The sequence below is a fragment of the Capsicum annuum genome, chromosome 12 (assembly GCF_002878395.1).
Source record: "Capsicum annuum cultivar UCD-10X-F1 chromosome 12, UCD10Xv1.1, whole genome shotgun sequence".
Classification (NCBI taxonomy): domain Eukaryota; kingdom Viridiplantae; phylum Streptophyta; class Magnoliopsida; order Solanales; family Solanaceae; genus Capsicum; species Capsicum annuum.
In genome coordinates this window covers 16250956-16313009 of record NC_061122.1, presented here as the reverse complement: position 1 = coordinate 16313009, position 62054 = coordinate 16250956, and the positions used below count along the sequence as shown (strand labels likewise).

At 35.3% G+C, this 62054-nt stretch overlaps 4 protein-coding genes across 6 annotated transcripts; 1 reads left to right on the top strand and 3 right to left on the bottom strand.

Moving 5' to 3' along the window:
• The first annotated feature begins 5328 nt into the window (after positions 1–5328).
• On the top strand, positions 5329–9991 carry LOC107851354 (uncharacterized protein HI_0077). Of its 2 annotated transcripts, XM_016696337.2 has the most exons (4): positions 5329–5850; positions 7287–7406; positions 8131–8361; positions 9271–9991. In XM_016696337.2, exons 1-4 carry the CDS (start codon positions 5665–5667, stop codon positions 9625–9627), a joined length of 894 nt encoding a protein of 297 aa, XP_016551823.1. In that variant the 5' UTR covers positions 5329–5664; the 3' UTR covers positions 9628–9991. The 2 variants fall into 2 exon arrangements, with proteins under 2 accessions (XP_016551823.1, XP_016551825.1); XM_016696339.2 differs by lacking the exon at positions 7287–7406 and having other exon boundaries at positions 5332–5850.
• Positions 9992–10437: 446 nt separating this feature from the next.
• On the bottom strand, positions 10438–29082 carry LOC107850766 (dihydrolipoyllysine-residue acetyltransferase component 1 of pyruvate dehydrogenase complex, mitochondrial). Of its 2 annotated transcripts, none has more exons than XM_016695513.2 (23): positions 28808–29082; positions 25164–25214; positions 22879–22927; positions 22768–22801; positions 20013–20062; positions 19868–19912; positions 19656–19729; positions 19331–19400; positions 17019–17207; positions 16877–16921; positions 16671–16744; positions 16200–16269; positions 15590–15991; positions 14550–14610; positions 14411–14455; positions 14243–14326; positions 12479–12555; positions 12336–12398; positions 11988–12058; positions 11844–11904; positions 11514–11574; positions 11274–11354; positions 10438–10815 (listed from the first exon to the last, which is right to left on the bottom strand). In XM_016695513.2, exons 1-23 carry the CDS (start codon positions 28903–28905, stop codon positions 10757–10759), a joined length of 1914 nt encoding a protein of 637 aa, XP_016550999.2. In that variant the 5' UTR covers positions 28906–29082; the 3' UTR covers positions 10438–10756. The 2 variants fall into 2 exon arrangements, with proteins under 2 accessions (XP_016550999.2, XP_016550998.2); XM_016695512.2 differs by having other exon boundaries at positions 22879–22936; positions 28808–29030.
• A 6018-nt stretch (positions 29083–35100) lies between these two features.
• On the bottom strand, positions 35101–38443 carry LOC107851607 (bark storage protein A). The gene is made up of 6 exons (XM_016696689.2): positions 38002–38443; positions 37810–37877; positions 37232–37387; positions 36537–36743; positions 35666–35845; positions 35101–35440 (listed from the first exon to the last, which is right to left on the bottom strand). Exons 1-6 carry the CDS (start codon positions 38318–38320, stop codon positions 35207–35209), a joined length of 1164 nt encoding a protein of 387 aa, XP_016552175.1. The 5' UTR covers positions 38321–38443; the 3' UTR covers positions 35101–35206.
• Positions 38444–60250: 21807 nt separating this feature from the next.
• On the bottom strand, positions 60251–60889 carry LOC124889306 (histone H3.2-like; the record flags this gene model as incomplete). Its single annotated transcript, XM_047400775.1, is given in 1 exon segment — positions 60251–60889. A coding segment is annotated over 1 exon segment (405 nt), but the record flags the coding sequence as incomplete, so codon positions are not given.
• Between the last annotated feature and the right edge of the window lie 1165 nt (positions 60890–62054).

Genomic DNA, 62054 nt, shown 5'->3' with positions numbered 1-62054 from the left:
ATTTGATATGATGGATCCACAAGATGGTCACATTACGTTTATTGTCAACCTGCAGTTTGACATTCATAAAGTTGTCTTCTCAATTAAATTGAGTCAAGAGCATAATTTTCAGATAATGTATTCAAGACAATTGATTTTGATAATGCTAGTTATATTCAAGTTGGTTTACCATTGAATGCCTCATATAAATAGCTAAATCATTGCTTATAAAAACAAAGATAAAAAGTATTGGTCTGAAATATATATTTCATACAATAACATTTGTGTGTATTAGACCAATAAATTATGATGAATTCTTCCCTCTCAATTGGTTCAGGGCCAGGAACTATATATTTTCTATCTAATGGCTTTTTGACATGTGGTATGTAATTAATAGATATACCATGATTCACAAAGACGGATTCTCCAAAATAGATTGGAGTATATGTTAGTTTTCCTAACATAAGGGGGAGATAATAAGCAACTAAGAAATATGTTGTGAATTATCGTTAACACGATCCTCATTTAAAAGATAATTCTAGTCAAATTTCTTAAGCATTTGATGATCTAAAATTGATTTTATATTTAGCTGCAAATGCTCCTACTATATGTCCCCGAAGGACAGAGTCTATAGCATGCATGAATCATGGTAGATCAATCGGTTCCAAATAAAATAATTCTTGAATGCATTCAATAAGCTTTCCATTGATACCAATTTCATTGAGATCCGACATTGGACAAGGGAGTTATGGCCGTTTTACTGAACGGTGTCGGATTGTCCAGGTTTGACGGTCGACCTGGAGGATCGTTAGGTTCCTGATGGACTGTCAAGTGCCTCTTCAAGCCAAGGTAGTGACTCCTTTTTCAGTCCATCGTGCGACAGCCAAGTTGGTGGACCGTCAAGGGGTCCATCAGGTCGAGACAGAATGTCTCATTTCTGGCCCTCGAGTGACGGACGACTTGGTGGTCCGTCAGTTTCCTGATAGACCGTCACTTCGGCCATCACGTCGAGGCAGAATGTTCCAGTTTTGGCACTCGAGTGACGGACGATCTGGTGGACTGTCAGGAGACTTGACAGACCGTTCGATCGACCGTCACAGGCCCCGATCAGCAAATTTCAGCATTTTTAAAAAGGGCATTTTGGTCATTTCCTCCCCATGTGGTATTATATACATATCAAGGTGGAGAATATCCACTCATTTTTCTTCTCCTTTCTCTTCTAATCTTCCAAGAATCTCCTTGAAACTAGGGTTTCTACAAGATCCAAAATCCAAATCCTCTTCCAAGAAATTCAAAGAAACTTCCATGACTTTCTCCAAGTTGTTCAAGAACTAAGTTTCCCAAGTCAAAGGCATCAAGAATCTTGGTCTAAAAGTGTGAGACGAGTTCCAAACAAGTTTCTACATCTTCAAATCAAAATCCAAGGTATGTGGGGTTTGAACAAGAATACTCCTTTCGTTCTTGTGCCTAAAGATTTAATTTCTACTATTGATCTACATGATCTTTGCAAGTGGGGTTACACCCAAATTTCTTTAGTTATGATTTATGAGATTTGAGTTGAATAAGTTTGATATTTATGATTATTTCACCATCATGTTTCTTAAATTGAGAATTTATTCCATGAGTTGTATATTGTTATTCCATGAGTTGTATATTGTCACTATGTATTGATGATTTTTAAGCGATTTAAGTCAAGTGCCATGAGTTATGCCTTTCCATGAGAAATTTAACTATTGAATTTATATAGATATTGAGATTGAAATTCAAGAGCGAGTCCTATGATGTTTCCTTGAAGTTTTTGATATTTGAAATAATTTGATAAGCAAATGTACTTGATGTTGAGAATGATTGTGTTGAGTTGAGTCGAGTTAGGAATCCACAAGATGTTTATGATTTACAGACGAGATATATATTTATGTTTTGATCTTTCAAATAGACCCATGAGTTGATATTGATTAAGGTGGATTTCCTAACGCATTCTGAGCTGAGTCTGGGAGGAGTATTTAGCACCGAGCGGAAAATGTGGTATTTCCCAAAAACTACGTGCCACCGTAGGATTGATGTTGATAATTGTGGGCCAGAGACCGAGTATGGGATTGTGATAAGGAGATTGAGGTTGTACTCCCTAGCAAGAGTACAACACCCCCGCCAATGTGGGGTTCTCTCCTTAGGAGGGCAAAACGTTGGACTCCATGCGGCTCACATGGTGTAGTTATGTCGGTTATAAGAAACTCCCACGTCCATAATGATATAAGTCTCTTGAGTTACCGAGTCACTCTGAGTCACGAGTTAAAGAGTTTGAGTTGAGTTAAATGATTTATGAGATTTTTGAAACACGTGTCATTACTGATGATTATGGAAATAATGTTTCAGATAATTCAAGCGAAGATAGTTATTATTGTCAGCGTGCATGATTTCTCATACATTTATGATATTATTTAAAATGTTGCATCCACCCCCACATACTCAGTACATTCCCAAGTACTAACCCCCATACTTTTTTGTATTCTATATTTCCTCGTGATATAGGTTCAGGTGCTCAGTTTCAGCAGCGTCAGTGATCTTTGAGTACCTTCCTCTACACTTCTGCAGTTGGTGAGTCCTCATGGTTCGAGGACCTGTATTTCCAATTTTGTCTTGTCAATAGATGGTTATTTATTTTCAGTTCAGCACGAGTCAATTGGGGATCTGTCCCAATGGTTCATCAGACTTGTATAGTAGAGGCTTTGTCAGGATGGAGTACCAGTATGTACAGAACTTCAGTAGTTTGATTTTACAGAGCACTATTACTTCGTATCGCAGTATGTTCATGACATGGTTATTCCTCTTTATCTTAGCATGATTTGCGTTATAATGAGTTCTGAAAGTAATGATAGTCTTAGAGGGTTAGCTTGGGGCCACGTGTGACCTTAAGCACCGTGTGACATCTCGAGATGGGTTCTTGGGGCGTTATAGATTCATTCCAACCTTCACAAGGGGGTGAAGAGATTTTTTGGTCCTGAAGTACTATATCTCAATATTATTGGTACACTTATGTATTTTTCTAATAGCATAAGACTTCATATAGCCCATTTTGTTAATTTGCTAGTCAGGTACAATTTTCTTTCATATAGACATTGAAATAGAGGTAAGTACATATTGCGATATCTAAAGGGGCCTATTGATATGGGTCTGTTTTACAAAGTTACTCTAGATCTTGTTGGTCATGCAGATGCAGATTATTTATCTGACCCACATAAAACACGATCTCAAACAGGCTATGTGTTTACATGCGAAGGTACTGCAATATCATGGCGATCGACAAAGCAGTCCATCGTTGCTACTTCTTCTAATCATGCTAAGATAATAGCGATCCATGAAGCAAGTAGAGAATGCATATGGCTGAGATCAGTGGTATATTCCATCAAAGCGAGATGTGGCTTGAAGCTTGATATCAAGGTACCCACGGTCATATTTGAAGACAATGCAACATGCATAGTTTAATTACGAGGAGGCTTTATAAAGGGAGATAGAACAAAACACATTTCACCAAAGTTATTCTTCAATGCATGATCTCAGAAGAATGATGATATTGATGTACAACAAATACATTCAAGTGACAATTCAACAGATTTGTTCACCAAGTCTATACCAATTTCAAATTTTGAGAAGATGATACATAAGATTAGAATGCAAAAATTGAACCAGCTGAATTGGAGTCTTCATCGGGGGGAGTAAGAATACGCGTTGTACTCTTTTTTTTTTTAACCAAGGTTTTTATCTCACTGGGTTTTTCCTGACAAGATTTTTAATGAGGCCACTCAAATGCGTATTCAGACAGTTTTTCTTTACATAGGCATCCAAGGGGGAGTGTTATGAAGTTGGATGTCATATGTCCAAACTAAAGGGCATGTGGCATGCTTTTACATATGTGAAAAGGAAAAAGTCATTGTGTCCACCCTAAACTATACACGAAAAGTCTAGGTCACACTTAAAGTATTATAGTGTCCTATTACACACCTAAACTATAAAAAAGTGAAATTATTTCCATGCTAAATCTGACGTGGAAATAAAATTTAATTAAAAAAAAAAAGGCGCGTCCAAAATAAAAAAAATTCTTTAATACCCCCACCCTTCCCCCACCTCACACAAATTTTCTCTCCTTCAACCCATCTTGAATCGACATCGGTCGAAAAAAATGGTGAAACACAAAAGCAAGCTATATACGATTTCCATCGCTAGGGTCTGACCAGATTTTTCCAAAGCTCCGCCAGCTCTTTTTTTTTTCGTCCGCACACACACACACACACACTAAATTTGTACGAAACTTAGCTATATACGAAAGCAAAATCGACGAATTTTACGATTGCGATGAATTCAATAAGAAAAATTTTATGGTTTTAAAAAGGAATTGAAAAGTTAGTAAAGAGAGAAAGGAAGTTGTTACTGCTCTGGACGGAATCTTAATGAAGCTACTATTTCGGTGACGATGTCACCAGAAAAAAAGGCCGTTCTCCCCCCTCCTTTGTTCACTGTCTCTGTTTCCTCTCCCTATCTCTCGATTTCTCTCTGTTTCCCCCTCTCGTCCCTCTACTCTCTTTATGCCTTTCCTATTTTTCGATCGGGTGTGGTGTAGCTGTGTGTGTATCAGTGTGGGTTGTTCTCTGGATGAAAGAAAAATGGAAGATCCTCCAAATAGTGTTGTGTGTGTGTATCCCCAACAATACTGATTCAGAATGCTATTGAAAATTTTGATAAAATTTGGTGGACTATTAAAAATTTTGATAAAATTCTTGAAAAATGGGTTATCAAGAGCTGTGCAATATGCTTTATTGACAATCAATTTGTTGTGTAATTACAGTGAAATGATGCACGTTTTGATTGTGAGAGAAGAGGTGTTTGAGATTTGTGATACTAATGATTGTATTGTAATTTCGATAATAAAATTTATGGTGTATTTTTAAAATTGTTGTGGTGAAGATTTGAGTTTTATGATGATAATGTTAATGGTGGTGTTTTAATGGTGATTTTGGTGAAGAAGAAGTAATGGGTGATGTGGACTTTTTTTAAAACAAAAATTGACATAATATCTGATGTGGTAATGACTTGACGATGATGTGGTACGAGTGTAAATCACTCTCCATTATGTGAATGGTTCTTATATTTTGGAGTGGAGATAGTTTCACTTTTTTATAGTTTAGGTGTGCAATAGGATGCTATGATAGTTTAAGTGTGACCTAAATTTTTTGTGTATAATTTAGAATAAAAACGATGACTTTTCTCTATGTGAAAAACAAGTCACCTCATAATTTTTGGAGAATTTTTTATCTCTGTGTTTACTATAAATAGCCAAAATCAACCGAAAGGCAAGATGATAATGTTTTGCACTCTCCATTTACTTGTTATTTCAATATACTTTATTTTGTTACTTTGATATATAATTTTATATCACTTTATTCTTTTTAATTATATCAAACTATGTATGCATTTTGAAATAATATGTAACAACTATCCAAACACAATATAATATTCCACCTATAACCCTCCTTATTTTTATCATTTTCATCACTTGTTATACTTGTCTGTTTTTCCGTTCACTCTCCAAATTCCCATTGTAATTAACTTCCAAACACAATATCAAGAAAATTCTTCTCTTCCCATATTTCCTTTTCACAATAACAGTCCAAATGAAAAGAGTGATAAGTAATGAGTACAGAAGAAGAGACTCTTGTTGAAGCAGCACTGCGAGTTCTGAACACAGCTGACCCTGTTGAGAAAGCTCGCATTGGTGACGAAGTAGCTAACAAATGGCTACAAGGCATCATTTCTCAACCTTATAATCCATCTCAAGAACTCCTTGTAGTTCCTGATCGTCCAGCTCGCCTTACAAATGTAATTATTTTTGCTTAGAGCCAATTCTTGTTTGTTATGTATGTTACATGTTTGATGAAATGCCCAAGTGGCCCAAAATGCTTGTTTTGCGCATCTCAGAAATGTAACGATGTTTGCTTAGCTCAAATTCTTATTTGTTATGTCTATTACATGTTCGATTAAATGCCCAAGTGACAATGTTTGTTCTACTGCTCGAATTCTTGTTTGTTATGCTTATTATATGTTCGATTAAATGCCCAAGTGACCAAATTCTTGTGCTCAAATTGTTGTTTGTTGTGCTTATTACCTGTTTGATTAAATGCCCAAGTGACCCAAAATGCTTGTTTTGCCTGTCTCAGATATTTAATGATTTTTCCTTAGCTCAAATTCTTGTTTTATATGTCCATTACCTGTTTGATGGAATACTCAAGTGACCAACTGGTTGTTTTACTGCTCAAATTCTTGTTTGTTTTGCTTATTATCTGTTCGATTAAATGCCCGAGTGACCCAAACGCTTGTTTTGCCCGTCTCGCAAATTTAATTATTTTGGATTAGCTCAAATTCTTGTCTTTTACGCCTATTACTTGTTTGATGAAATGCACAAGTGACCTGAATGCTTGTTTACTATTCTTGTACAGCAACATTAACATACCTAGTGTAAGCCATAAAGTGGGGTTTGGGAGGCAGTGTATGCAGACTTTACCATTGCTTTAGAGGTAGAGATGTTGTTTTTGATAGACCCTCAGCTCAAGAAAGAACAGTTCAGAGCAGTATAGATAAAAAAATGACGGAAATGAAGACATTCATGGCAAAGTAATGTAGATAGCCTGAGAAATCATCCTAAACAAACAGTAGTCATAACAAGATAAAACGATAATCGAAAGTGTAAAAAGTCATAATAATAACCAAATTCAAAGACAGTAAACTACAAAGTAATACTTCGACTAACAACGGGGCTAATTCATAGAAAAATAAGCGAGACAACGCCCAACTATCTAGCTGACCTCCTATCCTCATCCACGTGCTTCATAACCTTCTATATAACGTCATGTCCACGGTAAGCGGAAGCTGCATCATGTCCTGTTTAATCAACTCTCCCCAATACTTCTTCAGCCTACTTCTACCTCGCTTGAAACCGGCCATAACCAACCTCTCACGCCTCCACATTGGGGCATCCATACATCTCTGCTACGCATGCCCGAACAATCGTAGCCTCATTTTTCCTGCATCTTGTCCTCTATCGATGCCATGCCTATCTTGTTCCAGATATCTTCATTCCTAGTCTTGCATGTTGTAGTATGTCCACACATACATCTCAACATACTACTCGTGTCCGTACCTTTCATTTTCTGAAAGTAGAAGTTCTTGACTGACCAACACTCCATTCCATACAACATAGCATGTTTTACTATTCTTGTATGTTAGATTTTCTGGGAAATGCTAATAATGATGAACAGGTTAAGCTGGTATCACCAAGTCTCATGCCAAAGCTTGGGAAAGCAGGAAGCTTGCAGAGTAGACAGGCCATTGTTCATAGTCTTGTACACACTGAAAGTTGGGCTATTGACTTGTCTTGGGTAATACAAACACCCTCATTTCCTGATTTTTTTTTTTTTTTGCTCTGTTATGTATTCCCAAGTATATTCCATTTTCAAGGGGAAAAAAAAATTTAGTTCTGATTAGCTTGTGAGCACATTCATAGTCTTTGATGGTAAGATAAATTAGTAATAGTGCATGTTAATGTATGCGGAGAATTTTAGATATAGTACTTGGTTTCAAAATGGTAGACTTGATATAATTTCTCATATGGAACGGGTTGTTTTGCACTAGAAACAGGGACAACAGTGGGGTTATTCTTACAAAGAAAGTAGCCAAAGACAGGCTGATCCAGCCAGTGAGTACTGGGTACCAATTGCACTCACATACTTCACTGTGATAATGAGGTTTGAACTTAATGTGTCCCTCTGTGTGTGTTTCTAGAACTATATGTATGTAACTTAAGCCAAAGGAATATGCATGTCTTCATGGAATAAGAAACTTTAAACAAGGTGGTTAGCATTGTTGTGACTTGGTGGTGAATGGCACCTCTATTTGATGATTCATTGTTGCGTTCAGCCTCTAATAGAAATGCAAGGTAAGTCTGCGTACAATAGACTCTTGTGGCTGGGACCTTCCCCAGACCTTGCGCATAACGGTAGCTTTAGTGCACCAGGCTGCTCTTTTTTGAGTCCTACTTTGTCAAATACAATTATTTATTAACTGGTCTGATATGATTATATACGTCATTGGTCGGTCTTACAGGATATAATTGCTCGATTCGGCAAGCAACAGGCAATGCCAAGAGATTTTTTCACTGATTTTGTAAAAGTTGCACAAGATGAGGGGCGGCATTTTACTCTACTTGCTGCACGGCTTAAGGAACTAGGCTCATTCTATGGAGCTTTACCTGCTCATGATGGCCTGTGGGATTCAGCTATTGCTACTTCCAAAGATTTGTCGGCTCGTTTGGCTATTGAACACTGTGTTCATGAGGTTCTCTCTTCATCTCTTACACCTGATAAAAGAAATCTGGATATACATAAGTGAAGTAAATAAAAAAGATATTTTCTTTGTGAAGTCTCAAATGATTGAGTTCATTGGAACTTTGGAAGTCACTGGGTTTTGAACCATGCTTTTATTTCTTACTCTGCCAATAATTTTGATTAAAAAAATTCATAAGCATCTAACATAAGGGTTTGTTTCAGAAATTTCCTTTGTACTATGCAGTTCTTCCATTTTAATGTGAATCATTCATAACGTAAGCGCTGCCTGCAAGTTTATTTATTTACTTTTTTAATCATATATGAAATAACAAAAAAATGAACAGAAGGAAGAACTAAGTCCCCACATTCATGAGCTTTAACTATTTATCACCACTTCAATTGTATGTTTACTTTACTTATCAATTATAACATGATTGTAATTCAGCAGTCTGCAAGCTAGAGCGGTCTGGTACCACTTGATCATCAGATTCATGATCATAAAGTTTAACAAACAGCTGCAATTTGCATTGTGATATCAGCATAACCTTTTGATGAGTTATAACCTCACTTGTTTATTCTGAACTTAACATTCATTCATTGCTGATGCTAGTGATTTTAGAGTAGTTTCCAGTTTAACATGAAAAATGAGCTGTATAAAGTGGTTTCATTTGGTTTAGACATACCAACACATCTGTGATGGATATACACAAGTTCTAGAAAGAACCTGAGTATACGCGAAACTTAAAAGTCTTAAGAAAATGAACAGTGTTGACTTTCAATATATCTTATATATCTACAAGTTACCCAGCAGTGGTATTGATCAAAGGCTTGTTTTATGCAGTTCATCCTCTTTCTATTTTGTACCATCGCTTTTACTTTTCTACACCAGTTGGTGACTTCACATTTTCTGAGAATGTAGGCCAGAGGACTTGATGTGATGCCAACAACAATATCCCGTTTCCGCAATGGTGGTGATAACCAAACGGCTGAGTTATTGGAGAATGTGGTGTATCCAGAAGAAATAACTCACTGTGCCGCGGGAGTAAAATGGTTCAAGTATCTTTGCTTGAGATTAAGAAATCCAAATCTGAGTGACCTTCCTTCAGAAGAGACTACTGATGTAGACAATGAAGTGATCCAAAAGTTCCACTCCACTGTGAGGACATACTTCAGAGGGCCATTGAAGCCTCCTTTTAATGAGCAAGCAAGAAAAGCTGCTGGATTCGGTCCACAATGGTATGAACCTCTTGCTGTTAAAGATTTCACAGCACTATGAAGGCCTCTCTCACTGGTTGGAGGTAGCAGGTACCTCGTGAAATTAGTCCAGGTGTGCATGAGCTAGCCGGCGCTACGATACTTATCGAGTCAAATTGGATATTGATGATGGAATTGTCTTTCTTTTAAAATTTTCACGATATTAAGCACACTTGTTGCCCTAGATTGTTGGAAACTTTGGTGTTGAGAGGTATCTTCTAACTAAATCATCTGAACGGGGTAACACCACAACAAAAATTATTTGAATCCTTCTAATCATTGAGATTTATATTTATCTATTTATCAATTAATATGTATTGAGCAATAATTTCCTTTTTACAGAGAACAGTTGTTTAGTGATTGCAAAAGAAATTTGGTTAGCTGTTGTATGTTATTAGTTTTATTATACATGGACTTTTCATCTCTTAATAGAATAGAGTATTATAGATCCAGTACCATACATCAAGTACTCCATCTTGCTATAACCTATTAAGTATTATAGTTCTGCCATGCAGATTTCAAATTTCTGCAAACATCTCGTGTTTGGGTGAAAATAACCCTTCACAATTTAAACAGAAGAAAATGAAAACACAAAATAAATTTGTAAAGAGCTACAGAACCAGTTACCCAAACGGAGGTTCAAATGCAACCAATGTAATTTATTAATTTGTCAATTATCTTCTGCCCTAAAAACTCAGTGCACCATAGAATTTATGCATACAAACAAAAGGGAATTTTTTTTTGAAAACACTATAAAACGACAACCTGGTGTGTTAAGCATCCCATATTCATACAGGACTGAAGAAGGGACAATATAAGATTACGCAAGAGGGGAAAAATCAGGAACTCTTTATTTGGTAAAGAATATTGAGGAACCCTTATTGTACAACTTTACAGGAAAAACAGATGGACTATGATGTCATAAACTCAACTGAGAGTATCTCTGAAGAAATGGTAGTATCACTGAGATTGGAACTAGTCCAATTTTATGGACCTCAATCATTCTCATCCTCAAGAACAAAAATGCCACCATTAATACAAGCTTGAGATCTGAAAAAAGGCAACTTATCATCTGAAAAAGAACTACGCCGCCTGCACAGGTTGTCCTGTAGGATATTTTGTTCCCAGACTTAAGTACAGCTTAATTTGTATTACATTAGAAGCCTGTTGATATCGTTGAAGTTAGACGTCAATGCCGAAAAGAAAGCACCTGCAAGATTTATACACATTTGCTTTCATGGATCAACACTCAACAGTAATTCAGCTCCTTAAGTAAAAGTAGCAAGATACGAAGGGAAAACAAAAAAAGCTCGATGACAACTGAGCCACTCCCTCAATAATCAAAAGACACAAAAAGGAAAAGGAAATAAGGAATGACAAAAGTCTTAAGAAGATTTAGCCTCCAATGCCTTGACCACCAAGAATAATAGGAAAAAGAACCCAAATTCTCAGCGCAGAAGCAACAGTAAGGATAACTAAATCTAGCATACTCAGGTTCCAAATGTACACCTGAGGCATTTTTGACAGTCTTGACTGCTATTACCATCAGCCTAAGAATTTGAAACTATTTGACGAGCATTAAGTGCAAACATGTGAACTATAGCATAAAGGACAATGTCTACTTCTGTAAACTATACAAGTAATAAAAGACTAGAAGTCTCCACTTACCTCCAACCTTTCCATCAAAGACACGATGATCAGCAGATAAAGTCAAACTCATTTTGTTAACTACAGCTGGTATCTCAATTCCTGAATGGAAGGAAGCAAAATTCAACTAATTAAAACAACTTCTTCTCTCCATTTTCGAAAAACAAAAAACTATACGTCTCAATCCTAAACTAACTAGTGTTGGTCCAACAAATTGCATAAGCAAAAAAATCGCAAGGAGAACTTTCAGTCAGAACTAACCATCAGCACCAACCACCGGTTCGACAACTTTATTGCCCCTACCAACTGCAATTATACCAGCCTGTCGAAAGATATCACAATGTTATGGATTTCAAGCTAGTGGTAAAGCAGATTTACGAGCAGTGACAGGAATGACCTGTTCTGGAGGACCTACTAGGCTATATAACTCCACGTGACAGATCAGTTATAAAATTTTGATGCATCAACTATAGGAGTTTCAACAATTAAGGAGAGGCCAACATATAAAGCTAATCTATTCAGTCCAAGGAAAGGAATAGCAGAGATCTTCCATGCAGGGGTGCTCCAGGATGAGAGGGAAGAAATAATGACCTGAGGCGGGTTGATAATTGCACAAAACCGGTCCACTGGAAACATGCCCAAGTTTGAAATGCTGCATAAAGAACATAGAAGATGTAATTCCTGACCAACGGAGCTTCTCTATACAAGACCTAGAATTCAAAGTCAATTATTCACCTGAAAGTGCCACCTTGGTATTCATTAGGTTTAAGCTTTCCAGCTCGTGCCTTTCCAGCTAGCTCCTTGATCTTTCATGCACAAGTAGATGATAATAAGAAGGTAAGAAGCCACAATAAGCTGAGACACTAGACTCCTAATAAGGACGGATAATATGCAGTTTATACATATTGCAGAAATTACAATGTACTGTGCTAACAGACTGCAGTTCCTTTGAAAGCATCAAAATTCTATAGATTATACATATAGCAGAATTTCAATATCCGAACTTAAAAGAAAATACTCTGTCTAGCCTTATCATCAGGGCTATTGGAAAAAATAAACAATTCAGCCTATATCCATTTTTACCTCCGCAGAAATTGAGGATATGGATTTTTGATCAGCATTCCTGATAATTGGGGTCATCAGGCCCTGCAGCTCAAGAGAATGGGATGAGAACAAGATTCATATAAGATCCAACAAAAATGGTAGTGTGCCACGTAGGCACGTACCTTTTCAGTTGCAACTGCAACGGATATATCAACAGAACTACAAAGAACCACTTCACCTTTTCCATCATCCCAGTAAGCTGTAACGGATACAAAGAGTAAGCTTATCAGGAGCAATATTTCATGGGAGAAAGTGTCTTTTACTAAGCTAGTCATCCGGAAGAATACTAAAAGTTTATTATAATAAAATTCAATGAAGAATATGCATTGATTGCCAATGAACCGATCTTAGATAGCAGAAAACCATATTTGTAGGTTATACCCATCAATTAAATACAATGAACTCTCCAGCCTTTTCACATATCCTTGCTTGTGGGGGTGGGTTATAAGGGTATTCTGAGAAGTGCTACAGGTTTCAGTAGAGCAGTTCAGCAACACTGTTAATACTCACAACATGATGTACAGTAGACAAATAGGACAAAAGGTCAACTTACAACTGTACAGTATCCTAGACAAACACCAATGGATGGACGTTGCTCAATAGTTATTATGAATGCTAGGAGAGGAACCGAAACTATGATAGTTTTCATGGAAATAGTGGTCTCCGTTACAAATTTGTCTGAATGAGAGGTACATTGTAAACAAAAGCAACTCTTTCCGCAATAAGTTGCAATATATACAGAAGAAAAAGAGGATATATCTGGAGAATCTTTGGCCAGTCAGACTAATAGTTTGTATTTCCATTTTCCACAACATAAAAGTCAAAGCATAGATATTCTTTGAGTTATGGGATGAGGAAGACAGAAGAAGTGTATACAAATAGAGGACTATTATTTTGTAATATAGCATTTTTTAAAAAATCATCTGGTGAACAAACTGTATCTTGTAACCAGACAAGTCTCCTATTCCTCCCATAAAAGTTTTCAGGAAATAAGGTGAGAGTTTCTCCTTTGCAAAGTGAGTGTTTTTTTCACTAAGAAAAGTTAAATAGTTAAGAGGCTTCACTCCGGACCAACAGAAATGGCAGATAATTAGGATGAAGCCTAATGGGGTTAACTGGTTAAGTGTCTCATTAAACATTTCTTAGTAAAAGATATTGTAGGAGACTCACTAGACCTTTGGAAATAAGAGAGCTAGTATATAAATGGAAAAACATATCTTTATAGCTACATTTCTCAAAGTCAATGTTAAATTCTGAACTTATTGAACAAGAAAAAATCTGATACACCATGAGCATTAGAGACAAAAGGGAAAAATGGCACGTCAATTATTATCAATGCGACATTATTAATCTGCATGACAGTATCAAAATATAAACTCTAAATATTACCTATAACAGAACGCGATAAATATAAGTGTGTAAAGGATTTCAGAATATGTAAATGCATGTTACAATAAACACCAATCACATTCAACTGGAAAAGCTATCTTTCGTCCTTCCTACATCTCCTTTAAGAGATCATATGATCTTCTACTGACACGGAAAAACTAAATGAAACTGACAGGGAAATATCAGAAAAAAAAAAAAAAGGATAGCCCGGTGCACTAAAGCTCCCGGTGTGTGCAGGTCCGGGGAAGGCCCGGAGCACAAGGGTCTATCCTATGCAGCCTCACTTTACATTTCTCTAAAGGGCTATATATCAAAATTTGAGAAAAAAGGTTATGGTCATTCCTCTAACAAAGCTAGAAAGCCTGCTTCCACATACTGAACAAACACACAATTAGGCTTCATAACTAACTATGCTGCACTTCATCCTACATTTTAGTTGTTAATATGAAATAAGTTAAGAACTTCAATTAGCAACGAAAATACAAATAACATCTCACCATTTGCTTCTGGTACATTTCTCAATGCTGTTGCAATCACTTTGATAACAATGTCATTCACAGAGACTTTAACATCATACTTTTCTGCATAGAATAAAGATGCGTCAGATAATTTTGAAGGAATATCAGCAAAAGCAACAAGACCATTTAGACACCTTAATTCTATACCTTTAAGCTCCTTTCTGAAGGAGAGAAGGGAGTCCAATATAACATCTGTTAGAAATGACCATTAATTTGAAAGAGTTCCACATATTAGATATAAGTAAATTATTGCTTATAGCACTAAGAACTTGAGAGTTGACAAAACCTGCGGACAAATACAAGTGGGGAGTAGATTGCTTAGATTCCAATAACCTTGCTGCTATCACCTGCAAAATATAAGGATCGCGAGACATGGCAAGATGTGATCAGTGCAGGTCTCCTACATGCATAAAAACACACAGGAAATGGAGTAAAGAGTAAAAAGAAAGGTGTTGAGCAAAAGCCAAGTAGCAGTGGAGTCGAGAATAAAGCAAAAATCACGATGAATATACTGCATAACTAGCACTTCAGCAGAGAAGAACAAACCAAAAAAGACAAGCTAATATCCGACCTAGAGTCCTTATCTGAATTCTGAGCAGCTGAAATCCTACTTGGGGTCCCTATTGAAAGTGTTTTAAGTTTTTTGGAAACGTTTTTTTTTTTACAACTTTCATTCATAGCATGAAGAAGATGCAAAATGATCAAACAAGGATATTGCAATTGAGCTCACAATAAAAGAAGTGAGCTCCTTAAACAGGGGTGGCTATTGTAAAACTAGGGAATAATAAACTGCAACAAGTTTTCAAGGGAATCTATAAGGGTCACATTACAACAACAACAACATACCCAGTGTATTCCCACAAAGTGGAGTCTGGGAGGTAAATAAATGCAGTCAATACCACTACCTCAGATGAAGTAGAGAGGTTGTTTCCGATAGACCCCAACTCAGGACAAATAACAGTATAACAAGCAAAAGAGATAAAAACAAACAACAAAAATGGGGTAATACACCACTAGATAATAAAAGAAACGACACCCACAGAGTAATGCTCTCAATTATCTATCCGAAATCACAAACAACACCAAAACACCACGAACAAAAACTACAAGACACATGCATAGCGCCATGACTACAGGCACAAATACAAACAAAACACTCCTCCTACTAGTAAGTACAATAAGATCTTCCATCATTTTGTTCCAATGTGTTAGCAAATGCGATAGAATATTACACAAAATACCCAGTCAACACAATGAATGTTCTATCATTTAGTAAGTACAATAAGGTAAAAGGATTAAATAACTGTTGTTGGTAGTTCGGAGTACCTTGCGAATTTGACTATTGGGTAAATCTTCATAAGCATCCTTTTGTTGTCCATCAGCTTTCAACCCAAGTGATTCTGTTGCACTAGCTTTTTGGTTGACCTGAGGAGGTGATGGAGTTGTCATCTTAATTGGCGAATTGTTGGTTGATCCCTTTCCAGACTTCAGTGCAGCGAGAACATCTCCCTTTAACAGGGTACCACGAGGACCAGATGCTGGAATTGATGATGCATCTAAACCATGTTCTGTAATTAACACCTTAGCAGCTGGACTAATTCTATTGAAACCTGTTGGCTGAGTTCTAACTTCAGCTGTGGCATCATGATGGACCGACTTTTCTTCCTTAACCACATTGCTGCCGCGGCTTGATGTCCTCACAGCTTCAATATCATTTTCATCCTCAACCTTGCAAAGGAGAAGTATCATTCCACAGAATGCTAAGAGAAATAATCCCTAGCAGAGTAACTATAGCAGATCAAATAATAAAAAGAAAGAAAGAACTAAGACTACCCTAAATCTGTATATACTGATTTGCATCTTCTAACCGCTGAGATAACAGAAAGTTCTAAACTTCTCTCAGTAGTGAAAAGAGAGAGGAGCATTAGCAACTTACTGTGATTGCAATAGGCTGCCCAACAGCCACATCTTTTGAACCTTCGGGTGCCAGTATTTTGGCCAAGAATCTGCAGTGACAGCAAATAAAAATACTTTTTGCGGCATTGAAAATTAGCACATGAAATTGTAAGACCAACACTTAATCAGAGGGAAAAAGTTTCACAAACTACAAGAGCAAACAGGATACAGATGGAAGAATGGAATGGATGTCCCCTACTTTAAAGACCCAGAAACATGATAAAACCATAATGAAAACAACCTCGCATACTCCCAGAAATAAACAGCAGCAGATGTAGCTAAGAAGGCCTTGCCATAATATAAAGTCAATATGAACAGGCTAGGAAGGAATCTTCCTTCAATATTTTGAGGCTGCTTTTCTGGATAATTAAAAGGTCCTAAGAAATAGTTACATCATAGAGTACAGTAATTGCAATTAAACATCTTATTTAAACTGTGATAGGAAATTTACCCTTCTTCGAGACTTTCATATTCAAGAGTCGCTTTGTCAGTTTCTATCTCACAGAGAATATCACCAACCTCTATCTGTGTGAAAAGAAAAATAAGATAACACATGCTATTGCTATTTATTCACCACTGCCCAGTGTTTTTGGGGGTGTGGGGGGTGTGCACGTGTGTGTGTGAAAATTCACTAGACTCATATCATGCAGCACCAACCTTGTCACCTTCCTTTTTCCTCCATTTAGCGATGTTACCTTGGTTCTATAAGTCAAAGTTTAAACAGATTTCATCAGCATTTAGAGGAAAAGGAACCAAGTATTCCATGGAAAGTAGAGAGTCAATTATTAACTTTCCATACCATGGTTGGGGACAAAGCTGGCATATCAAGGACCAAATGAGGAGGAAGTTCAGATGAGCTGATATTCACAGGACTGGCTTCTGGAACACTGTCTCCAGGTGCATCTGTCTGAGAAGATGCCTGATTTTTAACCTCTGATGCACCACCAACAGTAGCAGGGACTTTTTGTATGTCATCTGCTTCTTCCACCTACTCGATTAGTAGAAAATATTAACAATAACATATGGCCTGGGCAGCCTACACAAGCAACTTTAGCTAAGCATGTAGGAAATGAGATGGCTCTGAGACATCCAATATAGCGAGGCAGAAAAACACCGCAAGAATTTGAGCTAAAGGTGACAGTCATCAATCATCCTGACTTTGGCAAGGAACGGAGTTTAGTTCGTACGGAGGTAGAGAAATTAGTGCATAATAGTGAAATAAACTGCTGAGGAACAACCGAAAGACAAGAACTTGCTAGTAAACTTAAAGCATTCAATACTACATCTTCATCTCTAATTAGCCACGACATAGATATTTCCTTTATAGCTGTATTTTAAGTGAAGGAAAAAGAAAAGAAAAAGGAACGGTCATTTGAATAGAACAGGGACTAGGCAGTCTATAAAGAATCCTTCCAAACCAGGATCCATTTCTGTTAGAAGGCTGTCTTGTTTCCACCTGAGTTTACCACCTAGAGTATTCAGTGAGCACTCTTATTAACTTCGGTTTGAGCTTAGAATACTCGCCTGAAATTTTTATCTTTGCTATTTGTGTTCGATCTAAACCATGTCAGGAAATCCTTTTCAGATTTTCCACAGTAAGATTCACTTGACAAATAAAGCACTGGGTTGATAACTCTTTTTGACAAAGGGTTGGTTAACTCTTTAAGGATGTCGTAACATTGCAACAAGGAATGTCATTTTGCTCCTGGATAGTGTTGATTTGCCAATAAAAAAAAAGGAGTTAAAGGAATATATCATAGATGTGTGTCTAAAATTTACACGGTATTCATCTCTTTCTGCACAGTACATTAGCAGCTGATCTTTGGAATATGTTTGATTCTATTTTGGAGTCAGTCAGGTCACTCACAATAAAAATGCATATGAAATATGGTGCTTAAGAAGAGTTGGCAAAGCCATCAAGAAGATCTACTGATGATCCCTGCAAGTATCTTTGAGTGGAGGAACTGAAATGTTTTGATGGAATTTCAACTCCAAACCACTCCCTAAAAGCTAGATGTCTGCTTAGCTTGTTTAGCTAGAGATACTGAACCCCAGTAAACAGCGCTGATCAATTTTTGGACTTCGTTAGCTCCCTCATCCTAGCATAGTCTCTTCTCATGTATTGGAGCAAAGAGAACTTCTTTTGCGACGTTTGCATCTTCTTGATGCCTTTTTGATGAAACTTCTTCTTCATCAATAAAAAGTGGATTCAAACTCGGTCCAGAACACCTAAAAGTTCTGCTCTTAAAAGAAAGAAAGAAAGAAGACCAAGAAACAAATTTGCAATTCTCTCTAGGTAGGACACAATCAATTTATTGCATATTATACTTTCTCCTCCAAGTTCAGTACTTAAAGAGGAGATCCTTGATACCATTCATTCTCTAGTACAAAGGAAAGAAGTATCCTAATCCATCAAAATTCCCCATCATTTACCTTTCTCAAAATTATCTTTTGTATAAAAGGACTCTATTAGACAGATCAAGGACTTTTAGTTGAATATCTAACCCAGATGGTTTCAATGGTATATGGTAACTAGTATAGACATTAGGTTTTCATAAAAAGAACTAGCCTACTATCGGTACAATAAGAAAAATTTTATTTAATCCAAAAGTACAAGTGAAACAAAAGGATTCCATGCTGATCTTTCCATATGGAGAAAATATGGGTCTGTTGTTGTTGTGGGTGTCCAGTCTTCCAACTGTTAGCTCTCTGATAGGCAAATCAATAATCAATTGGGACCCACAAAAGGATTTATTTACCAAAGAAGCCTGTGTCTCTTTTGTCAGAATAAGACTGGTTTAAAAGGGGAAAGAGTTGACATCTTTTCAGAGAGAATACATACTTCCCAAAATGAGATTTTTTAAGTTTCCTACTGTTTATGCATACAGAACGAATAATAGAAATCCTAAAAAGAACGATTAAAATTTTTTTTGATGTAACAGACTCCTTTTTTCATTTTGCGGCAAAGAACTCCAGAGAAGAAGAGAAAGAGAAAAATGCAGCATTATCATTTCAATTATATTTTTGTGGTGCTTTACTGAAGATAGATAATTACTAAGTAGAAAATGGCGAGGAAAAGGGGTAGGACAAATATCTGAGAACTCTTATTACCGTAATTGCTATAGTCTGTCCCACTGGTACATCTTTTGTTCCTTCAGGGGCCAATATCTTTGCAAGGTAACTGCAAATGATATGCCAAAACAACAAAACCAAATACATTAGAGAAGTGCATCAGTTAACCGTATGATTAGCATGAGTAATTCAGGCATTTATGAACAGCAAAGAATCAGGAAGAACAGTAATAACATACAGAATATTTAAGGAAAATCAATAACATCAGAAAAGAACATTACTTACCTTGTCAAAAGAAAATCAGAAAGAATATCCTCTCTCTTTAGTTTTAAACAAATACAGCACAATTGGAATTTAGGCTTACCCTTCCTCAAGACTTTCAAACTCGAGCGTTGCTTTATCAGTTTCTATCTCACATAGTATGTCCCCCACTTCAATCTGTTAGGAAATCAGAATTCAACCGATTGTAATAACACAGAACTTTCAGTTGTTGAGGTTAAAACTTTAGTAGGTTCTCTGTCTAGAAGTGAAGATATTGTACTACTTTAACTTCAAGTGACATGAAAAGCAACTGACCTTGTCCCCCTCTTTCTTTCTCCACTTTGCTATATTACCTTGAGTCTGCAGTGACAAACATGTAAGTCAAAACTTCCCCCAAAGAATAAGAAATGGCAAGCAGAAAAATTCATCATTCCTAGAAATAATGCCGCTAAGATATTACCATTGTAGGGGACAAAGCAGGCATTCCCACCTCCATATATGAAGGAGTCTCTGCAATAGTGGAAAATAAGTATTATAACATTTAACAAAGCCTCATTTCTGCCTCATAAAATCTCATATTATCAGTAAATTCTCACACGGTTCAAGAAATAAGTAGTATAATGTGCCAGGAGGTCACGTAATATCTTCCACTGTCTTTCTCAGATAGAAAATAAATTCACTGAAGAGGAAAGGAATATTACAGATTAATAGGAAAAGACATTCTCTCCAAGAGATGTACATCTTGGACAGCATGTCATGCCTAATATCTTAGAAGCTAAAAGGACTATCCTATCACATATATTAGTTAGAACTTTTAATTGCTTTTCAAAATTCCTGCATTATGTAACAAGCAAATGCACCGCACAACAGCCAGATTTGCTACCTTAAAGCTCTTAGACATTCTTACACTCTCCGGAGCCACTGAACTAGATGAAGAGAAATTGAGTTAACATCATGTAATCCAATGGCCGACATGGCATATTGTAAAATTATAAGAGTAGGGCAAAATCATATATTTGGAGAAAACAAGATACACATATAGTAACCTAACTCTTGCTGGAAAGCAAACGCCTAAGATTTATCATGCACCAGCTAGGACCAAAATTGCCTATTCAGGTTTCTTTATAACTATATGTAGCAGGTGAGGAGATCAAAAGTGCTGAACCACATAACACATACATGCATATAACAAATACATGCGTCTTTCCAAATATAACACATACATGTATATTTAGAAAGGACCTACGTCTTTCCAAATGAATCATGGTAATGGAACAGCCACTAGAATTTTTAAAGCACAAGATAACACTTAGAACTAAATACATTCTAAACCTAAAGTCTCCACAATACCAGATTTAAGCATCAGCTCAGAGGATGTAAACTAGTATTTCATCTCTTTATCATTCAAACAATGATTATGCCTCAGTCCCAAACAAGTTGCGGCCACTTATATGAATCCTCACTACTCCATTTAATCTCAAATCAACCATTATACCAAACAAAAATAAATTGAATATATATAACTAATACTCCCTCCTTTTCAATTAAAGTGTCTTAGTTAGACTAGACAAGTAGACTTGTGGTCTGCATACATTCTACCCTCCCCCAGACCCCACTTGTGGGATTACACCGGGTATGTTGTTGTTGCAAGGGAGACTTTTTGATACGATCCTGAGCGGCATCAACACCCTTGAAAATGTCATTCAAGGCCAACACATGAAGAATCAAGCTTTGGTAACATTGAGGGCACAAGAACATGCATTGGGAAACCATTTTGAGCATACAAAAGAGCAACTCCATGTTTGGAAGATGGCTTGGAGCTTGCTTTGATGCCTACAAAAGGATTCCAAGTGATGAAGATTGAGTGAGGGAGCCAAAATGACAAGACCCCCACTGTTTTGGAGTGACCAATGGAGCGACGGTCCGCCACTTTAGTGACTGATCGTCGCTTGAACCGTCAAGTGAAGGCCAAAGGGGGACTACATGCTGGATGGGAGCGACGATAGGAGGGACGGCCCATCACACCATTGACTGACCGTCGCATGGACCGTCCCACCTTAAACAGATTGGTCATTTTGTGTTGGACCTTTCCATCTTATTCCACTTGGTTTATGGGCCAATTTTAGACCTAATGTAATAGCTTAGCTTAAGACCATAAATAGATAACCTTGGGTCTTTTCTTCCTTAGCTTAGTTTTTGAATATTGATTATGATGAACTCTTTTGAGTGTCTTGAGAGCTTGGAAAAGCAAATCTTGAATCTCGTTTAGAAACGGTGGTTATAAGGGCGATTGATTCCCTTACGGTCATCGTATGAGTTAGGTGCTCGTGGATTATTGAATTAAGGGTTTTGGAGCTTAATATGCTCTTTAGTTCTTGATTCTTTCATCTTCTTTGTGTATACCTATTTATCTATCATCTATCTATCCTTTATCTTTACTTTCCGCACTTAGATTCGAGTCCTCATGGTTTGGATCGTATCGTTTTCGAATCGTGTAGTCATAAACTAAAGATGTGTGTAATGTACAAAAATGCCCTTTGAATTTTCTGGCATTAAACATGCCATGTAAAATATTGGATTTAAAGAGTTGCTAGATATAGAAAGGCCAAAGGGGCATTCCTTTTGTACAAACTAAAAAGGGAAGTACATTTATTTTGAAACGGAAAGAGTAATAAAAATAATAATTTCTATAACAAGACTAAACCTATATCCATCTAGTAGATATATAAATCTTTACTTATATCCATCTAGTAGATATATAAATCTTTACTTATATCCATCTAGTAGATATATAAATCTTTTTCTTCCATTGTGCACTATCTTTAACTAAGTTTGCACAGACTCCATCTTTTAATCTTTCAATTTATTAAAAACCATGGGAGTATTTGTTATAGGGAAACAGTATAAATGAGGAGCTCAAGTTAAGAGATAAGCACATGATGAAAGCAATGGACTCCTACAAACAACAGGAATGGACTTATCTCCATGTTTCGTGCAATTTCTGTTAGGTGTTAGAAGTTGAAAGAATGTCTTGATTTGTACTCTTAACTTTTCTTTTTACATGCACTTATCAGATGAACTAGTTATTAATTTTTCATCCCGTGTTGGACTTGAAAGTCGAGATATGACCGTGAAAGCTACTGAAAGCAATCTATGAATATCTGGAAAGATAATAGCATTGAGTGGGAGCAACATCATTTGTAGAATGTGCTTACCAGCTGACGAGAAGTGCCGAACACCATTTTGCAGCTGCAACATCTCCAGCATTGAGTGAGGGGAAAATACAGTAATGAAATTTATTTGACAGACATGTGTTTGCAACTAACCTTAGATGGTATGCCATGGACTCCACTGAGCAGGCGGAAATGTACAGGCCTGACAGAACTTCATAGTCGGTGAACATCATAAAGTTCAAGAAAAAACAATTATGAAACAGATTACTCTACCTTCAGCTGATTATTAATTATTAATTGCCTTTCGTTCAATGTATACATGACACTGATGCAACTTAATTCCTAAAGAAGCCATATCATCTCCCGTGCAATGATTCTAACCTATACTTGTTTGTCACTAAGTCAACTTTCTGCTAAACCAGCATGAAAATCAGTAAAACTGTACATGGAAGGCGAAAGACTAAGCAACTAAGCTACTATTAGTATTGCCCCCCAAACTAGAAACTATAGCTAAGGTCAAAATTTAGGTGGTTATTATGATCAAAATATCAATCTCTCAAGAATTTATTCTCTGTGCAGATGACATGAGCAATCCAATTAGTGACCGTAGTAAAATAGAAGAATTTAATTGAGGAATCTCTAAAATTTTATCACCTCTGTTTCAGCCATAATTTTTTTTTATTTTTTTGGAACTGATAACATTTGTATTAAAGCAGTACGAAGGTAGTACTACGAAGGTAGTACTGAAGAAAATTATATTACAAACAAAAGGGAGTATGATCTTCCCCAGAGCTAAACCTACTCTAGATGGATCCTAAAACATCTAGAATTGACTTAGTCTCATTACAGTAAACATTTGTACACCTAAAACCAGAAGAAGAAAATACATTTAAGTTTGACCTCCTGTAAGTGGTTGATCCTATTCTCAAAACATCTATCATTTCTCTCTCTCCATGTAGTACACCAAATACAGGCCGGAATCATCCTCCATCTGCTTCTGTCTCTAGCTCCAACACTAGCCTCATCCCAACTGACCAGAGTATCATCAATCTTGCTAGGCATAGTCCAAGAAATGCCTTTGAGATTTAGGAAAATCTGCCAAACTGGTTAGTGAATCTACAATGCAGGAAAAGATGTCTAACAGTCTTTGCATCTTTTCCACACAAAGAACACCTATTGCATAAAGAGATTCCCCTCTTGGAGACATAGTTCAAGGTCAGGACTGCCTCATTGGCCACAAGCCAAGTGAAACATACCACTTTGTGTGGCACTTTGGTTTCCAGATATGCTTCCATGGCCATTTGAGGCCTTGATCATCATATTGGTTTGCTTGCTTGTATCCATCTTTTACCTTGTATGTGCCTTAACTGTACCCTTGCCACCATAAATAATCTTCTCTTCTTTCCAAGCCTTGAAAGTTGTTTCAGCCACATAAATTTATGAAGATACACATCGTCTTATTCACAGCATATATCCCAGATTCCCAGTCCGACAACAATAGGTTGATGGAGAGAGAGACTCAGACTGTCTGCAATCATGCATGTGAATACTGAAGACTTATGGTCACGAGGTAATCATCTGGAGGAGGGTATCTTTCTGGACATAATTGACAAAAGGGGTGATAGACGGGTTTACTTGATAAATCAGTTTCTTCATCATACATCTAAACAAGTTTATGTAGTCAGGTCTTAGGACTCTTTAGGTGAAGCTTTTATTATTGCTATTTGCTAAAACCTTTTTCCATCTCCTTGTTGATTTTGCATCATCTCGATGTCATTCCATTTGAACTTTAGGAATACAAGTCCCTAACTAACCTTCCCTTTTTCATCAAGATCTTTAAACCATACCAAATAGTGCCTAGATAAAATCTCTTTGAGATCGAGGGAGCATCATCCTATTTAACCTTAATCCATAAAATGAGTTGGTTACATCTTCAGCATCTATAATTTGTGCAAGAACATTATATAAAGTCTCTTTCAGATGTGGGACTCATGCCACCATAGACATGATAGGGAAGAAAAAAAACATTAGTCATTATGACAGGCCCTTCTAGGGAAACATAAGCATCAATTCACAACAGCTCTACCACATGAACTCTGGCAAAGTGGGTTGAGTTGGGTCTGACGATTGTGGAGTTCCTTTAGGCCACGAAAATGCTTAACTAGCTTAATGCTTTATTTCTGGTTTTGACATTGTATTAGATCCACTCCAAGAAACTCACTTAAACCATTGCAACATTTAAAAATGAAAAATTGGTTACCAGCTAATATAGTTCTACATATAGGTTCATCTTAATGCTAAACGAAAGTTCTCCGTGAAAAAGGCAAAATATTTTTCTTTGAAAAGAAATTATGTCAATTACAACTATTGAGTTGAGATGGCACATTTCAGTAAATGAATTGCTAGAATGGACTAACAAAAATTCTAAAAATTCAGACCTTAATGAAGTAGCATCCACATCAGGAATTTGATTCAGCGCCCCAGAAACACTGCACCCAATAAAACATTAATGAAAATTTGCAAATTTAGTAATGTATTTCATAAAAATTAATAAGGGGATAATGAGCATTATTTTTCATATTGCTGGTATTCTCGCAAGTCCACGCGTACTTCGAGTCTTCGAATATTACACCGGGTACCTGCAACCTCCCACTAGTACAGGTACTGATTATAGGGTAACTCTGCCCAACAAGGTTTAGGCAGATGAGAAGAAATTAACTACATGTTTTTTGTCCCTGATCTCCACTATTTACCTCATTTCATTGACCGCTAGGCCACACTCTTAGGTGCAGAAATAATAAACATCAAAATATACGCTGCATCCTAATGAAGTGCTTAAGAAAGCATGCAGCTTCTTAATAAGTTTGAACACACATTGCAATCATTGGAACTTAGAATTAAGTGAAAGGAGAGGTCTCTTGTACAAATTTCTTATGCAAAATGACTGATAATAAGACAAATGATACAATAATTACTCCAGTATTTTGCTGGCATACATAAATAAAATTCTCATGCTACCTATAAAAAAGGACAAATGATGCACAGCCTTGTACAAGACAAAACAAGTACTAGAATAAAAACATTGGTTCGTCACCCTACTTCTTATAAGTTAATTAATAACGAAATTATTTAAACTACATTGAAGGGTTGCAAACCCGCGCTGCCTTAATTAACCAACAAAAAGAAACTTGATGCCCCAATTATTTACTCGTTGAACCAATACTAAAAATGACTTTGGTATACATGCACCAAAAAGCTAATGAGGAAAGAAGACCCAAAAAAATCAACAGGAAGAAGATCTTCCCTTCTTTGTCACTAAACATAATTGTCTTCTCCACCAAATTTATTCTCGATTTCAAAGTTAAGAGCAATCTGAAGCATTTTCGTTCTTTTTTTAATCTTAGCTTTCCTATCTTGTTATTCCTTTTATTACTTCATCTTTGATATCTTTTCTCAATAAAAAGTACAGGCCTTCAAAACTACTTGCAATTCTGCAACCAAAGAGGCACCAGTTCCATTTCATTTCTCACAAAGTATAACCAATCTTGCAATCCGTTTTTCTGTTTATGCTTAGTTATATTAATAATCAGAGATATTAGCATGCATTTTGAAATGCTCTGTAAACCCTTAATTTGAAGGAATTACTTAAAATACTGACTCGTACGCGCTTACATGAAAACATCACAGTCCTATTCTTTCACTACTAAAACTATCCACCATAACTCCAATCCGCACCCTATTCATGAAGATAGGAACCTTTGAACCATTACTTTTTATTTGAAACTGGTAACCTTGTATTCCTCTAAATTAAGGGTAATTGGGCCACCTTCAAACATTTACAACCACTATGAAAAGCTAATTAAAATGATCCTATGAAATCCACTAACTGTATTTCCTCTTCAACAACAACAAACCCAGTGTGTTCCCACAAAGTGGGGTCTGGGGAGGGTAAGATGTACGCGGTCCATACCGCTACCTTCGAAGAAGTAGAGAGGTTGTTTCCGACAGACCCCCGTCTCAAGATAAAGAATAGTAAACCAGGAGACTAACTGTATTTCCTCTTACTATACAGTTTTCTTTACACCAAAAACCTAAGGAAGTGATGGCCTTCCATTTAATCTTCTATCCTTTGGAAAATTGCTAGATGGAGGAGAATCAGTTTTTTCCCCAAACAGTTGGGAGTTGATCTTAAAAATTGATCCTTTAAGTAGAAGAAAATCTTCAAATTGCCCAACAGCAAACAGATAACTTAGACCCAAAATCTAATCAAAATTGAGGTTCTAAACAATTCAGAAAGTTCACTAAAATGGAGCAAAATAAATCATTTGAATATCTACTCCTTTTTCTATTAATCCACGAGGTAATGCTCTTGCATGTGCAAGAGCTTCTTCTAGCCTAGATTCTAGAGAACCACATACTATTATTCAGTCTCAAATACCTACAACTAACAACAACAACATACCGAGTGGAGTCCGGAGAGGATAATGCGTACACGAAACTTACCCCCATATTGGGAGGTAAGAAATTGTTTCCGATAGACCCTCATCTCAAGACAATCACGAGTGAAGAAACTCAATCTCAAATACCTATAGCTATAAAGCACCTAAGGGCTTTGCCTAATGGTCATTGCAGTAGGTGAAAACCATAAGGTCTTAATTCAAATCCCAGCATTGAAAAAAAAAAAAACACTAGTGATTTCTTATCGTTTATTCTAGCCTTGGTGGACAGAGTTACCTGGCACTTATTGTTGGTGGTAGGTGGCAAGTGCCAGGTATCTTGTAGAATTAGTCGACATGTGCAAAAGCTAGCCTGACACAATGGTTATAAGAAAACCTATAGCTATGCACCTAAGGATATGACCTAGTAGTCAATAAAGAATGTTGAGAACCATGAGATCTTAGGCTCAAATTTCAACAAAGACAAAGGACATACTAGGTGATTTCTTCCCATCTATCCTAGCTTTGGTGGACAGAGTGTAAGTGGCAAATGGCAAGTATCCCGTAGAATTAGTCCAGGAGTGCGAAAGCTATCTCAAACACCACCGTCATTTAAAAAAAATACCTATAGCTATGCATCTAACGTTGTGTCCTACTTGTCATTAAAGCAGTTAGAGAACCATAAAGTCTCAGGTTCAATCCTTTCAGAGATAAAAACACTAGATGATTTCTTCTCATCATCCATTCTAGCCTTGGTAGACATACTTACCTGCTACCTACTTTACCTGTTGCTGGTGAGAAGAGGCTATATTGCTCGGATTCTTCAAAGAAGTCAATGGGTGTGATTCTCTAAAGGTAGTGTATTGTTGGAGAATCTGACAAGGGTGTGGCATCGAATGTGAAGAGTCCACGCAACTTAGGTGAGAGGTGTTAGGTATCTCATAGAATTAGTCGAGATGTGCCAAAGCTAGAAAATACCTATAGCTATAAAATCCAAACGTGCACACAAACATATATCATCATTTCTCCGTGCACGCATGCTAATATCTACAATCTACGCGTGCATTAAGCAATTTGAAATTCAGCAGAGACAAAAACACTAGGTAAATTCTTCCTATCTATCATAGCCTAGGTGGACAAAATTACTTGATATGTGCCGATGGGGGAGGTAGCAAGTGGAAAGCATCCCATATAATTAGTCGAGATGCAGGAAAGCTAGCTCAGAAACCACCATTATCAAACAAAAATAAATAAATAATTATAGCTATGCACCCAAGGTTGTAGCTAGTGATCAATAAAGCGAGCTGAGAACCATGAGATCTCAGGTTCAAATCTGCACAGAGACAATCTACACTAGGTAATTAATTGCCTTGGTAGACAGAGTTAATATCTCATCGAATAATTGAGATGCTCCAAAGCTGTAAATATACCTATAACTATAAAATCCAAACGCACACACATATATAATTATCATTTCTCCGTATGTGTGTACTGCGCGCTAAAATCTACAATCACCACGAACATCAAGCAATTTAATAATTCATATTAAAATCAATAACATAAATTACAGCTTCTAAATTAAACGAATTTTCGGCGATTTCGTAAAATGACAAATAAAATGTAAAGAGAAAAAAGAAAAAGCGTACTAGTTGAACGCTCGGAAAGAGGAATGGGCGGTGGGGAGAAGACGGAGAAGAGAAGGAGCACGGAATATCAAAGGATGACGAAGTCTCGAAAGCGCCATCGATCATTCAAACAGATCCACCCACGCTTCCCTTTCTTCTCTACTTGTTCTATATGCTTGTTATTCTCTTCTGTTGTGAGTTTTTTTCTTTTTTTACAAAGTATATGCCAACCCAATAACTAATGTAAATGGCATATGTGGTCTACTATTTTGGGGATAGATTCAAAAGAGGTAATTAAGTTCAACAGCCACCAATATATACCTAGTGTATTTGATGTACCTAGTGTATTTTCATCAACTACGTCTAAAAAGGATAACAAATACCCAATTGATATTACTATCTCAGATAAAGTAAAGAGACTGTTTTTTATAGACTCCGAGTCAGGACATGTAACAAAATATCAAACAAAAAACATAAAAATATACAATAAAATTAGAGGCGGATTTAAAATTTTAAGTTTGTGAGTTTTTGGAAAAAAAAAGTGGTTGATGGAGTTCTTCATTATAGAGTTTCAACTTATAATTTTTATATATCTATTAGACCCCACGTTACCTCCTAAATCCGCCCCTGAATAAAATGAGATAACAACTGCTAGATAATAAAAAAAATTAGACACCAACAAAATAATACTATAAATTATCTTTTAAGCTCGTCAAGATTAATACTTTTTGTTTGCCACCAAATACTTATTTGACAATTTTATCTAGTTAGTTAATCATATGTATCAAGGAAGTCTCATCAAATTGTAAAATATGCAAAGCTTTTTTTGGTTCAATATTCTTATTATTTTGTTCCTCTTATCAACTTTCTTTTCTTCTTTTGGTTGGCATATGGAAAAGTGTATGTGTCACCCCTATAACTAGTGTGAGTGACAAAAATGGTCCCTTATGTTTGCGGTTCAAAAAATTGTAATTATATTTCAAAAATAGTAAAATTTACATATTAAATTCTAAAAATAATAAAAAATATTTGAAACTGCAAATACTATATATCTAAATGTGAGTTTGCCAATTTTCATTTTCCCCCATAGTTTTTGTTAAATTTAACAAATAAAATTCACAAAAATTTTATTAGAACTAAAAGACTTAACTTTTGACAAATTTAAAAAGTCAAAATTGGTACATAGATACTTAAAGGGAATATTTTGAATCAACCTTTAGATATAAGGTACTACTTTTGTCATTTTCACCCCTTAAAGTTATGTTTTACGATATTATCATTAATAAATACACATTATTTCTTTAATTTATAATTAAATATTGTACTTGTAAAATAATACCCTAATAGTTTAGCGAAAGTTCTTTTTTGGCGGGTTATTTTTTATTTTTTGGACACATACAAGATAAATTTTATTTTAGTATATAGCCTATAAATTATATAAAAAAAGTAAATTGCACTAGACAATTCCCATGCAATGAGCTAATTGATAAAATCATGTACAACAATAACAAATCCAGTGTATTCCCACAGCGTGGGGTCTGGGGAGGGTAAGATGTACGCAATCCATATCGCTACCTCCGAAGAAGTAGAGAGGTTGTTTTCGATAGACCTCTGGCTTAAGATAAGGATAATAAACAAGGGGATGGATGACATAACCGAAATAAGAATAGGAAATAATAGAATGAAATCACAGGAATATGAAATACGGGAAATAAGAGCAACACGGAATAAGAAAAATAGGAACTAGCAATAGAAAATAGGGCACCCACCTAGTAGTGACATACACTCACATCCCAAAGACACCTATGTACACTGACCTATGATTACTAAATCCATCTACATAAGAATTCTCCTGACTACTAGCTACAACCCACACACTAACACTAACCTTCTACCCTAATCCTCGACCTCCACGCCTTCCTATCTAGGGTCATGTCCTCAGTAAGCTGAAGCTACTCTATTTCATGTCTAATCACCTCCCTCCAGTATTTTTTCGGCCCACCTCTTCTCCTCCTGAATTCATCCAACACTAGCCTCTCACACATTCGAACGGGACATCCGCGCCCCTCCTCATCACATGCCCAAACTATCTCAGCCTTTCTTCCCGCATCTTGTCCTCCACCGAAGCCACTCCCACCTTATCCCGGATAATCTCATTCCTAACTTTGTCCCCTTTAATAAGCCTACACATCCAACGCAACATTCTCATTTCCGCCGCCTTCAATTTTTGGATGTGAACGTGCTTAACTGGCCAACACTCCGCTCCATATAACATGGCCAGACGAACTGTCACTCTATAGAATTTGCCTTTAAGCTTAAGGGGCACCTTCTTATCACACAACACTCGCGAGACGAGCCTCCACTTCATCCAACCTGCTCTAATACGGTTAGAAACATCCTCATCAATCTCACCATCCCCTAGATCATAGAACCAAGGTACTTAAAACTATCCCTCTTACACACATCCTGGGAGTCCAACCTCACCACCACTTCGTCCTCCGGCCTCGAGTCAACTTACATTCCAAATACTCCGTCTTGGACTTACTCAACCTAAACCCCTTAGACTCAAGGGTTTGCCTCCAAACCTCCAATTTGTCATTCACACACCCCCGCGTTTCATCAATCCACACTACATCATTCGCAAATAACATACACCAAGGTACCTCGCATTGGATACTCCGTGTCAACACGTCCATCACCAATGCAAAAAGGAACGAACTAAGAGTCGATCCTTGATGCAACCCTGTCTCGACCGAAAAATGCTCTGAGTCTCCTCCTGCCGTCCTCACTCGGGTCTTCCCTCCATCATACATGTCCTTAATAGCTTTGATATACGCCACCGGGACCTCTCTCACCTCCAAGCATCTCCAAAGGACCTTCCTCGAGACTTTATCATACGTTTTTTCTAGATCAATGAACACCATGTGTAAATTCTTTTTTTCTTTCTCTAAACTGCTCCACCAATCTCCTTACCAGGTGGATTGCCTCTGTCGTTGAGCGACCAGGCATAAATCCAAACTGATTCTCCGAAACGGACTCGACCCTCCCCAATCTCTACTCAACCACTCTCTCCCAAATCTTCATAGTGTGACTCAACAGCTTAATACCCCTATAGTTGTTAACTCTGAATGTCACCCTTGTTTTTATATAACGGAATCATTGTACTCCACCTCCAAGCCTCAAACATTCTCGCATTCTTGAAAATGTCATTAAATAAATCAGTCAACCACCTTAAACCTGCCCCACCAACATACTTCCAAAAATCCACCGACATTTCATCAGGCCTAGTCGCCTTACCCCTCTGCATCCTACGAATAGCCTCTCTGACCTCCTCAACCCTAAAACGCCTACATAAACTGAAAACACGGCTCTTCTTCGAGTGCTCCAACTCTTCTAACTCAATGTATCTGTCCCCATCCTCGTTCAAAAGTCTATGAAAGTACTCCTGTCATCTCTTCTTAATGTGCACATCCTCCACCAAAATACTACCATCCTCTCCCTTACTTGATCGAGGTCATGGCCCTTCCGCTCCCTAGCCTTAGTAAGCCTATACAACCTCTTTTTTCTGCCTTTCTCCTCTAACCCCGCATACAAGCTCTCGAAAGCTGCTAACTTAGCAGCCGTAACTGCTAACTTAGCCTCCTTCCTTTCTACTTTGTAAACCTCCCTATTCGCCCACTTCTCCTATTCATCTTTACTCTCAATCAACTTAACATACGACCTCTTCTTAATCTCCACTTTCTTCTTCACTTCTTCATTCCACCACCAGCCCCCCTTATGACGACCTACTTAGCCCTTCGAAACACCCAACACTTCTCTAGCAGTCTCCATGATGTAGCTGACAGCCCTATCCCACATAATATCCACGTCCCCCTTGCACTCCCACACCCCCACTCCTGCCACCTTTTCCCCTATCTTCATCTCTAGAGCACTAACTGGTGTCAGGCCACCCCACTTAATTTTAGGCCGACCCTCCCCGGCCCTTCTCCTCTTGCTCTTCTTGATAGATTCAAATATAGAACCTTCTCAAAGATCACTTATTTAATCAATTCGATCACTCTTATCAATATGTAAACATTTTGAAATGAAAAAGTAATGGCCCACTATGAGAGTGGCGGGCTGGGTAAAAAGTAGGGGTTTGGTGGGCATCGATTCTTTGGTCTAAATTTTGATGCCCCTTTGGGGATTCATAATTTGGTCCACCTTTTTTTATTGCAGTTTGATGTAAATAAATAAACAAACAAAATGTGTTAATATGTGATACAGTAGATGAGGTTGTTTCTTCCTTAATTAAAAGTTTTGAGTATGAAAAAATCTTTGGTATGCGAATCTGGATTAATCGAACTCCAATGCGGGTGTCGAATACCAGATGAGAAACCAAACAAAAAAAGTTTAAACAAATATATTTAATTGAATGTTTCATGTCCCATTCCTATCACCAATGGTGGTTGTCTTCTTCATGGTTGCACTGGTACTAATTCCATGAATATAATAATTTCTTCAGCACCAACTGTCCAACTCTTATATTGTGGCCTTTACCATAGGTTCGGGGTCATATGCGTATTTAAATTAATTTCATGAAATATTTATTATTTATCTCTAATTCAAATATTGAATAAGCATATTCATTGATATTTGGAAATGTTAAAAAAATCATTTAATATTTTTATTTACTTTGAGATATAGACTGAAATTTTTATGGAGTAATTATTAATCAACTAGTAAATCATACTCTTGGGTGTCCAAACTCTTTTTTAAATGCAGGAATGTACTTTTTTTTGTACATCAAAGTTTCTTCTCAATATTTAGGGTCATTTGCACAAATTGGAATCAACAATAACTAATACTCCCTCCGTTTAAAAAAGAATGACCTACTTGACTTGACACAACGTTTAAGAAAATAAAGAAAACTTTTGAATCTTGTGGTCTTAAATTAAAGTAGTGTTGAATGTACCAAAATGTCCTTTAATCTTGTGGTCATAAATATGTCATGTGGAAAATTGAAATTAAAGTATTGCCAAAAAGAAAAAGGGTCATTCTTTTTTAAACGGACGAAAAAGAAAATTAGGTCATTCTTTTTTAAAACGGAGGGAGTATAATATTGGGTTGCTTCTTTTTGTTATTCTCTTAAATAAAACATGCCACAGTATAAATTATGGAGGGATGTATATATTAAGTGGGGTAAAATGTAAAATAAAAGCATTTTAATATTAAGTAAAACATGGCTCAAAATGCTAAAATGTTCAAACTACTCCACATAATAGTTTAAAAAATTGCTTTAAATTATATATTGCATACTAATATGTAATTGATCAAATAGATATTCAACAAGAAAAATATCAGTATTATACAATTCGTACATAACTAGTTCCTTGTCTAATTTGTCTTGGAACTAAATGACTCCTTAAGGGAGGCTGTGTTCTGGTTTGTATGAAAATATTTTTCATCTTTTTTTTTTAAAAAAACTTTTTATGTTTAGTTGATCAAAATATTTTGATTTTTTTCTCTCGCAAAGTAAGTTCCTTAGAAATTAGTTGGTCAAAATATTTTTCAGATCCCAATTGAATTTCTCTGTGTATTGGGATCAAATTCACCATGTTCTCTCTTTTGTTAATAATCTTTAGTGAAAGATCCAATAAATCACAAATTCTAATTGAAAACATTTAACATTAGAATCACGACATTTGATTCATAATAAACGTGATCTTATTATACGCATACACTTAAATATTTTGTGCATAAGTATTGTACATAGTTTGAGCAAAAGTAACATTCTCAGTTGAACTCACAAAACCTGTTCTAGAATTGATAATATCTAGCCAGACATAATACATAAATATGACTCTAAACTTGACACTAAATTATAACATTCACCTTAAACTTTGACAGTGTATAGGTAGGCACTTTCACTGTACAAAATCTGAACAAATAAACACTCCAATCCTACGTGGCAAAATACTATATACACTCAAAACCACACGCGTCGGAGTTAGAATTGAAGGTTTTTTTTTCCAACTTTTGTATAGTTAAAAGTGTCTACTTGTGCACATAAAGGTAAAGGTCATAGTTATGGTGTATCTTTTTTATTAGGTGACAGCATGTGAGTGGATGACTAATCCACGTAGGCACAAGTGAGGTACACGCATGTAAGTTGCAAAATCGAAATGTTTATTTGTTCAGGTTTTGTATAGTTAAAGGAACTATTTGTGCACCATCAAAGTTTAAGGTCAATGTTATAATTTGATGTCAAGTTTAGGTACCATCTGGCTATTGTTAAACTTGCTAGAATCCAGAAACATGGTTTACTGGTATTATTTAGGCCTGCTAAACATCCAAATAATCTTATTATACGCATATGTTTAAATATTTTTTTTGGATACGTGTACATAGTTCGAGGAAAAATAACAGCTTCAATCGAACTCACAGAACCTGCTCTAAATCCGTCCCCGATAATGTTCTAGCAACATCCGAGCTAGAATAGAATCCAGAAATATAATTTCTTGGTAATGACTTAATAAAACCAATAACAACTTTGGCTGTATTTAGAGCAGCTAAAGATCCAAATAATCTTATTGTGTTGTCCCCTTTTTGTGTCCCTGCTAAATCTGATAGTCCACGAATTGCAATGACTGGGTAACCATTTGACAAGCATGTCTGCACAAATCACCAAGATCATAGTCATTTAAGGAGCCGTTTAACCACGAGAATTATTCACTAAATAATTTTATATGCCGAAACAAGAGTTAAGGTATCTATACGTAAATCTCCTCAAAATGTGAATTCTTATCTTGAAAACAAGACAGATTACCTGTTTACTAATGTAAGGATTTCTAATACTGACGGTGTATATGACTGAAACTGAAGAAAAAGCAAAGTTACCATTACTACAGCTGAGCTTTCCATGTCAAGTGATGTAACCCCAAAAGTATTGAAAAGGAATTGTGTGTAAGCTGCATTGTCAATGAAAAAGTTTGAAGTAGCTCCCTTCAGTCCAACTACTAGTTTTGGCTTTTCTGGTAAGCACAATGTTGAATTTGCACACTGATCCAGTTTTATCCCCTGTTAATTTCATCCAAACACGTCACAATTACAACTAAACAACCACAAAGAAGTACTATAATTTTTCCTCCATTACTCAAGTGTGTTGTCTGAGGAGATCACGGTTCAAATTTTAGCAGAAACAAAATTAGTATTATGTTATTTCTTCTTATTTGTCTAAGCGCCGATGACAGAACAGTATGTAAAACCTAAACATTTCACTAAAATTTCAATTAATAGTCATGATTTCGAAAGTGTAATGGGCTCAACAATAAGAACCTAAAGATTGAAGCCAAAACAACATATTCGATATTGTCCCACAAGTGGGGTCTAGGAAGGGTAAGGTTATGAATACCTTACCCTTACCTTTGTGGGGTAGAGAGGTCGTTTTTGTTGAACTTCAGCTCAAGAAAAGCAGGTTCAAAACCTAAAGATTGTAGCCATCAAATTTGAATTGTAGATCCACCTCCTCCACTTGATAGACATAGTTATTTAGTAGTTGTACTTAGTGACAGCGACAGAATTTTTACCAAGGGATTCATATCTACTGTTGACATTAAAAAATAATAATCTTATATATACAATGTAATTTATCAACGAAGAGGGGTTCGGGTGAACTCCTTCCGCCCACCTATACTAGGTAGATGATAACATTCGGTGGTATAACTAAAGTGCGTGCAAACTGATCCGATTCTATGTATATATTACTCACCTGTAAATGAGAGGCTACATGAAGCCAATTCTTGGTTATGTTAAACCAAACTGGTCTTTGAGGTACATTGACCTCCCCAGCAATTGAATAGAATTGCTCAGTGCTATACCCAACTTTTCCCAACTGATTTTCCCCTCCTTTTGGGTCATTATAGCTCTTGAAATCAAATTGAGCAAAATCATTTGGTTCCATAGTTGCATTTGGTTTCTGTACAAAAAGAAATAAAAATTATGTAAGACAATTATCTAAGTGGATAGAAATCTATGTTGCTTGGATTCTTTAAAAATACTATTGGATGTGTGTCGAATCCTTCAAAATCTATGCATTTTTGGAGGATCTGACATGGTGGGACATTATTATTGGAGGGCCCAAGACACACGGATAAAAGTACAAAAAGGGTTTGTTTGCTTTGTTATTTGGGACTCTTCAAAAGTGTCAGTAGGTGACTGATGAATCCTTTAGGAGTTGTGGTGCGGCAGTATTTTTGGAGGGTCCAAGCAACATAGATAATAAAAGTAAAAGAAGGTTTGTTTACTATGTTGCTCGGACTCTTCAAAAATGTTGACAGATATGTGTTGGACCCTTCGAAAATGATCATTTTTGGAGGATTCAACACGGCTAGAGTAACATTTTTGAAAAGACCATACAAATGGAATTTATTTGAAGGGTTAAAACTTAGTAGAAGATTTAGTTACCAGCCACTCCCAAAGCCCTGTTTGTGCAAGTTGCCATGGGATTGTGACATCTCCAATATGCATAGAACTGTTAGCATTGCCAGAGATACCAAAATGAATTATTCCTTTTATGTCAAACAGATCCAACATTTGCTGTGTTGCTGCTGCTGCATTTACCTAAGTAAACCAATCACAATTTCATCAACTTTTTTGCAATATAGTAACTACTGTCAACTCTACTCTTACTTCCTATTTTTTCGTAAGTTACTGGCCCAACTATTCAAGATTCAAGTCATTGGTGGAGCCAGAATTTTTACTAAAAGAGTATAAAATAAAGTAAACAACAAAGAAGCCAAAGGGGGTTCCACATCTTATCCGAGCAGGATTAAACACTCGCTATCGAGAAAAAATCCATTTCCAAAAAAGTTGGATCCGAAACAGGATAGAGAAATTCCAACCATCTCATTACGATCATTGGTTGGTCTCTTATCATCAAGATATCAACAAGAGGACAAGAATAAAAGCACTATTTTTTTCAAAAATAAAAATAAAGGACAATATCCGTTGACTTTGAGATCAAGATTTCAGAAATTTTTTACCAATCCAACTCCACATTTCACATAAATGACTTTCCTTCCCTCAACTTTCCCAATCCGAAATCGTCTACCTGCACGAATTCAGTATCTAGAGTCAGTAAATTCAGAAACAATCCGTATAGTCATCACGTTAGTGTGCAATATGTGTAATTCGAGTTGAAAGTAATGAATTCAGTTGAACTAACAGAACCCGACCTGATAAGTCAACAAAGGGGTGTCTCGGATCAGACTTAAAAACACCAGTTTTAAAGAAAGCTTCTTCTTCTGGTGCATAAACTGTGATAAGTCCAAGAAAAGGACCATTTTGATTAACTTTTTTGATAACTCTTAAAGATTTTAGTCTTTCAAATGGAATTGCTTGGGCAGAAAACACAAGTAAAGGGATAAATCCCAAAGCCAATATCAAAGAAAATGGAAGGACTACTACTTGTTTTGCAGCCATTTTTTTGAACTGCCAACAAGTTTTGTCCGTGTTTCCTGTTCGAGAATGTTGAATTATATAAATACAATGCATACGAAGGTTTATCAATTTTATAATGCTACATAGGGACGGAGCTAAGATTTTATGTTACGAGTTCTAGATCTTAAAAAAAAATAACTTACTGAATTTTGAAGCAACGGAAAAGTTATCTCCGTGTCACGGGTTAGAGTAGTCATAGCAGTCACTATACTTATACTTACATTAGGTAACATGATTTGTCTATATCACACCTCTTGGGTGCGATCCTTACCCGAACGTGATAATATTTTATGCGCCTTATATAAATTAAGTATTTTTTTAAACACAAACATTGAACTTGGATCAAAACTATTAATTTCGTAGACAGATTTGTAGCTTTCCATTTAATAAGTTTTACCCCAAATGCCCCTCCAATTTAATAATTTAGCGGATTTAGCGGGTCATAGACCTCCGCAAAGTATATGTGTGTAGTTGAGATTTAGGGTAAAGATTGAGGAGACATTTAGCCATTTTCTCATGCATATTTTAAAAATTACTAAATATTTATTAATATTTGAAAGTAAACTCGATTATTATTATTATATTATTAACTTAAGATTAATTATAACATTCATAAATATCACATATTCACGAATGATAATAAAATGGAGGTTATTACTATATTTTTATATATCACAATAATATATGAACGTTTTGAGTCGTTTGTCATGAACTCCTTATGCCACCAACCAAAGCTAGTTAACTTAAAATATTCACAATAAAACATAGCAAATCTCAAGACAAGATCCTATTTTATTTTTTATTTTTTTAATTGTTCTCCATCTATTTCACGTTGTTGTCTCAATGATTTTTTTCTTTTATTTACAAAAAGAAAAGGTGATACTCCCTGTCCTATTTTACTCATCCCAAATTTTTTAATTTGTTATCTTTTTTTACTTATTAAGATAAGATAATTTTTTTTTCATTATACTCTTTAGTGTAATTGATTACTCCTTATTATTAACATTCTTGAAGAATGTTGCAAAAAGTAGTATCATTAAGAGTACACCATTAAGAATACAAATGGTGCTTTGATATTAGTCATCAATCAATATTGGAACTAACCATAAGACACAATTAAGAGGGACAAAATGGTAAAGTTACATTACCAATTATTGTTTCTTAATAGCTGTGTCATCCTAATTTGAGACGGGTAAAATAGGACGGAGGGAGTATTTTCTTTGCGATGAACTCGAATAGAAAATAAACAGGAAGAGGAAAACAGAAAACAATGCATTTAACAGGAAGAGAACATTTACTTGTTTCCTTTTCTTCTCAGTAGAGTTATTTTAGCTTCAATAGAATTAGTAAAGTAAGGAATATCTCCTGTTGCTTGCTTTAAAAAAACAATTTGCTTAATTTTGCTTTTATTATATAAATAAAATACTAGCACTAGGCACCTCACCCAACGAATTTGCTTTAAAAAATCATAGATGAAATTTTAAGCAATTTCGTAAAGATTTGACACGATTTTAGATCGATTTGTTATAGAAACTCTCAAGGTTTAAGAAGAGAAAGTTCAGAGTTTGAATCACCGTAAACAAATTTAAGTGAAAAATTATCGAAGTAAGAAGCTAAGAATCTCATTCATGATCAAACTATACTAATAGCACTGCAATGTATCAGTAAAGAGAGTTAGTTATAACTAACTTGTAGCTCATTTCTAACCAACTTACTAACCAACCCACACTTTTAGCTTACTTAAGTAGTTACTAATTCTCTCTCTATATATGGATCATGTACCATTCACATAAGCAACTTGAATAATATCACTTCATTAATCTTCTCTACTCTCATCTAAACTTCTCCTTCTCTTTACATATTTGCATTCTTCTCTACTTGTATATGCAGAGTTTCTCTCTTAATGTTCAAAGAGTTCTTAATTAAAGAACTCTCATTATTCATCATGGTATCAGAGTGGGAAGATCATAACTACTTGATCTTTGTGTGCATTTATTCATCATCCTACAGTTGTTCCGTGTTGCAGAGACAGAGTTCAATTGCCATACTCTGCAGTTCTTCTTATTGCTTCATTTCTGGATGATTCTATTCTTGATTTCTTGGAAGTTCTTAACGAAAATGACTATTGTGAACAACAACAATCAGTCAGCTCTGTCAAATCCCATAGTGGGTACAACTTCACAAGGTGTGACTGATCATAATCATTCATTGTTCTTAACTGCAGTAATGTAAATGGTATTACTATTGTTTCCACATTATTAACTGATAGTGAAAATTACATGATATGGAGTAAGTCTATGAGAATTGCATTGCTAGGAAGGAATAAATTGGGATTGGTGGTTGAAAGTTTGAAAAAAAAAACCTTTCCAGTTGAACTACACAATCAATGAGAGAGGGTAAATGCAATAATGTTATCTTGGCTAACAAATTCTATGTTAAGTAGTCTAGTTACTGGAATTGTGAATGCATCGTGTGCAAGTGATTTGTGAACTGATTTGAAAGAAAGATTCAACAAGATTGATGGATCAAGAACATACAACTTGCATTAAGAAATTACCTCCCTCAATCAAGGAGTACAATCTGTTGTTGTGTATTACTCTAAGTTGAAGTCTCTGTAGGATGAGTTTGAGTCTATGGTACCCTCACCTGCATGTTCTTATGAAAGCTCTAGGGAGTTTGAAATGATGTTATTTTATGGTGTTTTCGGGTACAATAATCTGTATTTAGGCACAACAACTTCAACACTAGTTCAAGTTTAAAACAAGAACACTATGAAGTACAAAATACCCTCAACACAAGATCAAAGTGATCTTTCTAAGAAGTGTTTTTTTTTCCAGAAATTAAGATGAAACAGAAATATAAAGCCTTCACGGAGTGCCCTTAAGGAATAATTCCTCTCACTATACCCGAGGTTTTGGAATCTTCCTCCCAGAATAAAATGGCTTTCAATCCTACTATAGTGGTACCTCAAATAATTGGATTCATCGAACTCACTCAACGATTTGATTGATCACAAAGAATGTTTTGAAGACAAAAAGAGTTTTTATTTCAGAAAATTTTTCATTCATAAACCTGTGGATAAATGCAGGTTTATATAGCTATCAAGTGCCCCTTTCCAAAGGTGGCAATGGTTCATCTGAAAAGGTGTATCCTTTGGAAGAGTCATGTCTGTTCATTCGAAACATTGTGTCTTTTTCTGAACAGACACAACTATCTGAATAGTCACTTCTTTTTCAAAACAATATGTCTTTTCCTCAAAGGTTGTGTCCCTCTATTTTCCATTCACATTTTTTTTCATACATATTGAACCCAACAATCCCCCACATGAATGGGGAATAGCTATTTTTTTTAAAAATTTTACGGACAAGTATGTGATCATCAAGCAAAGACTGATTGTATCTGGATAAGTGAGTTTTCCTTTGAACTTTCCATAGTGAACATGCATCGGATGCACTCGGTCAATAGATAGATTTGATATCTTTGAACCTTCGAGCTTTAATGTACACCTAGACAACACATGTCACACAACCAGCCTTTTACCATTTATGGTTCTCACAGTTTTGTTCTTTTTAGACAAGAACACGTTTCAGATTCATGAGAGCTTAGAGAATAGGCCTTTACTAACATTCTCCTTGAAGCGGCTTCCACTTCGCCCTCACATAGGTGATTTCTAAACTTTCAATCCCATAGATTAAACTATTTGGTCAAATCTGCCAAATTTAGATAATCATTAAAAGAGTTCGCACTTTAAGTCTTATCTTTGTTTACTAAACATTGTCTACATCATGAGAATAGGTTGGTATTTTGACAATGTTGAACCTGTCAGACACAACTTTGTTTGATCTCCTTGAACCTAGCACTTGGGATCTCTAGTCTGCTAGGTAGAGTTACCGCCATGCTGACTTGTCCTAAGCCTTAAACCCATTCTCTTGGATGTCCTTTCTACCCCTTCTCTAGATAGGCCTTTTGTAAGTGGATCCGACACATTATCCTTTGGCTTAACATAGTCAACAGTGATAATTCTACTAGAGAGAAGTTCTCTAATGGTATTATGTCTCCATCTTATGTGATCAGATTTACCGTTGTACATAATGCTCCCTGCCCTACCTATTGCCTCTTGACTATCACAGTGTATACATACTGGTGCCACTAGTTTGGGCCAATAAGGAATATCTTTTAAGAAATTTTGGAGCCATTCTGCTTCTTCACCGGCTTTATCCAATGTGATAATTCAGATTCCACTGTAGAGCGAGTAATACAAGTCTGTTTGGATGATTTCCAAGAGATTGCTCCTCCACCGATAGTAAATACATATCCACTTGTGGATTTTACTTCATTTGATCCGATGATCCAATTTGCATCACTATATCCTTCAAGTAACACAGGATATTTATTATAATGCAAGGCATAGTCTTGAGTGTATTTTAGATACCCCAAAACTCTTTTCATTGCCATCCAATGAGTTTTGTTGGGATTACTTGTGTACCGACTCAACTTACTAATAGCGCATGCTATGTATGGTCATGTACAATTCATTATATACATTAAATATCCCAATACTCTTGCGTACTCTAATTGTGAGTCACTTTCACCTTCATTCTTTCGAAATGCAAAGCTCACATCCAATAGAGTCTTGGCAATACCGAATTCCATATACTTGAATTTGTCAAGTACATTTTCAATATAATGAGACTGTGACAATGCCAAACCTTGTGGAGTTCTATGGATTCTTATACCTAAGATCACATCCGCAACTCCAATGTCTTTCATATCAAACTTGCTCTCGAGCATTCGTTTTGTTGCATTTATGTCAGAAATATCTTTACTGATGATCAACATATCATCCACATATAAACAAACAATGACTTGGTGATTCAGAGTGTCTTTAATGTAAACACATTTATCATATTCATTTATCTTGAACCCGTTTGCCAACATGGTTTGGTAAAACTTTGCATGCCATTGTTTAGGTTCTTGCTTTAGTCTATACAATGACTTAATAAGTTTACACACGTTATTCTCCTTTCCTGGAACCACAAAACCCTCAGGTTATTCCATGTAAATTTCTTCCTCCAATTCTCCATTTAGGAATGCGGTTTTCACATCCATTTGATGGATTTCAAGACCATATACTACCGCCAAGGCAATTAACATTCGAATCGATGTTATCTTTGTTACTGGCGAGTATGTATCAAAGTAATCAAGGCCTTCTTTTTGCTTGAAGCCTTTTACTACAAGTCTTGCCTTGTATTTGTCAATAGTACCATCCGCTTTTATTTTCCTTTTGAAAATCCATTTAGAACCTAAAGGTTTATTTTCTGGAGGAAGATCAACTAATTCCCACATATGGTTGCTTAATATTGAATCAATCTCACTATTGAATACCTCTTTCCAAAAGGATTAGTCCAAAGACGACATCGCTTCTTTAAATGTTTGAGGCTCATTTTTAAGAGAAATATTACAAAATCTGATCCAAACATAGTAGAAGTTCTTTGACGTGTACTACATCTTGAATTCTCTTCATTATGTACATTCTCACTTGGTTCATCTCGAGGTCATTTAGATCCTCCACTAGACTGTTCATGTCTAGTTTTATATGGGTAAATATTTTCAAAGAATTCAGCACTATCTAATTCAATTACCGTATTTTCATTTATATCCAAATGTTCAGATTTATGAACCAAAAAACGATATGCTTTACTGCTTTTAGCATATTCTATGAACACACAGCCTACAGTCTTAGGTTTTATCTTAACTCTTTTAGGCATAGGAACTTGGACCTTTGCTAGACACTCCCACACTTTGAAATATTTCAAGTTGGGTTTCCTTCCTTTCCATTTCTCATAAGGAATTGATTGTGTCTTACTATGGGGAACTCTATTGAGTATACGATTGGCTATAACGATAGCCTCCTCCCACAATTTTTGCGGTAAATTGGAACTTATAAGTAAGGCATTCATCATTTCCTTTAAAGTTCGGTTTTTCCTTTCCACAATTCAATTAGATTGAGGTGAATACGGGGCCGTAGTTTGATGGAAAATTCCATTTTCTACACATACTTCGGCGAAAGGAGATTCATATTCTCTGCCCCTATCACTTCTTATCATTTTTATCTTTTTCTCTAATTGATTTTCTACTTCAGTTTTGTATTGCCTAAACACATCTATTGCTTCATCCTTACTATTTAGCAAGTAGACACAACAATATCTAGTGCAATCGGCAATAAAAGTTATGAAATACTTTTTCCCACCACGTGATGGTGTTGACTTCATATCACAAATGTTAGTGTGTTCTAAGTCTAAAGGATTGAAATTCCTTTTAACGGACTTATAAGGATGCTTTGCATACTTTGATTCCACACACGTTTGACACTTTAATTTATTGCACTCAAAGTTTGGAAAAACCTCTAAATTAATCAGTTTTTGTAACGTTTTATAATTAACACGGCCTAAACGTTCATGCCACAATTTATAAGACTCAAGCAAGTAAGAAAAATTTGAACTTTTATTGATTTCAACATTCATTACATTCATCTTATAAAGGCCCTCGGTGATATAGCCTTTTCCTATATACACTTCTCCTTTGCTAATTATAATTTTTCCAGAAACGGTTACACATTTGAATCCGTTCTTGTTCTAGAAGTTAAACAGAAATCAAGTTCCTACGTAACTGCAAAACGTACAAGACATTGTTAAGTGTCAAGACCTTTCCTAAAGTCATTTTCAAGCCCACTTTTCCTGTTCCTTCTACCTTAGCCGTAGAGGAGTTAGCCACATAGATCATTTCTTCTACTTGAGCCGGAGAGAATGACGAAAACAACTCTTTGTTGGCACACACATAATGGGTGGGACCAGAATTCACCCACCATTCGCGAGGATTCCCCACCAAGTTGCATTTTGAGAACATAACACACAAATCATCACATTCTTTATTGGACTCAACCATATTAGCTTGGTCCTTTTTCTTGTCTTTCTTTGGGAAACGACAATCCGTAGACTTATGGCCAATTTTGCCGCAGTTGAAGCACTTTCCCTTGAATTTCTTCTTGGGTTGATTGTTTCCTTGTTCAATTTTCTTTCTTTTCTTAGAATTGTTTTGATCATTTTCTACAATATGTGCTCCATTAATTGTAAAATTCCCTTTTGACCTTCTCTCAGCAGCCTTATTATCCTCTTCAATATGTAGTCGGACAATAAGATCTTCGACAGTCATCTCCCTACGTTTGTGTTTCAAGTAGTTTTTAAAGTCTTTCCACATAGGTGGTCTCTTCTCAATCGCTGCTACTTGAAATGCGTCATTCACAATCAAACCTACAAAACAGTTTATATGAGTACTAAGAACATTTTCAATTTGTTCAACTAAGGTATTTTTCAAAGATATACCTTTTGCTAAGAGATCATGGATGATTACTTGTAATTACTGAACTTGAGAGACAACCGATTTGCTATCTATCATTTTAAAGTCCAGGAACCTTGCAATAAAGAATTTCTTAATTTCCGCATCCTCTGTCTTATATTTTTATTCTAGTGCCCCCCACAATTCTTTCGATGTCTTAGTTCCCCTGTAAACATTGTATAGTTCGTCTTGGAGTCCACTCAAGATATAATTCCTGCAAAGAAAGTCTAAGTGCTTCCAAGCCTCTACAATCATGAAATGCTCTTTGTCTGAGATTCCCTCGGGCACCTCAGGAGCATCCTCACTAGTGAACCTTTGAAGGCATATAATGGTGAGGTAAAAGAACATCTTTTGCAGCCATCGCTTAAAGTCAATGCCCACAAATTTTTTGGGCTTCTCCACAGGTGCCATTGGTTGTGGAGCATTTGCTCGACTTGTTGAGGCAATACTAGTTGCCTCCACAGTCATAGCCGCATCTTGCATTTGACTTTCGTTAGTCATTTTTTTTGTCATCACAAGACAATAAAATATAGTATTTTCAAAATACTATTTATAAAGTTAAGCAACTTTAAACTTTTCTTCTTGTTTCTAGTTAACGATGAAGTTTTTATGACTTCCTATAGTCAACCGAATGATCTTTAACTTGTGATGAAGATTTTATGTCTTCAAATCACTAGTTAAGTTCAAACGGAATAGAAAACTTAAAGTTTTAATCTCCAAAAATAAGCAATACTGATTCTGCAAGGGTTATTCCTTAAGATTGTTATTTTATGGTGCTTTCGGGTACAAGAATCCATATTTAGGCACAACAACTTCAACACTGGTTCAAGTTTAAAACAAGAACACTATCAAGTACAAAAACACCCTCAACACAAGATCAAAATGATCTTTCTAAGAAGCGTGTTTTATTTTTTTAGAAATTAAGATGAAACAAAAATATAAAGCCAAGTCCCTCGACTTCACAGAGTGTCCTTAAGGAATAATTCCCCTCACTGTACCCGAGGTTTTGGAATCTTCCTCTCAGGATAAAATGGCTTTCAATCTAACTATAGTGGTACTTCAAATAATTGGATTCGTCGAACTCACTCAACGGTTTGATTGATCACAAAGAATATTTTGAAGGCAAGAAGAGTTTTTATTCCAGAAAATTTTTCATTCATAAACCTGTGGATAAATACAGGTTTATATAGCCATCAAGTGCCCCTTCCCAAAGGTGGAAATGGTTCATTTGAAAAGGTGTATCCTTTGGAAGAGTCATGTCTGTTCATTCAAAACATTGTGTTTTTTTCTGAACAGACACAACTATCTGAATAGTCACTCATTTTTCAAAATAATATGTCTTTTCCTCAAAGGTTGTGTCCCTCCATTTTCCATTCACACTTTTTTCATACATATTGAACCCAACAAATGATACCTACAGTCAAGCTAGAAGTTAAATTTTACTCATATCTCTTTTATCTCTAGTCAACCAGGCTTATGCTATGATCATAAGTGATGAAAATTAGAAAATGGTGTCATAATCAACTAATCACTTAGGTGTTATTCTTGGTATAACAGACGTGTTGGTTATGTACTTAAGAAATGGAGTGCAAAAGGGCAAGAAACATTATATTCTCAATGTTATATGTGATCACGGTAAGATGGCATGTCATATGATAGGAGATTGTTATAAATTGGTTGGTTATCCCCCAGGCCATCCTAACTATGGTGAGAAGAGGTCTAGAGAAGGGGACCTTTTATAGAGAAGAGAAGACTAAGCAAATCAGAACTAGTTTTGGGATGTACAACAACAACAATAACTCATACAACAGTGCTTACAATATGAATGCCATATCTGAGGAATGGAATCCTACTCGGAGGGGGCTAGCCTATTCTCTTAAGAATCAAGTGTCACAACATGCTTCAAACCAGACTCAACTGACAAAAAATGTCTCCAACGATGATATTAATTCTCAGGGTCAAGAATATTTGAATAATTCAGGAAGATCACATGCTCAATTTATGATGCCTCCTATGTTATCTCAGGATCAGTATAAGCAAATATGCAGAATACTAGAGCAAAACCAAATAAATTTAGGAGCATCATTACGAGAAAATGCTGTAAACATGTCAGGTAATGTTTGTGCCTTATTAGTGTCCACTAAAACTCAAGAGTGGATCATTGATACAGGTGTTACTAACCATATGATTTCAGACTTAGAGTTAATCAATCATGAGACATTGGTTAAGTCTGATAATCCTAGAAAAGTCATGCTACGTAATGGCGATGTCACAATGGTTACACACATTGGTTATATAAATATCTATGATAATAAAGTGCTATACAGTGTGTTCCACATACCACAATTCAAGTTTAATCTTTTATCTGTATTTGAGACTACTAAACAGTTGAATTGTTTTGATACTTTTTATCATAATTTTTGTATTTTTCAGGATCTCTTCAATGGTAAAGTGAAGGATATTGGTAGAGAAAAGCATGGATTATATTTCCAACTCAGAAATAAGTTGTCAAATGTTACCAATATTGGCTTTATCAACCGCAATAAGAGTGTAGTTAGCTTAGCATCTCAAAATACTAGTAGTATTAATCTAGGCATATGAGACTTGGTCATGTACCTAATAGTGTCTTGTCTAGATTGTTTCCTCAATATAAAAAGATAATAGTTGATACGATACATTAGTGTACTGTATGTCTTTATGCTAGGCAAACATGATTAGCTTTTCCTATGAGTACTTCTACTACTTCTTTTGCTTTTGAATTAATGCACATGGACCTCTAGGGACCATACAAAGTTGATATTATTGATGGCCAAAAGTTATTTCTAACAATAGTAGATGTCTACACTAGACATACTTGATTTTTCCTGCTCAAACTAAAATCAGATGTCTTCATGGCTCTTAACTATTTTGTTGCATATGTGCAAAATCAGTTTAAGACTTATGTAAATACCATTAGAACGGACAATGGCACATAGTTTATAAATTTCCAATGTGCAGACTTACTTAATAAACTAGGCGTTGTACATCAAAAGTCTTGTCCATATACCCCTCAACAAAATGGTATTGATGAGAGAAAACACAGACATATCCTAGAAGTCGCTAGAGTTATTAGATTCCAAGGTCATAGACTTTTGAAATATTGAGGATATTATGTAAAGGCTGTAGTCTATATCATTAATAGACTTCCCTCAAGTGTGTTAAATGGTATTTCACCTTTTGAAAAGTTGCATGGTAAGAAACCATCTCTGGATCACTTAAGAGTTATAGGTTGCCTGTATCATGCAAAAATCTTACATGAGACTGATAAACTCATGTCGAGGTTCAGAAAAGCCATACTCATGGGTTATTCTGAGACTAAAAAAGGATACATACAATATGTTGATACTAACAAAGTGTTTTTTTCATAGGGATGTTTCATTTAGGAAAGACATCTTTCCCTTTAAAAATAACAAAGATCTTGCACCTATGTTTCCATCTCTATCTCAAGTGATACTAGAAGACCAGCCTATTGGAAATCAACCTAGAACAATTTCACATAGTGAGGACACTACCACTGCTATAATTCCAATCAGCATTCCAACTTAAAGGAAGTCCACAAGGCGCAGACATCTTCCAACTTGGATGAAAGACTTTGTGTCACTCAATGTGCACAATGTGCCTTATGCACTATCTAACTATCTATCATATGAGTTTATTTCTCCTAAATATCAAGCTTACTTAGCTTTTTTTCTACTAATGTGGAACCTACCTCTTATGCAGAAGCTATAAAAGATCCAAGGTGGATAGAGGTTATGCAATTAGAGATATTTGCACTAGAAAACAATTATACTTGGCAGGTAGCACCTCTACCATAGGTTAAGAGACCTATTGGGTGAATATGGATATATAAAATCAAATAAAAGGCATCAGAAGAGGTTGAAAGATTCAAAGCAAGGCTGGTGGCTAAGGGTTATAGACAGACAAAAGGAGTGGACTATCAAGAGACCTTCAATCCTGTTATAAAAAATGGGAAATCTAAGAACTGTTTTATCTGTTGCTGCATCAAGAAGGTGGTTTGTTCATCAGATTGATGTATATAATGTATTTCTACAGGGTAACCTACATAATGAAATATATATGGAGTTTCCACAGGGTTTTAAGAGACAGAGGGAGAGTAAGCAAGTATGCAGACTCTTAAAATCACTTTATAGCTTAAAGAAAGCACCTAGACAATAGAATGCCAAACTTGTTGAAGCTCTTACGAATTGTGGGTTCAGATAAAGCCAATATGATCACTCTTTATTCTTTAAAACTACTCAAGCTGGTATAGTTGTGGTTTTGGTATATGTTGATGATATTTTAGTCATAGGTGACAACCTAAATGACATCATTAAGACTAAGAATGCACTGCATAAAGCTTTCAAGACAAAATACTTGGGAGAATTGAAGTACTTTCTAGGAATTGAGTTTGCTAGATCAGATAATCGAATCCTTATGTATCAAAGAAAGTATGCATTAGAACTCATTTCAGAAATAAGTCTAAGTGCTGCTAAACTAGCAGCCACTCTTGTGGACACAACTACCAAGTTTACAATCAAAGAATATGATGATCACTTCAGAAGTACATCAAAAACTCAAGATGATCAACTTACTGATAAAGGCTCATATCAAAGGTTAATTGGTAAACTACTCTATCTAACTATAACTAGACCTGATATCTTATATAGTGTGCAAACCTTGAGTCAGTACATTGCAGCAACCAAAATAGTCTTATCTAGATACATTTTTAAGAGTTATCAGATACATCAAGGGAAGTCTAGGTTAAGGTGTTGTACTTTCAAGTAAAACACAAGATATATTAACTGCTTATTGTGATGTTGACTGGACTGTATGCAGTGTTTCAAGAAAGTCAATCACAGGATTCAACATCAAAATGGGTGAACCATTAGTCTCTTGGAAGTCCAAGAAACAACCTACAGTGTCAAGGAGCTCAGCAGAAGCTAAGTACACGAGCTTAGCTTCTACAGTAGCAAAACTAACTTGGTTGATTGGCTTGATCAAGGATCCTGGGGTGCAACGACAACTACCTATTAATGTGTTTTATGACAACCAAACAGCAACACAAATGGCAGCCAACCCTATCTATCATGAAAGGATTAAACATATAAAGATAGACTGCCTTTTTCTAAGGGAAAAGATTCAACATGGGCTGATCAAGACTACATTTATTCCTACCACTGAGCAATTAGCAGATGTTTTGACCAAGAGCTTCAATTGGGTTCAACATGAATATCTCATAACATAAACCACATAAATCCATTCCGTAGTGAAAGTAATTACTTAAAATCCCAGTTGCCTTTCTCTCTCCCAAAGTTGAGAAATATACTTATACATTAGGTCGTCCCTCATACATTGCTGGAATGTATGAGAAAACCGATTAGCCTATATTTATGAAAAGAGAAACTGATACTATCTTTCTCTTCTTTAATTAATGTCATTAATTACCTATCATTATGTGGTGTATGATTAAATATAGTAACTAAAATTCAAATTCAAAAAAATTCTAAAACATCACAATAAATTTTCTTCTTTGTTGAATTATGTTCTCGAAAAAAAGGGCCATCAACTGCTTTCTTAAATTCTCAAAAATATCAATATGAATATCCCCATATTATTGCGTCATTCGGGTATTTGGGAGTCAAAAATTATTTATCAATCCTACGAAAGCGACACAATTATTGTTTTAGAAAGTATAACCTTCTTGAAATTGATTGCTATAATCGCGATGAAATTGAATATTGATGAAATTCGTAAAAATATTAAAGTAAAATACATTGTTGAAGATAATTCTTCTCCAATTATCATAAGGAATGACAATGGAGTGAGGGTTAACATAAAGTTGAAGAAACAATTTTTGGAATTTGTCATTACGGTATTTCATGCCTTGAAAAAATAAAACTAGATTCAAATTAAGAGAGAAAAAATATCAGCAAACTGATATGTATTAAAGATAACTTATACAATAGTTGCACATGTATGTGGACACATTATACATTTAAAAAATAATTTGCAGTAATTAATAATATCATACTATACATTTAAGTATTAACATTAAACATGTATACTTCTGTATCCTTATCAGAAGGCATAATGTAACCTGAGGCTTTGAGCTAAAAGTGACAAAAGATTTTGAAAATAAGGTGTAGGTGACTCAAGTTTTAATAATTGAGTGGAGGTGATAATTACTTTATTATGGATTAAGAAAGTTTAAAAAATTTCAAAATAACCCATAAGTTTTTAAATTTTCACTTTGATCCAAATGTTAGTTGATATAACGAGAAACGGAGGAAAAAATACGTGTTTCTCTCTCTTCTCATCCGTTGTTGTTTTCTCTCTTTTCACAATTTTTATTGTTCATTACTGTTGCTGCTTTATTTATCATCTTCTGCTTCATTATCATCATCTTATACTTTATTATCCTTTTCATAATCTTCTTGTTGACCATTGTTGTTGTTGTTACCGCAACTGCTGCTCTTTGAACAATTTTTTAGGTCAAATTTTATGTTGTACATCACTTTCAACTTTGGCATTTACTTGATAGGAGACTTTGGTAAGTCAAATTATGCGTTTTAGTTGAATTTGTCATCTTGGTAACTGCTAGTGTGTTGTTTTTTCTACAATATCTAGCACGCGAATATGAATGCAACATAAGAGCCATCTGTTTAAATAGATCCATTATCTGTTGCACCAAATAGATATTTTATTATAATATAAAACTCATAGGTTGGATTCATGTTTATGGTTCTATAGTGCCCGTAACATGAATCGAACAAATGGGTATTCTGTTGCGACAATTTAGTAATCTGTTCCAACAGACAATTAATTTGTTGCACCAGATTAGTAATCTGTTCCAACATACAAGTAATCTGTTGCAACATATTATAATTTTGTTGCAGCAGATGAGTAATCTATTTCGAACAATACAATACAATTCCTGTTACAAACCCAACAGATAACCCGTATGTTGATCTCTTGCTATTGATACTGGATTCAAATTATTCCTTAATCATAGACATGTTTTTTGAGAAGAAGAAATAGACTGAATGAAAATTAAATAAGAATTAAAACATCAAAGTGGATCAAACATAAATTTTTTATTAAACAAAAAAAATAAAATACATAGGTAAAAGGAAAAACTAATCTAATTATTATTATTATTATTATTATTATTATTATTATATTGTCAGCCGGCCAATCTTCAACCGGCAACAACAGCTCCCTCCTTATCCTTCGAATCTCCCGTAGCATCCTTACTCTGACGCCGGCCAACTCCCACTGTAGGTCATGAACCTGCGTCTGCAGTTCCCGCATGACGTCTCGTAAAATAGTGACATCCCACATTAGATCAGTCATATCTAGAATACGAATAAATTGATAAAAAATGCAAAAATAAAAGTAAAGAAAAGAATCTGAAAGTAATACAATGTATATTTACACAAAAACCAAGAAAAAAACTTACCAGAGACAGGAAAAAATAATCAAGTCCTTGAAGAGAAAGTAGTTGAAGGTGTAATATGAAAGACAAAAATAAGAAATAAATAGAGTATAGTAGAATGAATGAGTTAGGAGGGAACTATTTATATAGGATTGAATTTAAATGAGTTAGACAAAAAGACACGACGGTTCACCTCTATTTACTAAGTACATTCAAACTGGTGACTTTTTTATTACTGTGGAAAGTTATTACTTAATTAGTTCTTTTCAGTAACCATTTTTATTCAGTTATGGCAACAGATTATATATCTGTTGCATCAGAAAATTCATCTGTGACAATAGATATACCATTTGTTGCAACAAATTGACAATTTGTTGCATCAGATAATATATCTGTTGCAAGATATAGCTTTTTTAATAATCATCATATCTTTATCTTTAATCCAAATTGGTGACTTTTTTATCATATAAATTAAAAAATAGATTCAAAAACAAAAATATCGAAAAGTCACTACTTGTTGCTCATTTAAACATCAATTATTCAAATTTATGTTTAGTCCCTCTTTTTTGTATTAGTTAAACTTGGCACACCCATTAAGATAAATATTTATCAGTGGTATATTTTACCAAATTAGATTTATTAATTATGCTTTAAAAATATATAAATCGACAATCTGTTGCATCAAAAAGGCGCGACTGTTCACCTCCATTTATTAATTACATTCCAACTGGTGACTTTTTTATTACCGTGAAAAATTATGACTTAATTACTTCTTTTCAGTAATCGTTTTTATTGAGTTGTGGCAACAGATTATATATCTGTTGCATCAGATAACCCATCTGTGACAACAGATATACCATTTGTTGCAACAAATCGACAATCTGTTGCACCAGATAATATATCTGTTGCAACATTTATCTTTTTTAATAATCATCATATCTATATATTTTAATCCAAATTTGGTGACTTTTTTATTATATAAATTAAAAAAAAACAGATTTAAAAACAAAAATGTCAAAAAGTTCTACTTGTCGCCTATTCCCTCCGTTTCGTATTTGAAAACCCATTAAGAAAAATATTTATTAGGGGTCTATTTTATCAAATTAGCTTTATTAATTATGCTTTGAAAATATATAAATTTGAATATATAAATCGACAATCTATTGCATCAAAAAGGCGCGACTGTTCACCTCCATTTATTAATTACATTCAAGCTGGTGACTTTGATTACTGGGAAAAGTTATGACTTAATTGAATCAAGTTGCTGACTGACTTTGATTATTGTGATAAGTCTTATTAGTATTAATTAGTTCTTTTCAGTAACCATTTTTATTGAGTGGTGGCAACAGAATATATATCTGTTGCATAAGATAACTCATTTGTGACAACAAATAATCTATTTGTTGCAATAAATCGATAATATATTGCATCAGATAATCTATTTGTTGGACATATAAGCAATATATTGCATCAGATAATCTATTTGTTGGACATATAAGCTATCTTTTTCTATAATCATCATATCTTTAATTCAAATTTGGTGACCTTTTTATTATATGAATTAAAAAAACAGATTTAAAAATAAATATGTCGAAAAGTCACGATCAGTTGTTAAAATTAAATAAACGTTCTTTTACAGTTATAAATTGTGTTTATCATTTATTTCCTTATTTTCCGAATCGGTTTTCATATGAAATAATTGAAAAGTCATGACTAAAGACTTTTCACCTTCTCAATAATAATAACCTTTTTTTATTAATAATCGTCCTTTGCAACATATGATCCATCTGTCGCAACAGATTAACCATCTGTTGTAACATATGGTTCATCCGTTGCCAGAAATGCTCAATCCCTACCTCCAACCGTCAACTTTTTGAAAATAATAAATAGACAGAATGAAAATCAAATATTAAATAAGAATTAAAAATCCAAAGTCGACTAAGATTTTTGAATCCCTTGAGTAGATCCGATATAAAAAAAAGGAAAATGCATACGCTAAAAGAAAAAGCATAACCTATTTATTATTATTACTATTACTATTATTATAAGTATTACTATTACTACTTTCATTGTCTGAAGGACAATTTTCATCCGACAGCAGCAGGACCCTCCCCAGCCTTGCTCTAAAGTCGGCCAAATCCCTCTGGAGTTCATCATACTGCCTTCGAAGTTTTCGAAAGTAGTCGATATAAATCTTCTTGTACGAATCTGGATCAGTCATATATGGAAGTGTAGTAGTAGAATGAACGAGTAAGGAGGGACCTATTTATAAAGGAAGGGGTTAGTCAAAAAGCCACGATTGTTTATCCCTTAATTAAATAAAACTGACGACTTTTTGAATTTGTAAATTAAAACGATGGATCTAAATAAACATTGTATCTTTATTGTATTTAGGAAAGAAAAGAAAGTTGTTTTAAAATAAATCTAATAGATGAGTAATCTGTTGCAAAATACATTCTATCTGTTAGATAATTTACTAAATATTGAAACCGTTGCAACAGATGCATATATCTGTTTGATTTTGCGAACAGATAAGTCATATGTTGTAACAGATTGATCATATGTTGTAATAGATGTCTATAACTGTTTGATAATTTTAACAGGTTAGTGATCGGGAGTTAAGCCATAGATGGGCTAGGAAGAAACAGGTTAGTGATCATATGTCCTTTGGAATAATTTCTAGGAACTTATAAGGTTTCCTTTTGTAAGATGTAATATGCAATCCTTCTTCAGAGGTTTTCCTCTGTCATGGGCGTCACAATCAACTTCTTAGCTCAAGGAAAGAGAGTAGCAAAGTAACAATAAGTAAAATCATTAACTCTAAAGGACTTATCGAAACAAAAAGCTCCATTTGTAAGAAAAAAATTAAAAAGAATGGTCGACAAAAAACAGGCCTCCGGTTTTGAACAAATCTAGCTAGTGGTTTCAGTAATTAAATCTCAAATGCTAATTAACCAACAGTTTACGCATACCTCCATTGAAATGAGAAATTTACAATAATAACCCTAACACTAATCAACTATTCCTTTGTTATGAATTCGGTCATGGGCTTTGGACTTGGGCCTGAGGTGAAGTTACAGCCCAACAAAAGAGTGGATTTTCTTTGGGATCCAGGTTAGGCAAACACCTTAAATGGGAGCAGTTCCCTACTGAAGAGATTATGCAAATTATGTTGAAGTTTTGACTTAGTCTATATCCTCTCATCTCCCCTTCAATGGTCTATTATCTCATCTCCTTCTAATTACCTTCTCCCTCTGTTACTCGTAGATTTTCCATTAGTGTTTGTCCATTGTTACTTTGTCAATCGAATTCTTATTTGTATTCAGATTTGAAAGTATAATATATATATTAGAGTTGTGTGAAATGAGGTTGTTACATTGGTGCTTTCTTCAATCATACTCCTATTGCAGTGATGGTCCTCGATAATTTTAGCGGCGTTGACCCAAATGGGTGGATTCGTCGTGCCGCGCAGTATTTTGCCAACCTCGACTTCCCCGAGAAGGACTGGCTACCTCTTGCTCCCTTCTATCTCGATGGTGCTGCTTATGATTGGTTCTAATGGTTGTATCGCAACAAGCAATTTTTTGATTGGAAGCATTTCACTGAGAAATTGAGAATTCATTTTCGAAATAGCTCTAACATGAGGCATAACCATGTCGACATTTCCCTTCATTTGCTACAGAAGTTCGATGAGAGTTACTTTTCTATGCTCAGCAAACTTGACAATGTGCACCGCGCACTATCGGCTTGCTCCAGCTAGCCACTACAAATATTGGACTTTCAGGTGTGAACTCGTCTTGCAAAGATGAGGAGGATTCCGACTTGTCTAAGCCTGTCAAATATTCTCCTGCCTCTACAGATCTAGTTACCGAAATTGACGAGTCAGTAAAGGGCTTTTCCGCAAAACATGAGGGCCAGGTGTTTGATAATTTGTCTCAACGAATTGAGCATATATTTCCAAAGTTATCCCTTAAGGATGATAATTTCGGGAATATGGATCGGGTTGTCAACAAACATCAAGAGTCAGAGATTGAATATTGTGGGAAATTAGATTTTAATATTGGAACCTGTGAACTTGCTTTGATGATGGAGAATGAAAAAGGCAATGTCACAACATACCACGATGAAGAAAACTCCAACACTTATATGGGGCAGGTATTTGCTAATTTTTATTATGGACCTGAGTACTCTTTGGTTGAACATGAAGTGTTTGAATCACTATGGAAAGAAGTCCTCTCTTAATTTTTGTTAGTATCTTCATGCCTGATCATATATCTATACACCTTTCCTTTGATCCCGGTGAACCTATTTCTCCACCTATTTTGTTCGAATGTGGGCTTCGGCAATTTGGTATACGTTGTAGATATGCAGGAATTCCACTAATTTGGAAACAAAAGTTGCCAACATATGGAGGATAGACTATGTAGCTAGTGTGTTTGACCAAATTGCTTATCCAACTGCTGGTATATTAAATATCTTCCCTAGCTACTTGTCTAAGGATGAAGTGGGCTGGAATATTGGTTCTTTCTCTGTTATGCTCTATTATTTTGTCCAGAACCATCTAGTTGTGCAGTACTTTAATGGTGCAACTTTATTGGATAGTTCAGTTGTTCATTTGAACCAACTTGGCTCGGGAATGTTCCAGGAGATGCTTGAACTGTTCTTAGTTGGATTAGAGTTACCATTTGATCTTTGCTCTAATTTACTTACTATATTCCTTAGAGTTATAAGAAATTCTGTGTATTGTGTTGCTTTGGGCGATTTGGATCATGATAAGTTAATTATGTCAACCTTGTGGAATTCTTGCAATTGGATTGATACGGGACAGGAGCGTAATCTTTCTGGTATCTTGTTGTCTAAATCGAGAGATCTTGGTAGTGAGGAGAAAATAAAGGTGGTGTTCAAGGCATTTGTTGCACGATACTCAGAACGGATGCAACATATTTTGGTCAACAAAGATGATGGGCTCTTGTTTGCTATGTTTGGTGTAGTTCGTATATCAAGGCGAACTTCGTCATATCTTATTTTGGGTCTCAGTCCTTCTCTTGATTTTGATATGTTTGTGAGGTTTCCTGGATTCATTCATGTTATGCTTTCAGCATATGCTCCTCTACTTGTGCATGTCAATGAATTTAAGGTGATTTGTTGTTGCTTTTGGCCACACAAATATGGGTTGGAAAAGGCAATCACTATCATGAAGATGTTTAACACACTACTCACTGGTTCTGGCAATTATTCAAGGAAGTTGTAAGCTGTTTTTATATATCAATTGTGTTGTACGACGCTTGCAGCGTTTGGATCAAAAAGATTTCCAAACCAGCATCACTCATATGCTTTTACAACAGCAGGAACCGAGGAGTCCTATGGTTATTGCATGTTGCTACCTGGTGAACATCAAATCCAACTATGCACCATCAAACTTTGGTCACAATTTAACTTACTTTTTGTTGGATTCCTTGTCTTGAACCTTGAGGACAAGGTTCTTATTGAGGATGGGGGTGTTGTTATGAATTCGGTCATGTGCTTTGGACTTGGGCTTGAGGTGAAGTTACAACCCAACAAAAGAGTGGATCTTCTTTGGGATCTGGGTTAGGCAAACACCTTAAATGGGAGCAGTTCCCTACTGAAGAGATTATGCAAATTATGTTGAAGCTTCGGCTTAGTCTATATCCTCTCATCTCTCCTTCAATGGTCTATTATCTCATCTCCTTCTAATTGCCTTCTCCCTCTGTTACTCATAGATTTTCCATTAGTGTTTGTCCACTGTTACTTTGTCAATCGAATTCTTATTTGTATTCAGATTTGGAAGTATAATATATATATTAGAGTTGTGTGAAATTGAGGTTGTTACATCCTTCCTAAGCCCTTACTCCACTAATCAATTTGAATTAGCTAATGGCAAGTTTCAGTTCAAGCACAAGTCCAGGCCAGGAATCATTTCTCTAGCAGATGTTGAATACTGACCAAATAACCAAGTTAAGATAACCTAGTCACAAGGTAATAGCAAGCAAAAGAATTAATCACCAAATCAAAGTGAAACTATGACAGAAAGAAAGTCATTTAAGAGGAATTATAAAAACAAAAGCAGGTATACTACTTTAGCATACTTCTCACACTATATAATGTCATGAAGTTGCAGAAGTCATAAACTTTAAACACATCGGTAAACATACATGTTATTTCCCAGAGCAGTGTAATATTCAGAAAGCATAAAAAATTGATTCACTGCTGAATCGAGGTGAAATACTGATCTGAGGATGAACGTTTTTGCAACCTTGCACAACTTAGATTTCATTTCCCAAGGTTAAGTTTAGCATCCTACCACAACTCATGAACAATATATCTCAAGACTCCGCCACAAAAATAAAATCTAATCATATTCTTATATGATATGGCAACTAAGGTTGAGGATCCAACATATGCTAAAACGTAATAGTGAAGGTTTAAAAAATAATGATAATACGTTTAGAATAATCTGGCAGCACTAAAATATAGCATTGACAAAATGAGCTTAAGTTGAGGCATTTAAATGAGAGCAATATTTGATTCTGTTCCCGGAAAATAATACTTCATGTGCTAAGTGGTACACTGCTACTCCATATGAATACAAAGAAATTCATGTTGCAAGCAGGTTTGTCTTGAGCAATTTGTTCCATTGAGAAATTGCTAGCTATGTTGTCTATTTTAAGACAAATTTCATCTAGTTGATGCAACAAAATTATGAATTGTTATGGTTATGTAGTAGGTAAGAGTATCAACACCAAAAGAAACTCAATCTCCACCCCTCAACCCAAGATCCAACTATACAGACCAATAACCTCAGTTTAAATACAACAGCTTCAGCTCGACAATTCATTTTCCCAGAAACTTTAAGTCATACAGAAAATTCATCAAATGAAAGGGTTGTTAAGTCAATGATACTACTAATATTGAGGTGCCATTTCCTCCATATATAAAATGTAGGCAATGCATTGTAACAGTTTTTGGTAGTCAATCCTTTTAATACTTCCTAAATACCTATACACAGCACAATTAAGTAGAAGAAACAAAAAGGACATGGAAAATGGAACTTCTTAATACACAAATGTCACAAGAAACGTATCAGAGACACAATATAGCCAATCAAAACAAGTATAGGTTCAACCTTCAATTGTGAGCAAATAACACGTCAATGTAATTGCAAGATGTTTGATTGAAGAAAACAAAGTGCAAATTCCATTAACCAGATTCCAGAAGGCCAGTAGAACCAACAGTTACGACATTGCTTCCGCTAAACTCTACAATAAAATTTGAAAACTAACCCTAACTTTCCAACAACGAACAGAAAAACAGTAACAATCTTCCACTTCCTAAGCCCTTTCACCACGAATTCTCCTAGCAAGTTGAATATCCTTAGGCATAATCGTGACCCTCTTAGCGTGAATGGCACATAGATTAGTATCTTCAAACACTCCAACAAGGTATGCCTCAGCAGCCTCTTGCAGAGCAGCCACAGCACTGCTCTGGAACCTCAGATCCGTCTTGAAATCCTGAGCGATCTCCCTCACCAGTCTCTGAAAGGGCAACTTCCTGATCAACAACTCAGTCGACTTCTGATACTTCCTGATTTCTCTAAGAGCCACAGTTCCTGGTCGGAAACGGTGAGGCTTTTTCACTCCTCCAGTCGCCGGAGCAGATTTTCTGGCAGCCTTTGTAGCTAGTTGCTTCCTTGGTGCCTTCCCGCCAGTAGATTTGCGAGCAGTTTGCTTAGTACGTGCCAATTTTAATGTATATTGAGAATGCTGAAGATGTGAAACAATGGTGATTTTTGAGAAATGGGTAATGAGGATTTTATATAGAGATTGAGAGTGAATATAGGCCGTTGATTGAGATTTTGGTTTAACGGTAAAGATTGGAGAAGAGAGATTGCTAGATAGCGATCCGCGTACTAGCGAAGTAACAAATGGGCATCTGCCACGTGTATATAAAACCTAATGTCTCTTTAATTGTTTTTCTTTTATATTTCTCAATTCTTTTTCTTTTACCGCAACTAGTGTTTGTCCCCGCGCGAAAAATATTGGAGAAAAAATAATTTTAACTATTATTATCTTATTATTTTGACCCATTATATTTTTCTTTTACTTTATTAGTTGTGAAATTTAAACTATCTGATTCATGACCGTTTATTAATTATTTATAAATACAAAACTTTAGACATATAAGCAATATGATTTTTTTAATTAAGTTATTAAATAAAAATAACAGCAAAAAGTGTAAACTCTTGATAATTAGTATGATTTAAATTTTTGTAAGCTAACTCAACGAAAGAAGAAGTCATAATGTGAATTTCAAGTCACACTTTTTAAGCATGTCAAATACCCTTTCATACGACATAAATAAAGTTCTTTAAAATTACACAAATTAAAACAAATATAATATCATTCTATCTATGTGATAGAAATAGAATATCAATTCAAATATTTATTTGAGCACATTTAATTATATTATATTTTCTATTTCACTTGTAATTTTATTTCTCAATCTAATATGTCCACTAATAAAAATAACTATTAATTTAAGGGAAATTACTTATATATCATCAAATAACTTTTTTGATTCTTATATTATTTTAATGTATTTAAATATTATTCAATTATTAGTATTTCATTCTAGGATGATATTTTATTAGTTTATCAGTTGATATAGTAACATTATATATTACTTCCTTTTTAATAACGTAGACTTTTTTTCTAAAATATTTTTTGATTTTTTATAAAATTGTTTACAATTCTTCAATTTTATTTATTTTGTGTCTTGTTTTTTGTCGGTTAGCTAAAAGCTGATATATGAAATTATCGAATCCAATAATTTTAAAGCAAATTCTATATTTGTATCAATTAATTTTCTGAATAGATACAAATATATAGGTTTAGAATAAAA

Coding starts and splice junctions, on each gene's coding strand:
- LOC107851354 (XM_016696337.2), top strand. CDS start 5,665: ATGAGTACAGAAGAAGAGACTCTTGTTGAAGCAGCACTGCGAGTTCTG. Junction 5,851..7,286: donor GTCCAGCTCGCCTTACAAAT/GTAATTATTTTT, acceptor AATGATGAACAG/GTTAAGCTGGTATCACCAAG. Junction 7,407..8,130: donor GGGCTATTGACTTGTCTTGG/GTAATACAAACA, acceptor TCGGTCTTACAG/GATATAATTGCTCGATTCGG.
- LOC107850766 (XM_016695512.2), bottom strand. CDS start 28,905: ATGGCGCTTTCGAGACTTCGTCATCCTTTGATATTCCGTGCTCCTTCT. Junction 22,802..22,878: donor TCCATGGCATACCATCTAAG/GTTAGTTGCAAA, acceptor GAGATGTTGCAG/CTGCAAAATGGTGTTCGGCA. Junction 17,208..19,330: donor GACAGACTATAGCAATTACG/GTAATAAGAGTT, acceptor CTAATCGAGTAG/GTGGAAGAAGCAGATGACAT.
- LOC107851607 (XM_016696689.2), bottom strand. CDS start 38,320: ATGCATTGTATTTATATAATTCAACATTCTCGAACAGGAAACACGGAC. Junction 37,388..37,809: donor TGAAATGTGGAGTTGGATTG/GTAAAAAATTTC, acceptor TGGTTTACTTAG/GTAAATGCAGCAGCAGCAAC. Junction 36,744..37,231: donor CAGGGCTTTGGGAGTGGCTG/GTAACTAAATCT, acceptor CTTTTTGTACAG/AAACCAAATGCAACTATGGA.